Source organism: Strongylocentrotus purpuratus, unplaced genomic scaffold (genome assembly GCF_000002235.5).
Source record: "Strongylocentrotus purpuratus isolate Spur 01 unplaced genomic scaffold, Spur_5.0 spur5_contig_848, whole genome shotgun sequence".
NCBI classification, from domain to species: domain Eukaryota; kingdom Metazoa; phylum Echinodermata; class Echinoidea; order Camarodonta; family Strongylocentrotidae; genus Strongylocentrotus; species Strongylocentrotus purpuratus.
Window position 1 is genome coordinate 466,910 of NW_022145555.1, and position 60,948 is coordinate 527,857.

General features: G+C 36.5%; 1 protein-coding gene and 1 long non-coding RNA gene across 2 annotated transcripts; one reads left to right on the forward strand and one right to left on the reverse strand.

The window, feature by feature from the left end:
- Positions 1-23,421: 23,421 nt before the first annotated feature.
- On the reverse strand, positions 23,422-48,005 carry LOC592574 (sodium- and chloride-dependent taurine transporter-like). Its single transcript, XM_011675481.2, has 14 exons — positions 47,744-48,005; positions 43,910-44,041; positions 42,135-42,298; positions 41,494-41,666; positions 38,466-38,592; positions 37,139-37,270; positions 33,867-33,970; positions 31,464-31,594; positions 29,703-29,815; positions 28,692-28,829; positions 27,574-27,676; positions 26,368-26,468; positions 24,212-24,370; positions 23,422-23,513 (listed from the first exon to the last, which is right to left on the reverse strand). Exons 1-14 carry the CDS (start codon positions 47,859-47,861, stop codon positions 23,436-23,438), a joined length of 1,773 nt encoding a protein of 590 aa, XP_011673783.2. The 5' UTR covers positions 47,862-48,005; the 3' UTR covers positions 23,422-23,435.
- Positions 48,006-55,785: 7,780 nt separating this feature from the next.
- LOC105442860 lies at positions 55,786-60,052 on the forward strand. Its single transcript, XR_004065705.1, has 4 exons — positions 55,786-55,863; positions 57,014-57,184; positions 59,335-59,442; positions 60,002-60,052. It is a non-coding gene; the product is annotated as an uncharacterized LOC105442860 (long non-coding RNA).
- The last annotated feature ends 896 nt before the right edge of the window (positions 60,053-60,948 follow it).

The following is a 60,948-nucleotide window of genomic DNA, read 5'->3' on the forward strand; positions in this document are numbered from 1 at the left end:
GAAATGGGTCCCTGTATTCCTTGGGGGTGTTTCACAAAGACTAAGATCGACTTTAAGTTGGACTTAACTATGGCAGGCCGTTCATTCTACTGTTTGCTCTCAACATTTACTGGCATTAGTCTCTCAAGGGCCTTACAAATCATGGTCACAAATCTACAGAATTTACCTTTTTTTGAAAAAATATTATCCAAAGTTCATAATTGAGAGACCAATGGTGAGAGTAACCAGTGGTATGAACGGCCTGCCATAGTTAGGTCCAACTTAAAGTCGATCTTAGGCTTTGTGACCCCCCCCCCCCCCTCTCCATGTCATGTAATTATTTAACAAGTGTTAAAATTGTCATCTTTTAAGTTGTCTTATCTAGGTTTCATTTTTAATGCCTCCGCCCACCGATGGTGGTCCGTCCGTCCCGCTTTTTCGTTATCGCGATATCTCAAGAACCACTAGAGATAATGAGGCTCAAACTTGATGATAGCATGTATCAACATAGGACGATGGTCTGATTAGATATCGGAAACATAGGTCAAAGGTCAAAAGTCACAGGTTAATTTCTGAAAATACAGATTTAGCCTTGCTATTGCGATATTTCAAGAACCACTAGAGATATGGAGTTCGAACTGAGCGATAGTATGTATCATCATATAGGAAGACAATCTTATTAGATTTAAGGTAGGTAGGTCAAAGGCCATAGAGGTCAATTTCTTAACTTAAAGGTTTTTAGCCTTGATATCGCAGTATCTAAACATGGTGACAGTATTACTATAGGAATAATATAATGTCATCCATTCCTATACTGAATTTAGGGCGGAGGCATATATCTTGTTTTGTTTTTAAACTTATATACATGAATATCACTCACACGCAAACACGCACACACTCACACACACATAGATAGATGAATTGTTTACATCGGGATAAATGCGAGAGATCATGCTCTTGAAATTATATAAGGTGATTCTTGAGCAATTATGAATCTACTAAACCCTCTTGGAAATGGTTAATGTGCATAAAAGCCACAACATTTCGCATACACATTGCTTCTTCTTTTTGTGTGGATATAATCTTGTACACTTTATATTTTTCTTGGTCGTCAAACTAGTCAGTCCAATATTTGTTAAAGTTTAACACAAGTAACACTGTGAAATGTCTGAATTTACAAGGCAAAATAATTATATCATTTAATTGAAGGATATGATATTTTTGCTGTTGCTTATTTTGTCTGTTTTTATTGTTTTGTTATTGTTTTTTGTTTGTTTTGTTGTTCTTGTTGTTTTTAGTCTTCGTTCTTGTGTTTTGGTTTCCGTCCACTTTGGACAGGCATTTCACGTTGTATAAACTTTTGTTTTCTTTGATTGGTCCGTAAAGGTGTGGATAGCCGCTGGAACAGAAGTTTTCTATTCCTTCTCGATTGGACTAGGTGCTTTCACAGCTCTTGGAAGCTACAACAAATTCCACTACAATTCCTATAGGTTGGTACATAAACACTTGCGTGTAATATTCTCTTCTCGTCGTAAGAAAAGAAAAACGGGCACTATGGCAAACTTGGAAACACTCGATCAACGATACGTTTTCAAGAGTTTAATTGAATGGCAAGCACTTTACCTCTTTAAACGACCATTAGTTTTAAGCATGTTATTCTTTACTTAAATTTCACTATTTTTACCCGGAATTACTAGTCATCGGGAAAATACCGATTATGCGCTCACTTTATATTTGCATCGGCGCTATCTTAATTACGCGTAAACCACTGACCTCTAGAGGTCAATGGTTTGTTTACTCGTAAATCAAAATGGTGCCCATGTCCGCGCGTGCGCGCTGTTGTAACGTTGTAACCGTAAACTGGTGTATTAACTAGATTTAATCAGATCTCATAGTATACTGATCGGACTACTCTTTAAGTTATCATACTTTTATTATTTTGTATTATATTTCTTGGAATAATCACCCATATAGAAATATGTTCCTACACAAAATGTGAACCAGGTTACAAAATGATTACTTATTAATTTGAAAGTGTATGAATATGACATTTAGAAAATGGTGACAGCATAGTTAACTATTTAAACGTTACAACTGAATAATTACAACAAGTTTTATTTTACGCTTATTTGATATTAGTTGTTTAGTTAATTATAATAAGTAATTGATATGAAGATTGCTATTAAAAAGTACTGATTTCTTATATTCTGATATGTATATATAATTTTAAACTGAATTGTATGAGTCTCCGCCTCTCCGGACTGTTTGTTCAGCATGTGTTTTGTTCTGTCTGTATTGATTGTCTTTAGGGACAGCATGATCGTAGCCTTTTTAAATGTGGTGACGAGTATCTACAGTGGCATCATCGTCTTTTCATTCGTCGGCTACGTAGCGTACACTGAGAGAATTTCCATTAATGAGATAATGAGAGAAGGTTTCGGTAAGACTAAGAGTAGTATTAGAACCACTAGTAGGTCATGGGGGGGGGGGGGGCTACACGCCCTCCTTGACACTAACCCTAACCCTAGTACCACTGGTGGGGAATAGGGGTTAAGGGCTGCCTTCCACCCCTTCCACCCTCTGCCCAAAACCCCTACCCTTGCACCAGTGGGCTTCTGGTGGAGAGAAGGGTTGAGAGCTACACCCTTCCATCCTCTAGCATTACCCTAGCACCACTGGACTACTGGTGGGAAGAAGGGGTTTCAGGCTACACCCCTCCCATCCTCTAACCTTAACCCTAACACTATCACCAATGGCCTTCTAGAGGGCAAAAGGGATTGAAGGCTACATTCCTCCCACCCCTTACCCCTAACCCTAGGACCACTGGACTACTGGTGGGAAGAAGGGGTTGAAAGCTACACCCCTCCCATCCTCTAACCTTAACCTTAAACCTTCCACCAATGGCCTACTGGTTGGTGGGAGGGATTGATGGCTACACAATTCTCACCCTCTAACCTGAACTCCTTCCCCAGCACCACCCTTAAGGGATACACTCCTCCCACCCTCTGACCTTAAACAGAACCCTAACACTGTCCTACTGGTGGGGTTGCTCGAGGGGTTGAGGGCTATACACCCCTCCCGTCCTCTAACCTTAACCCCTTACCCTATCACCACTGGACTACTGGTGGGGAAATTGGGGTTGCAGGCTACACCCCCTCCTATCCTCTACCCTTACCCCTAACACTATCATTCCTCGACTTTTGGGTACTTACTTTGATTTACTCCCCCCCCCTTCCAACCCCCATCCATCAGTGTTTACCAGAAAGGTTGTATAAATCAGCTACCGGCTTATTGGGTGTATGCAGTTAATAACTAAATTATTCATACTGTTACCAAGTTTTTGAATTGTATAAGTACGTGAAAAATAGATTTGTCTTGATTTACGTTTATTGAGAATGTGATATATTAAATCTTACATCAAAAAGTATTTAACGAAGGCCTTAATTCAACCAGCCACCTTTCACTCTTGGGGTACCCCCAAAAACATCAAATTTATAATGGGGTATGAAGAATTTAATTTTGCTCTTGCATGCAAATACCTATCATCATGAGGAGGTTTCTTATAACACAAGGAAATGTTCATAATTGTTCTACTTTTTAATAAGAGTGTTTCAATGAAACAAACCATACAAGAACCTGCGTAGTTCACATTTCGTATCGCCACCCTTGTTAAAACTTATTTAGTCAAATCATTCATTTTCTTCCATCTCATTTTGTTTGATTACTTTAGGTCCTGGTCTATTTTTCGACATCTTTACGCGTGCTTTTGCTGCATTGCCTGTACCAAGGGTCTGGTCTATTTTCTTTTTCCTAGCGGTCCTACAGATTGGACTAAACTTCCAGGTAATCGGGGAAGGATAAAGGACTTTGAGAAAGTGGGATAGAGGCATCAAAATCAGCAGATTGTCTTAAGTGCCCTTTTTATTCTTACCAAGAGTGTCAAGAGACAAGCAATGAATAAAAATCATGACATGATTGTCTATAAGGATGTGTAACAAACGTTAAAGGGATCCGGTAACTTTGTCTCAGATTCTGAAATAAAATTCTGGATTTAGCTCATGATGCAATGATAATTATAAACCTTTAGGTCAGTCAGGAACCCCATGACTTCTACAAGCCGATCGCCTGTCTGATTATCAACATATTTATGATTGAAATTACAAATTTTGAAAACCGTTCGCCTGACGGTTTTCATAACACTACAGTCTATTGGGGAAAACGAGTATGGTAAAACCGGTCACTCAAAGATTTTTACTTTTTTGAGGCACTTCTTGATCATTTTGAAGCGCAATTTTTTTAGGGCTTCAATATTACACCATATCACAGACACTGATAACACGTAGGGCCGTGTATCTCAGCTTTAACATTGTTAAACGATCCCTTTAAGTTTAAAATCTCTGACAAGAAAAAGAATGAGGGGTCTGGACCGCATTGACCCCTTTGGATTAGTAAGTATCTACGAAAGGGTTACATTACTGACATAGTGGATTATAATACCCATTCCTTAATTGTTCGATGTTTTTAAAAAAAAAATTTAAATAAATCATTTGCACCATTAGCAGCTTTTAGCATTATTGAGTTGAACCAAAATGGAATTCTATGTCTTAATTAGTGTTAACTGACATGATCCAAAATCTGTATATGTAGATTGCAATTGATTTACATGCAATCTTAATCTTAGTAGTTAGACCTAGATTAATTTCCCATTCCGCCTTTTAGAACTTTATAACTTCTTTTATAACGTTTTTCAACCTTTACAACAGTGTAAACCTTGTAAAGTCTGTACTGGCTGGAAAGGTCAACTCTTTTCTCAGCTTCTTTAAACTTCTACAACATTTTCAATTCTGTTAGACCTTTTTCAACCCTTTTAATCTGTTCACCTTTTCTCAACTCTTTGAACCTTTAAACCGTTTTTAAACTTTCCATCTGCTTTTCCACCTTTACAACCTTTTCAACCATTTTTCAAACCTATCAGCCTTGTCATTCCTTTCAACGTTTGAAAACTTTAAAACTTGTTTGGAGAAAAAAAAACATTACAACTTGCGCTCAAATCAAGTAATATTTTGATACTTTGATAATGTCGGCAAAAGACGGTGGATGATAAAGCTTAGCTTATCATTTCTCCCTAAACACACAACCAATAACTCCCCATTTCATGCACTAATTTGTTTGTATTGTTATCCTCCGTTTTCTACGTTAGCTCGTCATGGTGAAGGCGTTCATCACGTCTGTCTTGGATCTTTTCCCTCCCTGGCTGCGGATAGGGTATTATAAAGAGATATTCGTATTTGGAGTCTGCGTGGTCAACTTCCTGATTGGCCTTAGTATGGTAACTAAGGTAAGACTGTCGTCATGTGTAGTTGAAATTAAATTAAATAAAACATTTCGGGGTCTAGTAAATGAGTTAATGGAAACATAATACTACCAATGATAAACTTTATTGGATAATTTCATAGGGCACATATCCACCATGCACGGCGCTCAAGGTGCCTTAACATTACCCCGGCTGCGCATATTTTTTTTACACAACTGTTTAGCCACTTCAGTCAAATATACTGTGCAAACGACTAGAGACAGAGTCTAGCATTACCCTTAGCAGTGTTGCTGGAGCTGCACATGTACATGTGTACATACTCTGTTTCGGGTTAAATCTATCCTCTCTTCTCTTTCATTATGTATTTCTGTGTTCTCCTTCAATCTATCCTCTTCTCTTTTGTCATGTATTTCTTTTTTTTCCCTTCAATCTATCCTTTTTCTCCTTCGTTATACATTTCTTTGTTTTTCCACAATCTATCCCCCAGTTCTCCTTCGTTATGTCATTCTTTTGTTCTTCTTCATTGTAACCTCTTCTCTTTTGTTTTATGTATTCTTTGTTTCTCCCTCAATCTATCCTTTTCTCTTTCTTCATCTATTTATTTGTTTTAATTTGATAGATGATCCCTAATTAATCCTTCATTATGTATTTCCATGTTTTGCCTTAGTCTAGATGATGATCCTCTTGGCTCTTCAATTATGTATTTCTATGCTCTTCCTTTGACTTATCCTCTTCTCTTTCCTTATGTATTTCCTTGTTTTTCCTTCTCCATATCCTCTCCACTATCCTTGTTTTCCCCTTGCTATCATTTTCCCTTCACTGGGTGTATGTGCTTGCACATAGTGCGCTGACGACTTAGACTCTTTCACCAGAGCACTTCTTGGATTTTTTTCGCTAAAATGGCTAAACAGTTGTGTAAAAAAACAGTTGTGGGAGGCTACCGATTTTGATGCGCACAGTATTTAAGGTCAAGGAGCTCCTAATTCCGACCAGTTACTATTTAGCACCTAGATGGAAAGTGGCATACCAGGTAATTGTAAAGGACTTTAGTACCGCTGGAGCACTAGGACTGCGCACCATGGGATCCACAGACTGAAGAAGTTAATTCGTGAACTTTAAAACAGATTAAACGGCAATCTTGCTCTGAGCAGACGTTACATTAGTATCTGTTAGTAGTACAGAGCAAATGGGAAAGGTCCTCAAAAGGTATGTCACGGATTTGCCAATTTGCTTTCAATTGATGACAACGTATAAAATATATAACTTCCTTCTTGGGGGGGGGGGGGTGGGTGTCAGATTTTCGTCAGACGTTCATTAATCTGTCTCTCTCATTTCCAACTTGAAATCGGATTTGACACAGTTCCCGTTCCTCTGTTAAATCGTTCAAGAAGTATCTTGAAACATATTTACATGAATATAAATTGTAGTTGACTGTTTAATGTTTACATTTATTTGTATGCCTCCGCAACAAAGTAGCCGGAGGCATTATGCTTTCGGGTTGTCCGTCCGTCCGTACGTCTGCCCGTCCCGTTCTCGTGAACCAATTGATGAATTCCCGCCAAACTTAAGCCATGTATGTATCTCGCAGAGCCAATGAACTGATAAGATTTTAGGTTTATAAGGTCAAAGGTCAAATGTCATGGGGCTCATGTGTGCAAAATAGCTCGTGAATGCATTATCATTATAGAACCGACAGATGGATTACTATCAAACTCAGGACATGTATGTATTTTGAAGAGCCATGTATATGAAAAATGGCTGGTAATCACGATATTCTGAGAACCTGTTAATGGATTACACTCAATTAGACTTGAATTTTTAAAATTGCTTCTGTTTTGGTTTGTAAAGTCTCTCTATGGCGGAGGCATCATTTTCGACTGCGCACAGTCGAAGATCCATCTAGTTTTAAAGAGTTTTGATGTTATGATCATCGATTCGATATTGCTATGAATGAAACGAGTATTATAATTATTATCAATATTTTTATTTTTATTGTTACTATAGTCACTAATATTATTATCATTATTAGTAGTAGAAGTAGTAGAAGTAATGTTATCAATATTATTATCATTATTGTTGTTTTTATTATTTTTATTATTATCATAATTATATAATTATTGTTACTATTATCATCATTATCATCATTATAACTATGATTATGATCATCAATATCTTTTATTACTATTATTGATTAACTTTCAGGATAATGATGACTACGTCTGGGGGCTCTTTGAGGGCTATGGGTCTGGTATCTTTCCTCTCATTTGGATATGTTTCTTCGAGAGCATCGCCATCGGATGGTTTTATGGTAAAACTTTCTCTTCCATCGGGTCGGTCTAACCGTTCCTGATACCGAGTTAGTCTGGATCCCTCTACGATGAATCATTAACATTTCTAGGGCACCGTCAGACCAGGGGCGGTTGTTGGGAAGTTTGAAAATAATGATGAAAAATAGTTGCATGTTTCGTTATTTCTATTCTAGGGAGAAAAAAAAACATTATAGGAAATTTTCCATCAACTGTTGAAATTGAAGAGAACATTCTGAAAAGAGTTGGCTGAAATTTTACCTGTGTTGGGTAAAAAGGGAACATAAATGTATATGTTTGTTTGGTATAATTTTACCCAACATTGGGTAAATTGTCATCAACTTTGGTACATGCATTAAATATTACCTAACAAATATTCACTTACCTTGTTTTCCCATCATAAGTAAAGATTAAACCAACTACTTTTATGTACATACATTTAGTTCAATATTAGGACTATCAAAATATTAAAACAAGTGTAAGCTGGTTTTGTTGGAGAGTTCTGAAATGTGGCTGCGGGGGGAAATGCATGGCACGGCAAAAATGGGTTGGGTCGATAACAAAATGAATCAAGTCTCACAAAAGAGTGGGGGAGGAGCAAAAGCCTGTAACGAATTGGAAGTAGAGACAGAAGAAATGGATTGGGCATATTCTACGGTATTACAGACTTCTGATCAAGATATATCATTGAGGGAGGGTTGGGAGGAAGAAGACCGAGGGAAGGAAAATAATTATGATGTTGGATAGTATCGAAGCTCATGATACATACTGAAAGATGAAGGAATTGCTCAAGACAGACAATGGTGGAGTGGTTTTTATGTTTAAAACCTGCGTAGCATAGCAATAGAGAGACAAATGTTGCATGTATCTCTTTGGCCATTCTTCAATTTGTATATATGTATTTACATTTTTTGTGTGTATCTAAAGTAGTGAGACGATTTTCATTCAACATTGTCGAGATGCTCAGATGGAGACAGTTTATGGTACATCATTATGCTGGCCAGTCACTGTCACAACGTAGGAAAACTTGTTTTAAAGGTAAAGACCAGTTATGGTCATGCGATTGCATTGTGAAAGAAACGTTGTGGAATCGATCAGAAAAGGTTGATCATCTAGCATCTAGCATCTGCAAGGTTCTGGAATCATCAAAATGATAAGAAATTTGGCCCATTCTTCGTAAAGTTACAAGCACTATACACAGAAAGATGTATATGGGACTACCCTATATCTCTCACAGACCATGAGAGAAACAAATTTACCAAATATATGAATTAGTAGGCGGTTTCCCGGCAAATTTTTTATCATCATGTATTAGTCAAAACATATTCTTTCACATGATTGGTAATGAGAGCTTCCATTTCATTTTTTTAAATTGGGGCGTTTCCAATACTGGTCTTTACCTTTAAGTCTAAACTTTAGACTTCTCAGGGCAATAATAAGATCATCAAAGATTATCAAAACATTGAAAGAAACGTGTAACTTTTTCATCTTCCATTCTTACCTCTTTTTGTAAAGGAGTTAGAAAGTTCTCCCTCAACATTGCCGAGATGGTAAGATGGCGAAGGATTGAATGGTACATGAAATGCTGGCCAGCCACTGTTCCTATTATTGCTCTGGTAATTATCTTTCTGAAGATATAGGTGGCCCGTATTCTAATGACATTTGTTTTACGTGTAGAAATCAACAGGAAATATTTTGCTTTGTGTGCTAAGGATTCCAAGTCGCTATACTGCAATCAATATTCAAGCTTCAAATAATATTATAAAGAGATATTGCGAGTTCAAATACTCTCTCACTAGACACAAAAGCGGCAATCCGAGTGAGTAAACTAGCTAGTCGGCACGTTGTGTGTGCTTGCAGTAGAATAAGGTGCGCACGGAACCCAAGTCTGATTTGGGTTCCGTATATAGAGGGGTGGGGGAGGTGTGAAGAAGAAAATAGAAGAAAATAGTTTTAGATTATTTCAGACATGGGGTTATCTGAGGAGCAATCCTATTCAGGGGACATTACATCATTTGCTATTCTTTTAAACTGATAGAAAATGAGAGACCTCACAAGAAATTTTTAAACATCGACTTAAGCAGAACTCAACTTTCTCTTCTCTCTTCTTTAAAATCAGACAATTTATTACAGGTTCAGTTGACAGTCATGATCAAAATTATGCCCGCATTAGAGATCGCAAACAAGCCTACATTAAAAAAGGCCACTTTGTTAAGAACAATGCCAGTGTCGATCATTATAAGCTACAATGCTTTGGGTCATTTCCATTAGTGGCTGATTTAGGGGGCACAACGGGTCCATGCCCCCCCTCCCGGCTCCTGCGCCCAAACAAACGTGCCCCATCATTTTTTTCTTCCATTCTTGTGCCCCAATCACTTTCAAGTTTTAGAAGTAATTAGTTTTAGAACTGAAAGGCATTTCAAAATGGGACGACTTCTATTTTCTTTTGCTTGCTTGCTTGTCAGAATCTTCTTCCTTTTTTCCTTCAAAATGCCCCGCCTGTAGTTAAGGATTGCTGTTTCCGCCCCTAAATTTCGATCTTACTTTTTTTATAAACCCATACTTACTATGAACTTACCCTGTAAACATCAGTATTCACAATTGAATGTGATGAAGTTGATTTAATTTGAGTTGAGCTGAATTGAATTTATTGATTATTAAGCTGTCATTGTTACAGAAATTCTTATTCTATAAAATCTATAACACGATCCCAAAGTCCTTTAGAAAATCATCCTCCGCAATGATCCACTCTTGAAAATCGTGATATCTCAATGTGATTACTGTCTGAAAGTACGCATACCCACACAATCAACGCCGACATGCATAGCGCAGGTGCGCAAACTAGACTGCTCACGACTTGGTCATCAAACTATCCCAGAGTGCATTTAAAATTGGGCCTGAACTTAACATACAGGTATTTTAAAAATATTGGTGATCGCAAGAATTTCAATAGCATATCAGCACATGAAAGAAGATGGCAACGCTATGATACATATTCTGAGCATGATTTCTATAGGCAATACATTACTTGGGTATTGGAACTGGCCTATACAGCTGATTTCTTGAAAGTCTTCGCAATCGTGTCCATTAATTTATTGTACAAAATAATGAATAACCAACAAGCAAATAATGTAAATATATAATTAAGACACATGGAACGAATCAAACACCATTGTTTTGCCCTAGGACGTGTTCCTGATTTACGAGTCAAATAATCGTGTAAAATACATTCTATTCTCAGCTCGTTTGGATTGGCCACATGTGGAAATGGCCTACCTTTTTCTCAGGGGAGCCCCTTGGCGTCTGTATGACCCTCTCATCCATGGTGTGCATTCCTGCAGGAATGGTCTACGCCGTCGTCTACCAGTTGATCAAAGGTGAAGGGCCTACTATGACGGTAAGATTATGAACAGGATTTTAGGGCTTATAATTGCTGATCCTCAAAGGGAATACGGCTTCCCTTTGAGTAACGGGTGCGCCGGGTCCCTCCCCCCCCCCCCCCCCAGGGATACCAAAATGTCCGGTAAAGGGGTACTTTTCACGCACCAAAATCCGGCTTGTACATACACAAAAAAGACTTTACACAGCGGACTTAGGGGGTGTTTTCAAAAGTGGAGGGGCCGGGCGCCGAGTAGGACAAAAGTAATGCATCTTCTTTTTTTCTTCTTTTTTGTTGTTGTTATTGTTGTTTGTTTGACATCCTTGTGCCTACAGGGATGGAAACAGAGAGCCATGGGGACGCTCCTGCCGCCCCCTAAAACAAAGGTGTAAATAAATGCACCCCCTCCCCCTAAAAAAGGGATTTCTAAATGCTTAGTAAATACAGATTATAGGCCTGTAATTTTAAATCTTTCAATTGAATTTTTTTTGGGGGGAGGGGGGTCATATAAGAAATCACTCCATTCGGAAAGGAAATGCACTCAATGCCGAAATATGAATAGTGCAATTCACTCCCAAAAGAGTAGAAGCGGATTAAGGATTTTCCAAAAGGGAAAACTGCAGTAGCCAGACCCATGCTTCTTCCTTCTTCCCAAGAACCTGCAAGGACTGGAACAACCTTCCACAGGACCCAGTCCAATACCCCTCTCTTGATGCCTTCAAGGTCTTCTTGAGTGGGATGCAGATGTAATGTCTACAAGACCGGGAATGTTTTTACTTACACATGTATATATGCACCTGCTGTGGAATAACAGGACATGTGAAAGTCTCCACATATACACACAAAACCAGTGCGATTATCTTCATCAACATGAAGCGGCACTTAACTGGAAGAAGAAGAAGGGAGGCGTAAAATGTACGAAATTGCGAACGCGAAACCTTACTTATGTGATCCTTAAGATGCTCTATGATACATTCTGAGGCATTTCTGAATGCGTAAACTGAACGTTTATGTGAATATCTTTTAGCTTTTTTCCTATTTTTTTTTCGGAAGGAAAAATGGGTTGGGGGCGGGGTGCACCTGTAAAACACTCTTGATCTTCTACTGACAGTCCAGTCCTCTGAGTAGAGTATTTTTGTACTTTTGTGCAGTGCTATGAACTAGTGTGACATGATGCATATTGTGTAAGCCTCAACAAAGGTTCTAAAAGGTTACGTAACTGAGTACATGTAGTAAAAAGTGCCCCTTGTGCAAGTAAAAACTTGCTCCTTCTCCAACTAGTTCTGACCAAGTGTGTCCCCCAAACCAGCTGCCTCTGAAACAAAGGAAAATTGTCGTGGTAATCGTTTTTCTTCTTTTTCTAACGAATAATACCCAAGTGTATAATTCCTTTTCATTCCTTACATTGCTGCGTTTCAAAATTTAAAATTGTGAAATTTTTCAACTTTCAACATGTTTAACATTTGTACATTTTGTTTTTCTCCATTTCAGAGGCTGAAAAGGGTTATCCAACCCGCTATCGTTCCTGTTCGTAACGAAGTACAACCAGATGGTGTGGAAATGATGTAATATCATGAAAATCAATTAAAGAAGAAACAGGTGTATGTAAAAGTTGAAAAGATTGAAAGAATAAACACGTAATTGCCACTCGCCATTTTGATGCCTTGTGTTTACCCTGAAATAATATGAAATAATGTAAATATACTTTATATTCTCTTATTGGTTTCGGTCTCAAATTATATTTGATGCGAATCCTAGCCATTAAATCGTAAACTTAAATCATATTCAAGTTTGCGTCAATACAAAATGGTGGTTTTTACATATTGGGCAGAGTTTGTAAACGAGAGAAAGCATAGTAATAATTATGCTTATTTGTCTTCTTTTCTCTCCTCAACAGTATCATGGGAACTTAGCTTAGAGTACGTTTTAATCGTATCTGAAAACATCGGTATAGGTGTAATTATGGGCGGAGATGTTATAATGAGCTATTAAACGTTTATTGTTTGAATACTTTCGACTTTCTAAATCTCGCGAACAAGAAAGAATTTTAACGCCATCATGATGTATGAGATGAAGCTAAATGTAGGCCTCATAGTTTGATTATCAACACATCATGGGGAATTTGTAGTAAACCCTTTTTTGTACATTATCACAGACTTGAATACCTTTATCATGAAAGACAAGAATTTGGCTAAATACCCTGAAATGAGGCTACATGCTGCATCATGTGTGTTGGAATGTACGTGCGTGTGAGGGTGAGTGTGTTATAGTGCGTGTGAGGGTGAGTGTGTTATAGTGCGTGTGAGGGTGAGTGTGTTATAACAATTATTTACATTACAATTCCACGAATGTTTTGATTCATTTCAGACTATATTTTTTAATGTTAGTAATGTGCCTTTTTATTCCCCTCATGTCATATTTTCTACTCTCACCTTCAATTGTAATATATAATTATTCTAATCTCATTTTAAGTGTAAGAAACGGGAGATTAGCCCTTGACAGGTCAATTGCCTTCGCTAGTGCCTCACCTCCACTGCACTTTGTCATATTTGTCATATCATCTATATATGTATGTATAAATCTTTTTTTAAATGTCACTTTGTATATTTACTTCAAATTTATATTGCTTTACATTTGATTGGTATTCTTTATTTTTGAAGAGATGTGAAATAAACTGAATTGAAAATTGAAGAAAAATATTATGACAAAATATTTGAAAGGATTTAGTTGAATGAAATTCATTAAAGATTTAGAGTTTATATGAAATTAATCACGCTTTCTTACGCTTCCCTTGGAATTCGATAATGGCTTTTCATTTCAAAGTTAATGGCGCCTATATTAATGAAATCCTCCTGGGCTATATACATGTAGCTTCAGCAGTTAGTTGACAATGAGACCTATATAAGCAAGGTTAAATTAGTATTGGCACCGGTGCATTAGTAGGCCTATATCATCAAAAAAATTCCCATCTAAAGGGTCAAATTATTATTCTTGTAATTAGAGATATCTATCATATATACTCGAATTTTCAAGAATAACCTGTAAATCAACTCAAGGGCAATGTCAATACCCTATTGACTAGTGAAGTGTGACGTCATCATTTTTTTATATTTAAAAAAAAAAATTAATTTCTTTATTTCTTAATTTAAACTTCATTTTCCGAATGAGGATCAAATATAATTTCCAAATGTCGCAAACCAATTGTGAACCAGAGCAAAATAATAACAGAGTTCCTATAGAAAATCTATTTATTCAGATGGTCATATATAGGAAATCTATTTATTCAGATGGTCATATGTCAGCCAATACTTAACATATTCAATTGGTTTTCGTCATTAGGACATTATTTTGATGCTCTTTCGGAAAATGAAGTTCGAATTGAGAAATTATAAAAATAGATTTTAATGATGTCGCAGCTTCTGTACTTTATTGAACATCCCATAAAAAATCATGTTCGGATTACGTAATGGGGGGCGTTTCACAAAACTTGTCATCAGTGACATTAATGACAGTTTTTGTTATAAGCTACTGAAATCCTTGCTTCTGATTGGTTATCAGCAGATTTGTCACTGGTTTTTGTTATTTGTCATTGAACAAAGGCTTTGTGAAACGGGTCCCTGTACTCACGTTTCAATATATACTATAATTAAACGACTTCGCCATGAAGGAATGAATCAGTAGAATCACACATATTTTAATTGATTACATTCTCGTTGATATTTCATCAAATTCTCTCTCTCTCTCTCTCTGTGTCTCTCTCTATCTCTCTCTCTATCTCTCTCTTGTCTTAAATGATATGTTGTTATGTGTAAATCATGTTTTATATTGTATGTTATCATTTATACATATTAATTGTCGTAGCTTAAGGAATAATTATGAAAATACATTTGATTATATATCTTCTCTGTCAATCACATTTGACGTAATTTAAAAATATTTCGGAATTAGCTGAATAAAGATATTAGATATTTGAAAAGGAATATTATTCAAATAAGTTTCAGTCTGTGAGAGGCAATATCCAAGAGACTTGGAAGAGTATTGATTAAATAATTAGGAGGAAACCGTGAAAAACACTCAACATCCATGGCTCTAATTGAATTTTTAAATCTTGTAACTCGGGCATTGGAAAAAAAAAGCTAATTCCCGTTGGTATATTCCTTGATTTATCTAAAGCGTTTGACTGTACTAGCCATTCGATATTGTTACAAAAGCTATCTTTTCATGTCATATGGCGTAATCCTCTTAAATGGTTCAAAAATTACCTTTTGAATAGGAAACAGTTGAATGTAATAGTGTTCATTCTCAATCACAGATCCTCTCGGCTGAAGTACCCCAAGGCAGTGTGCTTGGTCCGTTATTGTTTTTGTTGTTTTTAAAAGATCTACACTTTGTTTCCGGTGAGCTAAATTTTGTTTTATTTGATGTCACAAATATATTATCAGGGCAAACTGTGCAATATTTAAATGAGATTTTAAACCAACAATTGAGTAAAATTTGCAAATGGTTCACTGCTAAAAACTTGTTGTTAATGTGAACAAAACTAATTATACTGGTATTCAGGAAAAGAAATCTTGGAGGTGACTTTAATGAATTAAATGTAAAATTTGATAATGTGTTGCTCAACTAAATGTCTAGGAGTTAATATAGATGAGTCCCTTGCTTGGAGAAGTCATGTCAGTTCCATATCTTCAGACATTGCCAGTGTACTGGGAGTTATTTATAATGTAAACTAACTGCTCCTCCTCCCCCCCCCCTAAAAAAAATAATGAATTTATACAGTACCCTAATCTTGTCACACTTTTCATATGCCATCTTAGCTTGGGGTGGATGTTCAATTACTTTAACAAACCGTTTGCAGGTTTTACAGAAAAAGACAGTTCGTGCAAAAAAACAAATTCACCAGATCTTGCCCATACTGCACCTTTGTATAAACGCGTGAATACTAAAAATGTGAAGTCTCTATATTATATGCAACTTGCACAATTCGTCACTGTTTTCACGAAGTGACGGTAGTGAGGAAAATCCGCACACAAAGTGAATGCGATTTTCATTCACTACCGTCACTTCGTGAAAATAGGGACGAATTTATGTTTCTTTTCAAGAAGAAAAGGCTGCCATATATTTTTAATTAGATGTTCTTTGTTAATGCTGAAATTCATTCTTATGAAACAAGAAGTGCAAATAAGTTTCATTTGCCCTCTGTTAAAACAGATTTTCTCCGAAGGAACATTTCTTTTAGTGGACCATCACTATGGAATCTGCTTCCTAAAGATAATGTCATTGGCTCATCACTTCATTCTTTTAAGTCAAAGTTGAAACAATATTTTATTATGTATTCAACTCTTTAAGATATAGTATGTATCATGTTTCTCACTATTTTCTTTTCAATTATCATTCATTCCCTCTATATTGTATTTATTGGTACTACATACACCCACACATATATTTGCTTGCAATATATATATATATATATATATATATATATATATATATATATATTGTATGTGTTTATTGTATCATTTGAAAAATATATATTGCACTTTGATATTGTAGTTTGTGGCAGGGGTGATCCCCGATAAACCTTTGTGGTTTTTGATCACCCCCTCTGCAGGTTCATCTGTTGTTTTAATGTTTTTATATTTGATTGTAATCTATATTGTCTTTTTGTGAATCTCTGGAAGTTAATGAAATTGAATTAAATTTAACTATATCATTGTTCATAATACATGTAGCATTCACTGCAAAGGAGTAATTTTTAGCAAGTCTCAATTTGAGATTGATGCATGCATTATTCCATCACTATTATTACGTGCACTACATTGATTTGTGGGAAAATAATAATTTTAACATGTTTTTTAAGTGGAAAATAAATCATGATCGATTTGGTTTTCAAAATGATAGCAGTTCTACCGTGTACCGTGTCTTCAGGTGATAAGGATGGGTCAATGTCGCTATTCATAAGGACCGCTATTTATAAAAACCGCTAGTCATAAGGTCCGCTATTTTTAAGAACCGCTATTCTTAAGGTCCGCTTTTCATAATTTGAAAAAGGGTCATTAATCATAAGGATCGCTATTCATAATCAAAGAAGAGGGTCGGTATTCATAATATGAGAAGAGGGTCGCTATTCATAATATACAATCGGGGTCGTTATTTATAAGGGTCCCTATTCATAATAATAGAAAATGGTCGCTATTCATAATAGGCGAAGAGGGTCACTAATAATAATAATAATAATATTTAATTTTTATATAGCGCCTAATACAAATGTCACTATCATCATAATAAGAGAAAAGGGCCGCTTTTCATAATTCAATTCAATGCAATTCAAATTTATTTCATTTCCAACAGAAAGATAAACAGAGGTATTACATTTTTTCATACATAATTCATTTTTTCTTGGAAACTATACAAATACACTTTGCACATAATAAAAGTTATCACAACAAATTTTTAACATAACAGTGGTGGTGGGTATGGTTGTTCTGGTGTGTACCATTTGTGTGTGTGCGTGTGTGTGTGTGTGTGCGTGTGTTCGTGTGTTTTTCTATGTCTGTTATTATGAAATGCTGGAAAATAATACAGGAAAAAGATCCCAAATATACATCTCTTCTAGATATGATGTTCTTCATTAAGTCAGTTGCTAATTACCATATTCATGAATACCTATTAATTATTAAATGAACAAAATGTCATGTGCTACAAAAACAATGTTCAATATTTTCAGTTGTTGAGGCTAAAAACAAGTAAAATTATTAATAAATAGAGAATTAAAATCATATTTCCAGTTTTTTACATATTTACCGGACGCCCATCTTATTTACCAGACGGTATTTACCGCCGGTAATTACCGCCACCGGTATTTACCGCCCAATCCTGACCCTTGACCTTGTGACCTGAAATTTGTGTCATATGATTTGTGATACTTGATAACCCCTGGGTACAAGTTTCATGGAATTTGAACAATTTTGAAAATATGCTAAAAATTCAAAATCTTGATGTGGATGCCACAACAAAGTCTTAGTTTGTTGACCTTAACTTAGTGACCTGAAATTCTACTCACATGATTGGGGATACTTGATAACTCTATAGTCCAAGTTTCATTGACGAAGAACTTACACTTTAATATCAAAAAATCAAAAATTTAACCTTTGATGTTGATGCCGTCGCCACCGCCGCCGTCACCGGAAATAAAGCGGCGCCTATGTCTCGCTTTTTGCTACGCAGGCGAGACAAAAAATGATTAACAATAATTGCCTTGTAAAAAACAATTGAAGACATTTATAGAAGAACATTGATTGCCTAGTGAGGCTCCAATAGAAACAAAATAGTCATCACACAACTCTGTAATTCTTATATCGTCATAAATGTTGTCATCTTAATTTAATATTCGGTGGTAAGCGCTTTATAAGTAACGTTTTTATTATTATTATTTAATATATATTCAGGAATGACACAATGGGGTTTCCTCCTTATTATTTAATTAATACACTTCCAAGTCTTTTGGATACTGCCTCTCACGGACTGAAACTTATTTAAATAATATTCCTTTGTACATATCTTATATCTTTATTCAGCTTATTCCGAAATGTTTCAAAATTAGGTCAAATGTGACTGACAGAGAAGCAATATAATCAAATATATTTTGTATTGTATTGTATTTTGTATTTATTAACATTTATTTCCTTCTCAACAGCACAATATAAAACACAATGTATATATACATGATATATGTAACAATTATTTCAACATAGAGTATACAGTAATTAATTCAGATACGGAAGGAGGCGAAAACCCGGAAAGCGTAGCTTGAGTTGGGAACGCCCATAATAAATTAACACAGTTACCGAAAGAACATTATAGATATTATTATGAAAATTACATTGTATATAATAGAACGTTGATAGGAAAGAAAAAATAGTGAAAGGAAGAGAGGAGAGAATTAAGTATAGGAAGGCATGTTCACTTATTAAGAGAAAGTTACATCAATTGGGCTGTACATGTGTCTGCGATTACATCATAAAGATAACGAAGTACAATTGTAAAATAGACAGCGGGTACATATCATTACAAACAAGCAAAATCATCAAACAGACAACAGCTTTATCCGACAGCATTGTCCTGGGAATATACAGATGGTACTAGTAACAAGTTATCAAAGTAAATAAATAATCGGTCATACAAACATGTCATTAAATTCCACAAAAGATCATTTCACACATAAATACAAGAGAGGGTATCAATATCGAGCAATTAAATACATTTTTGCCTTACGGGAAAAAGTCTGCAAGGAGAGCGATTTGTGTAGAATAGATGGTAAGGTGTTCCAAAATTTTGGCCCAGAGTATCGAATGTCAAATTGAAATCTTCGGGTTCTATGTTTAGGGAGACGAATGTTGGCAGCGCTTCTCGTATTATACGTATGGGTTTCCGAGTTGCATTTAAAATTGATAAAATCACTAAATTGTGATGGGAAGATGTTATTCATGCTTTTATACATGAAAATACCCTGTTTGTGCAAGTTAATATCACTGAATCTCAAGAAAATAATTTGTTTAAAGATGGGACCAGTATGGGAACGATAGTGCATTCCGGATATTATACGAATAATCTTCTTCTGCAATAGTATAAGCTTTTGTATTTTGTACTTGCAGGAATTCGCCCAAACAAGATTACAGTAAGAAAAATATGGAAGTATAAGAGCACAATATAGCATACGTAGAATGTGATTGGGCAAGAGATGTTTGAGTCTGGATATAATGCCAATGTTTTTGGACACCTTACTTTCAACTTCGTGAATATGGTATTTCCAAGACAAGGAACTATCTAAATAAACGCCAAGAAATTTGACTTTATCTACCCTTGGCAATATGACATTATCAAGAACAATATTGAAATCATTTAAATCTACATTCTTTCCATTGTGAAAAATCATATAATTACATTTCTTTACATTTATAGATAATTTATTAGATTTGAACCATTCACATATATATGTAAGACCTGCATTTACTGCATCCATAAGAGACTTCAAGTTTGAATCTCTGTGAAATATGTTTGTGTCGTCTGCATACAGTATAAAAGACAATTCATTAGCAGATTTATAAATATCATTCACATATAATATAAATAACAATGGCCCAAGCAGGCTACCCTGTGGAATTCCGCATGTTATTGTTCTAAACTCCGAAATAGAAGATTGATATTTGGTACATTGTAATCGATTGTTAAGATAACTGGTGAAAAATTTAAGAGCTACACCACGTATTCCATAACGATATAGTTTAGATAGTAAAATATTGTGATTAATTGTGTCAAATGCCTTAGACAGATCTATAAAAACTCCAATTGCAAATTCGTTCGCCTCAAAGGCGTCTATGACTTTACTAGAAAGGCTGGTAAGAGCCATACATGTTGAATAATCCCTACGGAAACCATATTGATGTTTATTGAGAATAGAATGTTTGTCAAGGAATTCAATAGTTCTTTTATAAACAATGCGCTCGAATAATTTAGAGAAGACTGAAGATATGAAAAATGTACAGGAAGGTTCATCATGAGGACTTCTGTCTCATGAATATACAAAAATGTTCATGAGATCACTGTCTCCTAGAAAGTACAAAATGTAGCAAATTGTCTCATTAAATGGAGTTCATCAGTTTTACATGAAAATTACATGAAAAATTTTGTCTCATGAGTATTCAAAATGTTCATGAAAATCACTGCCTCATGAAAAGTACAAAATGTAGAAGATATGAAAAATGTACAGGAAGGATCATCATGAGAAATTCTGTCTCATGAATATACAAAATGTTCCAGAGATCACTGTCTCCTAGAAAGTACAAAATGTAGCAGATATGAAAAATGTACAGGAAGGTTCATCATGAGAACTTCTGTCTCATGAATATACAAAATGTTCATGAGATCACTGTCTCCTAGAAAGTACAAAATGTAGCAAATTGTCTCATTAAATGGAGTTCATCAGCTGTTGTACATGAAAATTACATGAAAGATTTTGTCTCATGAATATTCAAAATGTTCATGAAAATCACTGCCTCATGAAAAGTACAAAATGTAGAAGATATGAAAAATGTACAGGAAGGATCATCATGAGAAGTTCTTTCATAATAATATTCTTCCTTAGGCTACGACAATTAAAATTTATAAATGATAACATACAATATAAAACATAATTTGCACATAATAACAATATCATCCAAGACAAGAGAGGTAGATAGATAGAGAGACACACAAACAGAGAGAATTTGATGAAATATTAACAAGAATGTAATCAATTACAAAATGTGTGATTTTACTAATTCATTAACTCATGGCAAAGTCGTTTAATTATAGTAAATATTTGAATTTTCTAATTGTTTCCTATTCTTATGGTTCACATAACACGATAGAAACTACTTTCGAAAATCAACCTGAAGCAATTTCAATAGCCTTGGCGTCACCCATTTGACATGATTGAACTGTGAGTGTTGTGTAATCCGAACATGTTTTCTTATCAGTATGTTCAATAGGGTATTGAAATTGACCTTGAATTGATTTACAGGTTATTCTAGAAACTTTGAGTATAATATGTTAGATACTTTTAATGTGCGCCATTTGAAGGGATATTGTTTGAGGACATAGGCCTATTCATGCACCAGTGCCTCATTATCAACTACTACTGAAGGTATGCATATGTGCCAGTGTATAAAACTCAGGAGGGTTTCATAAATATAGATGCCTAGTTTTAAATGAAAAGCCAGTATTAATTCCAAGGAAAACGTAATAACGCATGATTAATTTCCTATGAATTATAACTTTTGAATGAATTTCATTGAAGTAAATCCTTTCAACAATTTTGTCATAATTTGTATTCAATTTCAATTCAATTTATTTTACATCTCTTTACAAATATAGAATACCAATGAAAATTAAAGCAATATGAAGTTATATACAAAATGACATTACAAAAAGGTATATACATAGGTCTACATCATTTTATATAGATTTTTCTCACACTTAAAATGAGATTAAAAGAATAACAAGTGAGTAAATTTTATTCAACTCACTGCCAGATCCTAATCAAATGATTGGTCATGCGTGGTCACGTGTGATACAATTACTGAGCCTATTGCACTCGTTGTCATGAAAAGGAGTGCAATATTTTCCAGTACAATTGAACTCATTTTCAGAGCCCGCAGTAGTGCGCGTAGAGGTTAGCTTAATACTGCGTGTGCATGGGCCTATTCTTGCGCAGCACTATGCGTAAATGGATGTAGAGGTGAGTGCGCTTGCTATATATCTATACACTTATATATGCGCACTAAATTGAGACTTATTAAAACTTGAGATTTCTTTGTCAGCCATATACTGTCACGAAACAATCTTAATTCTTTTTACATCAAATAACAAGGATCTAGGAGCTTCGTTGTATAAAACAAATGATGCATGTTTTCATTCGTTCATTATACGATCTATCCGCCCTCGTTGATGCTCGAGTGCGGATAGATCGTATAATGAACTCATGCGCATGCATCATTTTGTATAATATATTACAATTGAAGGTGAGCGTAGAAAATATGACATAAGGAAGAAAAAAAAGACACATTACTAACATTGAAAAAAATAGTCAAATCAAAACATCCGTGGAATCGTATAGTATTAATGACTGCTTTGAGAGAAAAAGTTGTTTTTATACGCTCAAGGGAAGGTTACAATTGTGCTATTGCCCGAGTTTATGACTGCATTTTCGACCAATCAGATGGCTGGATTTTTAAAGTGAGGTATATAATAAAAAATAGTTATAACACACTCACCCACACGCACTACAACACACTCACCCACACACGCACGTCACATTCCAGCACACATAATGCAGCATGTAGCTTAAATTCTTGTCTTTCATGATAAAGGTATTTCAAGACAGTTACAATGTTAAAAAAATGGTTTACTACAAATTCCTCATTATAATGTTTATAACCAAAATGAGACCTATAGATTTGGCTACATCTGATACATAATGATGGCGTCAAAAATTGTTCTTGTTCGCCAGATAAAGAAAGTCAAAAGTATTAACGTGAAATAGCTCATTAAAAACATTCCGCCCATAATTACACCTATGCCGATAATTTCAGATACGATTAAAATGTACTCTAAGCCAAGATCCCATGATAATATTGAGGAGGAAAAAGAAGACAAAAAATAGGCATGATTATATTATGATTTTGCTCTTTTACGAACTCTGCCACCTTATTGTATTGACGCAAACTTGTATCCGATTTAAGTTTGCAATCCAATGGCTTGGAATTCTCATCAGATATAACGTGAGACAAAAGCAAATTAAATAATTTAAAATATTTACATTATTTCGGCAAAGTCAAAATTTCAAGGAGCAATTCCATGATTATTCTTTCAATTTCTTTCAATTTTACATAATCCTTTTTTATCGACTTTCATGATATTATAACATTTCGAAACAATCTGGATGTACTTCGTCAAGAACAGGAACGATAGCGGGTTGGATAACCCTTTCCAGCCTCTGAAATGGAGAAAAACAAAATGAACAATCAGGCCTTTTGTTGAACATGTGGAAAGACACAAATGTAAAAACTAGAAGAATCCTCAATTTTATTGAAATGCAGCAATGTGATAAATGAAAGGCAGTTATACACTTTGGTAATATTAATGGTCAGAACCAAAACAAAAAAAAAGGGAAGGAAAAAAAACACTCTTTATCAGAACAACTACCACGACAATCACTCCCTTTGGTTTGAATCTACTCCAAAAAAAAATGGACTGGCAGAAAGAGAGTGGTTTAATAACTCTTTTGGGAGTGAATTGCACTATTCATGTTTCAGCATGGAATGGATTTCCACTTTTGATAAAGTGATCCCTTGTATGACCCCCCCCCCCCCCCCCCCCTAAAAAAAGGTGAATTTCCTTCAATTGATAAAGTGCAGGCCTTTGTTCTGTATTTACTAAGCATTTAGAATTCCTTTTGGGGGGAGGGGGTGCAATTATTTACATTTTTTTCTAGGTGGCAGCAGGAGTCTCCCATGGTTCCCTGTTACATACCTGTGTAGGCACAAGAATGTCAAGCAAGCAACAATGACAACAAAAAAAAAACAACATTATTTTAGTCCTACTCGGCGTACCCGTTGCCCATAGGGGAGCCGTTTTCCCTATAAGGTGCAGCAATAAAAACTATAAGACCTAAAATCCTGTTCATAATCTTACCGTGAAAGTGGGCCCATCACCTTTGATCAATTGGTAGAAGACGGCGTAGACCATTCCGGCGGGAATGCACACCATCGATGAGAGGGCCATACAGATGCCAAGGGGGTTCGAGAACAAGGACAGCGTGGACCATGAAACTATGTTGCTGATCCAAACGAACTGGGAATAGAATGAATTTGACATGAATACATGATTTACCTGCCGGTGTTGATTGTGATGGTATGTTTTCTTTTAGAAAGTAATATAATCACATTGATATATCACGATTTTCAAGAATGGATCATTACATTACATTACATTTTCTGAAGGACTTTAGGATCGTGTTTATACATGTAGATTTTATGGAAGAAGACTTTCTGTTACAATGAAAACTTAATCAATAAATTTCATTCAGTTCAATTCAAATCAAATCAATTTCATCACCATGCAATTGTCAATATTGATGATTACAGGTAAGTTCATAGTAAGTATCGGTATATAAAAAAGTGGGATCGAAGGTAAGGGGCGGAAACAGCAATCTTCGACCACAGGCGGGGCGCTATGTGAAGAAAAGAAAAGGAAGAAGATTCTGGCAAGCAAGCAAGCAAAAGAATGTAAAAGTTTTCCCATTTTGAAGTGCCTTTCAGTTCTAAAAACTTGAAAGAGAGAGAGTGAGATGTATTATGTCGGTCGGCCGGCAATGTTGTTCTCCCTACGAGCTGTGACTTTTTATCAGACAAAGAAATATTTTTTTTAAATTCAGACAATCATTAAGAGTCAGTACAACAAATCGTCTTCTTGCTCTAATAATATAATGAAATGTCAAAGCTTCCGCGCTTCGCGCGGGAGGGGGGGGGGGGGTCAGAATTCAGATGGGGATTAAGAATTGAGAACGGTCAACATATCGTCTTCTTTATCTAATAATTAAATGAAACGTCATAGCTTCTGCGCTTCGCGTGGGAGGGGCAAAACAGAATTCAGACAAGGATTAAGAGTCGAGAAAGGTACAACGAATCGTCTTCTTTCTCTAATAATTTCATGAAATGTCAAATCTTTTGCGCTTTGCACGGGAAGGGGGCGGAACTAAAAAATAATTAAGATGCTGGCCCCGGGTATTTGAGGTTAAATTTGTAGACATTGGGACATCAGCATTAATATATTTGTCGGTAATTGGTGGCTAGTTTTGTCGGTAATCGATGTCCTCTTCACCCCCCCCCCCCCCCCCCCCCCCAACTGAAAAAGATCTAGCCCCTGGGTGGGAAGGGGCATGGACTGGTTCTACGCCCTAAATAAATTATCAGCCACTGATGAAAATGACCCAAATCATTGTAGCATAATAATGTTCGACAATGACATCATGAACAAAATGGCCTGTTTTAATGTAGGCTCGTGTGCGATCTCTAATGCGTGTATAATTTTGATCATGACTGTCAAACTAAGCATGCAGTTGCCTGATATAGAGAAGAGTGAAGAGAAAGTTGAGTTCTGCTTAATTCGAGGTTTAAAAATTCCTTGTGGGCTCTCTGATTGTTTGTCAGTTTAGAAGAATGTCATATGATTTAAATAATGTCCCCTGAATAGGATTGTTCTTTAGATGACCCCATGTCTGAAATAATCTAAAGCGGTTCTTAAGGGTTTTATTTTCTCCTTCACACCTCCACTCCATTCATTTTCTATCTATGTGCCCTATTATATTTATCTATATATCAGGCTATAGTTCATCTAGACGTTGGTCAAAGCCCTCATAATATTTCCATTTTCTTCTGTCTCTAGCTATCCTAGTCCAAGCGACCGTTCCCATGTATGATGTTCGGTCATCTCTCCATCTTCTCTTCTACCGCCTCCTCTTCTCTTTCCCATTCTTGGTTAACGGATAATAATTTTGAAGGAAAAAAAAGGATAATGTAAAAACGGCGCGAATCAGACTCGGGTTCCGTGCGCACTTTATTCTAGCTACAAGCACAAACGATGCGTCGACTAGTTTACTCATTTAGATTGGCGCTTTTGTGTCTATAGTGAGAGAGTATTTGACCTTGCAATATCTCTTTATAATATTATTTGAAGCTGAAATATTGATTGCAGTATAGCGACTTAGAATCCTTAACATACAAAGCAAAATATTTCCTGTTGATTTCTACACTTTAAATGTCATTAGAATACGGGCCACAGATAATTACCAGAGCAATAACAGGAACAGTGGCTATCCAGCAGATTATGTACCATTGGATCTGTTGCCATCTTAGCATCTCGGCAATGTTGAAGGAAAACTTTCTAACTCCTTTACAAAAAGAGGTAAGAATGAAAAATGAAAAAGTTACACGTTTCTTTCAATACTTTGATAATCTTATTATTGCCCTAAGATGTATAAAGTTTACACTTAAAACTAGTTTTCCTACATGTGACAGTGACTGACCAGCTTAACGATGTACCATAAAGTGTCTCCATCTTAGAATCTCGACAATGTTCGATGAGAATCTTCCCACTACTTTAAATACACACACAAAATGTAAATACAAATATAAAAATTGAAGAATGGCCAAAGAGATGCATGCAACATATCTCTCTATTGCTATGCTGTGCAGGGTTTAAACATAAAAAAACTCCACCCTTATCTGTCTTGAGCTATTTCCTTCATCTTTGAGTATGTATCATTAGCTTCGATACCATCCAACATCATAATTATTTTCCTTCCCTCGGTCTTCGTCCTTCCACCCCTCCCTCAATGATATCTCTTGATCAGGAGTCTGTAATGCCGTAGAATATGCCCAATTCATTTCTTCTGTCTCTACTTCCAAGTCGTTACAAGCTTTCGCTCGTTCCCCCACTCTTTCGTCGTGCCATGCATTTTTCCTGTGCAGCCACTTTTCAAAATTATCCAACAAAACAATCTTACACTTGTTTTAATACTTTGATAGTCTAAATGTTGACCTAAATGTCATTACATATGAAGAGTTGGTTTAATCTTTACTTACGATTGGAAAACAAGGAAAGTGAATATTTGTTTGGTAAGATTTAATGCATGTACGAAAGTTGATGACAATTCATCCAATGTTGGTAAAATTATACCAAACAAACATATACATTTATGTTCCCTTTTTTCACCCAACACAGGTAAACTTTCGCCCTACTATTTTAGAATTTTCTCTTCAACTTCAACAGTTGATAAAAATTGCCTTATACAGTTTTTTCTTCTTTCTAGAATATAAATAACGAAACATGCGACTACCAGGGTACTAAATTTCATCATTATTTTCCAACTCCCCAACAACCGCCCCTGGCCAATGGTGCCCTAGAAATGTTAATAATTCATCGTAGAGGGATCAAGAATAACTCGGGATCAGGGACGGTTTAATAGACTGACCCGATGGAAGAAAAAGTTTTACCATAAACCCATCCGATGGCGATGCTCTCGAAGAAACATATCCAAATGAGAGGAAAGATACCAGACCCATAGGCATCAAAGAGCCATAAGACGTATTCACCATCCTGAAAATTAAATGGTACAAAGATGTTGATAATCATTATCGTTATTATAATGCTGATAATAATGGTAATAGTAACAATAATTATATAATTATGAAAATAATAATAATAATAATGATGATGATAATAATAACAACAACAATAATGATAATATTGATAAAATTACTACTACTACTTCTACCACTAATAATGATAAAAATACTAGTGATAACAATAGTAACAATTGTAATAATAATATTAGTAATAATTATGATGATAATTATAGTACTCGTTTCTTTCATAGCACTATATTGAATTGATGATTATAACATAAAAAGTCTTTACAAAAAATACAATACAAACATCACACGGTTAACTACAATGTAAATACATGTAAATACATGTACATGTAAATACATACAAATCAACAGAGGAACGAGAACTTTGTCAAATCTACTTTCAAGTTGATCTCAGTAGAGGCAGAAAATGAGAGAAACAGATTAATGAAAGTCCGATAAAAATATGACACCCCCCCCCCGAAAGAAGGAAGTTATATATTTTATACGTTGTCATCAACTGAAAACGTATTGGCAAATCCGTGACATACCTTTTGAGAATCTTTCCCATTTGCTCTGTACTAAAAAATACTAATGTAACGTCTGCTCAGAGCCAGATTGGCGTTTAGTCCATTTTAAAGTTCACGATTTAACATCTTTAGACTGTGGATCACATGGTTCGCAGTCCTAGTGCTCCAGCGGTACTAAAGTCCTTTTACAAGACATTAATCTGCATACCTGGTATGCCACTTTTCATCCAGGTGCTAATTTGGGTACTGGTAGGAAGGAGTTTCTTGAATGATGTGAGCACCGAAATCGGTAGCCTCCCAGAGCCGGGGTAATATTAGAGCACCTTGAGCACCGTGCATGATGGATAATGTGCCCTATGAAATTATCCAATATCATTAAGTTTATCATTAGTAGTATAATATTTCCATTAACTTATTTACTTGACCACTAAATATCACGTGTCGATATCTTACCTGAGTTACCATACTGAGGCCAATCAGGAAGTTTAGAAAGCAGACTCCCAACACGAATACCTCTTTATAATACCCAATCCGCAGCCAGGTAGGGAAAAGATCCAAGACAGACGTGATGAACGCCTTCACCATGACGAGCTAACGTAGAAAAGGTAGGATGAAACGAATTAGTTCATGAAATGGGGAGTTGTTGGTTGTGCGTTTAGGGAGAAAATGATAAGCAATGCTTTCTCATTCACATGGGTTTTTTCGACATTATCAAAGTATTAAAATATTACCTGAATTGAGCGAACTTGTATTGAAAGTTTTAGGACGTTGAATGAAAGGGCTGATAGGTTTGAAAAATGGTTGAAAATATTGTAAAGGTGGAAACGGATGAAAGGGTTGAAAGAGGTCGAAAAAAAAATTGAAAACATTGAAAATGTGGTAGAAGTTTGAAGAAGTCGAGAAAAGGGTTGACCTTTCCAGCCAGTACAGACTTTACAAGGTTGACAATGTTGTAAAGGTTGTAAAACGTTATAAAAGAAGTTAAAAGTTCCAAAAGGTGGAAGAGGAAATTAGATATAGGTCTAACTACTAAGATTAAGATTACAGGTACACCAATTGCAATCTTCAGATACATATTTTGGATCAAGTCGGTTAACATTAATTTAGACATAGAATTCAATTTTGGTTAAAGTCAATAAGGCTTGAAAACATTGAAAATTAAGGAATGGATATGATGATCCACTATGTCAGCGATATAACCCTTTCGTTGATACTCACTGATTCACATTGGTTCAATGCGGTCCAGACCCCTCATTTTTGTTTTTTTGTCAGAGATTTTAAACTTAATGTTTGTTACACATCATTATAGACATTAATACCATGATTTTTATTCATTGCTTGTCATTGGTAAGACTAAAAAGGGCAGTTAAGACAATCTGATGATTTTGAAGTGTCTATTTTTTTCTTCAGAATTGCGACACCCCCATCCCACTTTCACAAAGTCATATATCCTTCCCCGATTACCTGAGAGTTTAGCCCAATCGTTAGGACCGCTAGAAAAAAGAATATAGACCAGACCCTTGGTACAGGCAATGCAGCAAAAGAACGCGGAAAGACCTTAAAAAATCGACCAGAACCTAAAGTAATCAAACAAAATCAAACAAAATGAGATGGAAGAAAATGAATGATTTAACTAAATAAGTTTTAACAAGGGTAAATATATAAGATGTGGTACGCAAGTTCTTGTATGGTTTGTTTCATTGAAACGCTCTATTTAAAAAGTAGAACAATTATGAACATTTCCTTGTGTTATAAATCTAAGTAAGTACCCCAAAGTCCAAAAATGCTCCGAAAACCAAACTAACTTTCATATCTGCTGGCTTACATGTCAGGGATTCTTTAACATAAGGGGGGGCACTTAATTTTTTTTCCTGGCATGCTAAAACACATAAGGGTAAATAAATGAGTTGAAAGTAATCATTTTCCTTTTCCCTGTTTACCCCTTTATTTTATTCCCTTTTTCTGGAGCATGTGACATTTTTAATGGAGGGTTGTACCCCTCTAACCTCCTCCCCACCAGTAGGACAGTGGTACTAGGGTTACGGTTAAATGGAAATCCAACCCAAATAGACAACTTCTCTACAAGAAAGCAGAAAAATCAGAGAAGCAAACTGATGAATGTTATGAATTTTTAAAAGTTGCAATCACTATAGCCTACGTATGTGCACTTCAAATACGCTGAAGCGGTAATGTCAATGTGATGTTAGTACTGCCGGACTACTTTCCCATCTGTCCCAACATGACTAAAAAAATCAAATGACTAACATTTAAATTTTTCAAAAATTCATTGCTCAGGAGGGCTTATTCGTTTTAGAGGAAGGTGCCAATTGCGGTGAGGGGTTTTCATGGACCAGTAGATCTGAGATTATATTATCCAAAAAAAAGAGAAGAGTACGAATTTACAAATAGTAAAAAAAAAAAGTGAAAGGCGTAAATATTCTAAAAAAGAATGAAACGCCGATAATACCAAACAACAACAACAACATAAAACAATATGCTATCTATAATATATTTTGAGTAGTGCCCCAAGGGCGAAGGGACATAAATTAACGATATTTTTGTACACAGCAAATGGGAGAGTTTTCAACGTTCTACGTCACAATCCACTGACCGAACTACCAATTTGAGATTTGCATAGACTTAGTGATCTCAAATTTCAAACATTCGTAACTTCCGTACTATTAGCTCGATTTATTTCAAACTTTTCTGTTTCTGTCATTGTTCTGCTTTCATACAAATCAACTTATAACAAGGGTTGGATTGCCCTTTAAGTTTAGAGGATCGGAGAGGTGTAGCCCTCAACCCCTCCTTCCCACCAGTAGGACAGTGGTCCTAGGGTTAGGGTTAAGGTAAGGGGGTAGGAGGGATGTAGCCTTCAATCCCTCCTCCCTACCAGAAGGCCAGTGGTGATAGTTTTAGGGTTAAGGTTAGAGGATGGGAGGGGTGTAGCCTGAAACCCCTCCTTCCCACAAGTAGTCCAGTGGTCCTAGGGTTAGGGTTAAGGTAAGGGGGTGGATGGATGTAGCCTTCAACCCCTGCCCCTCCCCTCTGCAAGGCCGTTAATAGTGTTAGGGTTAAGGTTAGAGGATGGGAGGGGGTGTAGCCTGAAACCCCTCCTTCCCACCAGTAGTCCAGTGGTGCTAGGGTTAGGGTCGGGGTAAGAGTCAGGGAGGGCGTGCAGCCCCTCCTTCACACGACCCATTAGTGGTGTAATACTACTCTTACCGGAACCATCAGCAATGATTACGCCGGGGGAGATTCCCTCACTGTACGCTTCGACGCCGAGAAATGTAAAGACGATGATGCCACTGTAGATACTCGTCCACACATTTAAATATGCTGCGATTATGCTATCCCTTAAGACAATCAATACAAAAAAGACAAAATTAGCCTTAAACATAAGATGAGTAATGGTCATACAAGTTAATTGTGAAAGAAACAATCTAGAAGCATCTGGGAAAGGGTGATTATGAGGTACATGAGAATAGATGTTAATAATAAACATACTAAGAAGCTTTTAATGATCGAAATCAGCAACAGATCTAGTGTTGGACGTAGGGGGAGGGGTGAGTCCCCATTTCGTCAAGGCCCCCCTCCCCCAAAAAGTCGAAAACAATGTGTAGAAATTAAAGTTTTTCTTCTATTTTATGTTTTCATTTGTTGGATGAACCCAAGATAGGTCTCACTTTATAGTGGAATAGGAGTGTAAACTTTCTTAACAATGACAAAAGATCAACTGATTTAGAAAAGATCATTAATTCTAACACACTAGCAAAATAATAGAGAAAATGCATATTTTGATTGACATGTGAACAAATTCAAATTTCACACCCCTACGTCTGAATTGCACAAATTTGTATCAAAAAGTGTGGGAGACTTGAAAGAAAATGATCATGAAACATAAATCCGGAAGGTCAAGCGATTGAGACGCAGCGCGAAAATCATGAGGGGGCCATTATGTCCCCCCCCCCCCCGGCCTCATTTTCAGGAGACACTTCCACTATGATATTCTTTCAAACTGACATACAAAGATTAACAAAAAACAAATATTTTTCAACTTTCCCGGAACCCAACCTTCTACTTAAAACAGATTTCGTCAGACAAGTAGAAGACGATACAAACTAAAATCATCAATGAACGTAGGTCTGCAATCTTTAAATAAGACATAAACTATGATTACGTTGGCAGCTATTTGATATATTGCAGTATGTATTCATTCCCAATAGCGGATAATATAGGCCATTCATCCGTGTTCTTTTCCATTCGCTCCTCGCCTCTCTGTCTCTCTCTCTCTCTCTCTCTGTCTCTCTTTAAATAAGATTACATCATTGAGCAAAATAAGATTATGGAAATTAGTAGAAAAAAAGAATGAACAAATAAAATGTTTAAAACTAATAGTTGTTTAAAGACGTCCAGTGCTTGTGATTCAATTAAACTCTTAAAAACTTATCGTTGATCGAGCGTTTCCAAGTTTACCATGCACACAGACAAAAAGAGGTTTAAATTTACTCCCTATTGGGAGTAACTGCTTGTCGTATAAGTGACACCCTCAGGGAGTAAATTTAATCCCCAATGCAGGTAGTAAATGTACACCCCACAATAAAGTGTAAATTTGCACCCCCAGGTTATGATTTTACTCCCTTTAAGGAGTGAAATTTGCACCCAATGGTGCTCAATTAACACCTTTTGGTTCCATTTTCATGAAAAATGGGTTCAAATATACACCTGTGGGGTTGAATTTTATACCCTATATGAACGATTCCACACCCTGTGGGGAGTGAATCTACACCCTTCTTATGTACAGCATTAACCAATTGATCATCCCTCGAGCAATCAATCATCCATGCTTCGTAATCACCTAACAGTCACTGATTATCACCCTTTTGTCTACGTTTCACTGCTCTAAAGAAATCAGACCAGAATCTCGAGTTATATGTCGAAAATCTCAGTTAGTGTGAACTCAACACAAGTGCAGACTGTAAGAACCAACTAAGTTAGCCTCGGTGAGGCTGGCCTGGATGGAAGTATCGGATCAACTGTATTGGAACTATCTAAATACACAATCCTGCCTCACCGTGTATGTGTGTATTGGGTTTTTACAGACGTGTATCAATCAGAATATCTTCCGTTTACTTACACGAAGGCAAGTTAGTAAAACAACACTTCTGCTAATTTCATCAAATGATCAAATATAACCTTCCGTACAATCCCTTATTCTTGATCAGATAACTTTCAAACAAATAACATGCCCAAATGAAACATGATAATTCCCCCAACATGACTAAAATAAGTAAATTATGCTAATTTTCCTTCATTTGGCAGTAAATCGACACGATGCGCCATTGCTGTAGCGCATGCGCATATATGCACTCACAACAGAAAAATGCTTTGAATAATCAGAGCTCGTCTGACTAAAATAGGGTGTAAAATTACAGCCCTCAAATTCCTATTCTGTACACCCTTGCGTATATTCGTGTTTTACTCCCTTAAAGGTGTAATAGGGGGCGCCCTATTTTTCCAATTTCGTTTTACTCCCCAAGAACACCTTTTATTTCTCTGTGTGTAGTGCCCGTTTTTCTTTTCTTACGACGAGAAGAGAATATTACACGCAAGTGTATTTGTACCAACCTATAGAAATTGTAGTGGAATTTGTTGAAGCTTCCAAGGGCTGTGAAAGCACCTAGTCCAATCGAGAAGGAATAGAAAACTTCTGTTCCAGCGGCTATCCACGCCTTTACGGACCAATCAATGAAAACAAGTTTATACAACGTCAAATGCCTGTCCAAAGTGGACGGAAATCAAAACAAACACATGAAAGAAGACAAAAAAAAAAAAAAAAAAAATTTTAAATAATTAGACAAATTAAGCAACAACAAAAATATCATACCCTTCAATTAAAAGATATAATTAGTTTGCCTTAGTAAATTCAGGCACGGTTAAAGTAGACTTCCAGTGTTACTTGTTGTAACTGTCGGTACTCCATACTCTATAAGCCTGCATATGTAGCGTTCCATACTCTCATAGCAACCCATTTGAGAAGCACAATTGTACGTCACGATGTAAAACCACGGCAAAATTAGCCTGTTTTTATCGTAAAGTTAAACTACTTGGTCTGCCCATATTATTTGGTCTGCACAGTGGTAAGCAATTAAACATGCGTTATTTGTTTGGATTGTAGTATCAGTGTTTGTGACATAGGTTTCGTCATTTAACTATAAATACCACAGATTATTTGATGATAATGAGAATGTTGCATGCCATTGCCCATGTTATAATACCGGTATAGCATTATTCAGAACTGTAGAGGGCGAAGTACATTCGCACTCACTTTCAATGAATACATAATACATAACTCACAAGATAAGATGTTTATAAAATCATAGTTTATTAGCGAGTTGTGCATAATGCAGATGATGCATACAGTGTAGATATTATAATTATCGGGGTAGCAAATTACACAATGAAGGTTTTAGTACTTAAATTAAGATGTTTATATTTAATCTCCAATCTTGTTGCTCAGACATACGTGTTTAATAATAATAAGAGCATGAAGTTTAGGTACGTTACTTTATATTACATTGTGGTTGGTGATGATACATGTATTTAGTAGTTTATGCTTGACAAGAATGCTAGCTCATAATGATAACAAGATATTTGTTAAGTAAGCGCTGTGCTTTCTATAAGATGGGTATACCTGCTTGCAATAGTTAATTGCTTGTCATTTATTATTAAGTTTGCGATGTTATTTCCGCACATGTGCATGGTTTGGGCCAGAATGTTAAGGTCAAGTTAGACACCTAATACCAAAGTTAAAAGGTTAATAGGACATCAATTAATATACTTTTCTTTGGCTTTGTTTTATAGTTCTTACGGCAACATCTTACGGCAACATGTAAAGCGACTTCCAAGTTTATCAGCTAAATCGGCGTCATCTATCAAGTTAACGGTTTATTCGATATTCGAGAGTAAAATTGTAAGCCTGTAAACTTTCTTCAAGGAACGATGGCAATAAAGTGCATGATTAAAGTGCCCGTATACAAGACCTGTGACTGTATTCATTTATGTGGTGTAAACGTGTCAATATCGAGAGGGGCAGGCACTCTTGTCGTAACAAAAATATTAGAGTGACTAGTTCGACGACAAAGAAAAATATAAAGTTTACAAGATTATATAAAAAAGATATAAATACTGCATAGTTTTTGGTTAATGATGTGGCTTTTTTTTTCGAGGGGTTAGTAGATAATTGCTCAAGAATCACCTCATTTAAACAAGTTAATTGTGTTAATATACACTGTTGGTCATAATGGTGGAATAATCATTTTTACCCCAATTTATTGAATGATTTTGACAATGATTTATTCCTAATAGAACAAGATAATAGTATACATTCTCAGATGTTATTGAATGACAATTGGGGAGTGTTTGTTTTGCGTGACTGCTAAAACATGTGTGTGCTACTATGCTAATCACTAACCTACGTCCTTAAGTCATAACTGACAGTAATGGGGATTAAAGCCTCATAAAAGTGGACTAATATAGCACATCGACACGGTTTTGATCCTGGGGGCTCACAGTAACGAGGCCATTGCTTAGCCAATGAATCATGACTGTACGCAGCGGGCGCTTGGTTACGTCGACGCCCCCACAAAATCAAAAAAACAAAGAAAAGGCAATAAATGTTCAATAATTCATTGTATTTCCCCCAGTGCCCAACAGGGGAAAAAAATCCTCTGTAGGGCTATTCCTTATGGTTCAGGCATGCCTACATAGAAGATTTTTTCTGTGTGTTGGGGTCGGGGCAAAATGCAATGAATCATTGAAAAATTATGCATTTTCTTTTTTTTTTTTTTTTTTTTTTTTAGGAATAAATCATTGTCAAAATCATTCAATAAATTGGGGTAAAAATAAGTATTCCACCGTTATGACCAACAGTGTAGGTTCAAGGAGTTTAAAGAGCATGATCTCTCGAATTTATCCCTATGTATCCATGCGCATGTATATATATATATATATATATATATATATATATATATATATCCATGTGTGTGTGTGTGAGAGTGTGTATGCGTGTGAGTGTTCATGTATAAGTAAAACAAGACATAAGCCTCCGCCCTAAATTCAGTATAGGAAATGGATGATATTATTCGTAACATAATATCACAATGAAAACAAAAAGCCTATAATCAAATGTCAACTGACGTCTATGATCTTGACCTACCAGCCCCAATATGTAATTGGATCATCTTCCTATAGTAATACTGTCACCATGTTTAGATACTGCGATAGCAAGGCTAACAACCTTTAAGTTAAGAAATTGACCTCTGTGACCTTCGACCTACTTACCTTAAATCTAATGAGACTGTCTTCCTAAATGATGATACATACTATCACCAAATTTGAACCCCAAATCTCTAGAGGTTTTAGAAATATCGCAAATCTGTAATGTCAGAAATTAACCTCTGTGACTTTTGACCTTTGACTTTGTATCCGAGATCTAATCAGATCATCTTCCTATGTTGATGCATGTTATCATCTAGTGGTTCTTGAGATATCGTGATAACGAGAAAGCGGGACGGACGGACAGACCACCATCGGTGGGCGGAGGCATTACAAAATGAAACCTAGATATAAAACAACTTAGTTGACAATATTAGCCTTTGTTTAAATTATTACATGACATGGAGAGTATAGGGACCCGTTTCACGAAGTCTTTTTTCAATGACAAAAATCAGTGACAAATCTGCTGATAACCAATCCGAAGCAAGGATTTCAATAGCTTATAACAAAAACTGTCATTTGTCACTGATGACAAGTTTTGTGAAACGGGGCCCAGGTCCTTGTATTATTATACAGACAACACGACAGGAAGTACTTCCTCGAAATCAACAGATGTGGTATACCTGTGCATTTAGTCGAGATGGGATGGGTTTGAGATAAAAAATCAAACCATCATATGCTCCTGGTAAAGTAATCCCACGTATCATAAGCACGGCGAATACAAGGTGTATGAAGGGAACGGTGAAATAAGCCACCTGCAAAGTAAAGTAATATAATGAGAATAATCAAACAATTTACATTTATAATTTAGTTCGGTTCCTTACAAAAAAAAGACAAGTAGCAAAGACTAACTGTACACTGTTTTTAATGTAAATAGTGTCATAAAGTGGGAACATCGATAAAAAAAAAAATTAGATGGAAGAAGAAAAAAATCATAATTCATTTCAAATCTAAATCACACGTTAAAGAGAATGATCATTGGAAATCAAACTACAAAAACAGAACAAATAGAAATCATATTAAAAAATATTCCTCAGATTTATTGGTCGAAATATGAATGGAGTGCACCTTTTAAAATGAATGTAGTGTTTTAAATCAAACTAAGCTATTTACAGTAGTTTAATCACAATTATCCAAGCTTAAATGTTTATGATCACAGCCGAAAACAAAACGGAAATGCTAAATAATGATAAGTGAATGAAGCAAATGGATGCGTAGAGCAGGACAGCAAGGGTGTCTACTGTCTAGCTCATAGTTTGACGGACATATTCGCTCTATATATAAGAACTCACTGTGATTGTTGTAGTTGTTGTTATTATTGCTGTTATTCTTCTTATTTTTTTTTGTAATTATTATCATTATTAATATATTTATTGTCATCTTCATCATTATCCTCACTATTGTTATTATCATTGTGATTATGACTATTATTAATATTATTATTATTATGATTATTATTGTAGAGGTGTTGTGGCGTAGTGGATAAGTCGTCGGACTGTGAATCACAGGGTTCGCGGTTAGAGTCCCGCCGCTGCACTAATGTCCTTTGGCAAGACATTAATCTAAACTTGCCACTCTCCACCCAGGTGTTAATGGGTACCGGTAGGAAGGAATTCTTTAAATGCTGTGAGCGTCGAAATCGGCAGCCTAGCATAGCCGGGTAATGTTGGAGCGCCTTGAGGACCATGCAAGGTCGATACGTCGCTTTATAAGAATCCAATATTATTATTATTATTATGTTTATTATTATTATGTTTATTATTATTATGTTTATTATTATTATTACTATAATCATTATTAGCACTTTTACCTTCATCATCATCATTACAAATACAAGGACAATCAATCAAAGACTGTTTATAATATACAAATCATTGCAATTTCGTTTGTTTTTGTTTTTTGGGGAGGGGCAGTTGTGTCATCGTAAAAAATATAAGCAAATAACGGTACCTTGCCGCTCCATTTAACTCCCTTCCGGAGGCCAAAGTATACGAGCGTCCATGCGAGGAAGAGGGTTAGGGCAAGATGCCCGACAATACCTCTTCCGCCCGTCCCTGTTTGGCCTAACACCTTGATTCTAGGAAAGGAAAAGGACAACTGATAAAACTAGAGTCCATTTTTCATTTCATTTCTTCTATATCCGCCATAAAAAGGCACATCTAGAACACAAACAAAAATTGATAAAAATGTACATATTTTTTGCATATACAAGAAACAAAATATGATAAATAAAGTATATACAGGAAATAAATGTCATTTAAAAAGCACACATATAAATACACAGAGCAATGATCAACAACAGGCGCGATAGCTCAGTCAGTAGTGCAGTATTTTATAAACTAAAAACATTAAAAATCGCTGATATTCACATTTTTCAAACTGCAATCGTTATGTATACATTTTGGATAAATACTATACTATTGGCATTCCGAAATATTTTTGTTTACAATAGTTATATACATTCTTATCCAACACGACACCCATCCGATTTCCATTTAACCAACCAAAACATTGTTATGGCCTATAAATCGATAAGACACTATGTCCAGATATTTGGAATGCTTTACCTGACAATATTGAACACTCTGCATTTATTTATTCATTCAAAGCCTCGATGAAGAAATATTTAATATCTAAATTTTCACCAACAATATAAGGGTCTCAGCAATTTCTATTGTTTGTTTATATAAATTAATTTTAGATGACCAGTTCATTAACAATTCACCTGCACACACCCACTTTCACACACTTGAATATTTTTTCTTTCTTAATTTCTTTCCACTCATTTTATTTAGATATTTTCTGAACAAAATCTTTATACATGACATTCTATTCTCCTACATACTCTTATAATGCTAGGAGTCCACTGGGCCAGCGTCAGTTGGTGCCAGTTTGCGCCAATGCAATTTACTGTGGCGCCTAGTGTCGCCAATAAGGTGCCTAGTGGCGTGTAGTGGCTCAAACTGCCTCCCAACTGGCTCGTTGTGGCCCGTAACGGCACCAAATTTGAATGTGGCGGCAAGAAAATTTCAAAATGTTTGAAATTTTCGTCGCGCCACTTGCATCGAGCAATCAGCGTCAAGTGTCCGCCAAGTGGCACCAAATGGCGCGAACATACCGCCCTTTGGCGCAAACAATCCGCCTATTGGAATCCACTGGAATGTAATGACGCGCGCCATGTTGCGCCAATGAGAATTGGCGCCACTAGGCAGTGGCCACCTAAGCATCTCTCATCATCTTCTGATGGAGCAGCATCATCACTCCAACATTATCAAAAGCATCAGACATATCAAAATTGTAAATATTTAGTAGAGATGTTGTTCATACAGCAGCTAAGGAGGGTCTGAACCAGGTAGCCGATGGCCGGTATTTATATAGTCGGCAAGTAGCGCCAAGCGGCGGCAAGTTCAAACCAATTTGGCGATCTTTGGCACAAACTAATCACCAAGGGGCGCAAAGTAGCCGTCTATTGGCGCGAATGGCGCCAACAGGGTGAATTTAGGAATCAAATGGCCGTGTAATGGCGCGAACTGGCGCAAACTGGCACATTTTGGAGCAAGCCGGATGGCATTTGGCGCACGCCATATGGCACCCAGTTTATTCCACTTGGCGACACATGCCGAGCGGACATTAATTCGGCGCCACAGCGAGCCACTACGCGCCAATCACATAATCTTTGGCGCGAACTGGCACCAACTGGCGCTGGCCCAGTGGACTACTAGCATAACAGCTGCTCTTTCCTGGCTGCTATTGACTCAACTTACTCAAGCATTCATGCTCATGATATTTACCCTCTGCATTTATCTTGATTATTTTACTTACCTCCATACTTTCAAGTTTTCAATTATATTTATATATATGCATTTTTTGGGGTGTGTATTAAAGTTGTCACTCTTTATGTAAATCAATTATATTATATACTATTATTGTTATTAGAATGTTTTATATTTGATTTATCAATAAATCCAGAAACATCTGCTAAAAAAAAACTCTATTAGCAAGAGGGTGTATCTGGAATGAAAATCTGGTGTGTGCAGGTATGATGATGTAGGCGGCATGAACTGACTGATCTGGCCAAGGCATATTATGAGTTTCGTGTCGGATTCTACATAATCCAGACTTTATTCACAAACATTTAGGGATGATATATATACAATTTGGCATACATATTTTCTTGGCCCAATGGATCTGACCCCGTTTTAAGTCAACAGACTGTAGATCACAAGGTAGACGGTTCGAATCCCGGGCCAGCACTAATGTTCTTCCACAAGCCATTAATCTACTTTTGCCACTCTCAACCCAGGTGTAAATGGGTACCAGGGCTATGGAAATCAGATTTGCGCTGTTAGGGTGTTCCATATGCACCCCTGGATCGAGAGGAAAATGAATGAAAATTAAAATGAGCGCTACTTACTTTTACGGCTCGGCTTTATCAGCCAGGGTATTAATTAGATATCACAGTGCCATGTATAAAATATGTAAGAAGTCATTATCATTATCATCGTTATCATCATTATAATTATTATTATTATTATTATTACTATCATTAAGATTATTATTATATCACTATTATTATACTTATTCAATGAAATATGACTTTGAGTCACGCGAATACAGCATAAAAAACATGACTGGAAGGAATAGACCAGTCTACTAACATATTCAAATATATGTATGTTTCTTTTCTGGGGACCTGGTGATGGGTTATTCCATCAACCTGTTATCAATTAATGAACTACAACACTTGGAATCCGGTCTGCACAGATTACTTGTTTTTATGTCGGACAAGCGTCGAGCAAGCTCTTGGTTTGTCAAGAACAACCTCTGTTTAAAAATTGTGCATACAATTTTAATATGTTAGTAAACCGGTCTATAGTGGGAATAGTTGATGATGTAGTACACTATTGATTCGTACTATGAGTTTTAGAATCATCATCATTATCAACATCATCATCATCATCATCATCATGAAACTTACCTCCAGAACTCCTGGGCCGGGTTGGTTGTTAATGGGTAATTACCACATTGGTCAGAGTCATCTAAGGGCACTGCTTCATTCCAACTGCTCCACGATGGGGCTGGTGATTCCTCCGGTGGAGCATTCCACTTGTCGATGGGAATATAGGTTCCATTGACGCACACCCATTCATTCTGGAGTCAATGGATTTAACGTGTTATAGCATTTATTTTAAACAGTTGTTAATACTATTATTATTATTATCATTAATATTATCATTATTATCCATTTATCATCATTATCGCGATCGCAACTAGAAAAATCAACCTAGGAGAATTTCAATGGCCTTGTACATCGCGCTTTAAAATGTGCGAACATTACAATGACGCGTTATGTAATCAGATCATGTAATCATTTGTGATGCACAAAATCTTTGTTAAGTGCCTCGTTCTAATTATGTCATTCATCTGCTACAAATAATTTGTATTTCAATATTTCAGAATGCAAATTGCATACATTAATTGTTGTTAGGTAGGACAAACATTATGACTTGTCCTGCTTATAACAAAAAAACACGTGCCCACCCCCCCCCCCCCCCTACCCGATCCACCACTGAGAAAGACTGAAAATGAAATAGGGGGGTGAACAGAGTCTAGACTTACGCCGTAATTCAAGCATGAAGCTGTATTCCATTCATTATTGCATCTCGCCCAGGGGAGCTCACCACCAATGCATGAACTGTAGAGATAGTACAGGGTCCAGGCCAGGATGACGTTATAGTAGATGTTACGCCACCAAGCAACGACAGTGGTGGCGACACCAATACCTACGACGATCAAATTAAAGGTGTGTTCATAAATGGCGCGGTAAACGGCCACAAAAAGAGCAGCCCCAGGGTTTTGCCCGGGGGTTTTGTACGTGTAAAAATAAATGACAACTACGCGCAACAAATTAAAGGACTTGCACGTATTCACTGAGCTCTGTGTTATAACCAAAGACGTTTAAATATAATTATAACTTAGAGAAATGTGTAGTGGACTGTCGAGCTAATTCAAAGGGGTAGTTGAGTTATGTTTTCAGACCGCAAATGCCTTCAGAGTGCATGTTTATTGCTCTCATTCTTATGACATTTCTAGTGCCCTTTTGGGACCTAAAATTGCTCTGAAGGTAACTTTAGACCCCAAAATGTGTAAGATTTTGCCAATACGATCATACCAATTCAGATCCACTTTCCAAAATGTACGGTGACCGCATTAATTAATGAATGAATTATTAATAATAATACATGGGCCGGCTGGTTGTGCGTAATATAACCAAAATGACAAAGCCAACAAAAATTCCAACATCGGCATTGGCTGAAAGACAACTTAGAAGGCGCTATTTCGTTTTTTTTTTCAATGGCTTGTTCAAATTATCGAATATTTGTGGTGGTACACAAATATTAGAAATCGTTATATTTAAGGATATTTCAGCCGTCTGTGAACCGATTTCGATCAAACAAAGATTACATTGTCATTTAAATTATATGTTCTTTCAAATTTGACAAAGTTTTTCATTATCTCACAAAAAAATATTTTGTGTAGCGCCCTCTGCAACAGAACTCAACTACCCCTTTAAATGCATCGTTTAACAATGTTAAATCTAAGATGCACGGCCCTATATATTATCGGTGTCTGTGACATGGTGTAATATTGAGGCCCTAAAAAATTACGCTTCAAAATGATCAAGAAGTGCCTCAAAAAAAGTAAAAATCGTTGAGTGACCGGTTTTACCATTCTCGTTTTTACCAGTAGACTGTAGTTTTATGAAAATCGTTCGAAAAACGCAAAATTTGATTCCGATTTCCAATCATAAATATTTCATTTCATTTCATTTTTTTTTCATTTCATTTATTTTCATATTTCTCATGTTACACATACATTCCAAATAAAGTACGAATAGTTTTTTTAACTAAGACAAAGATGATGGGACCTATTTTGATAATTAGAAAAGTGATCGGCTTGTAAAAGTCATGGGGTTCATGACTGACCGTAAGGTTTATAATTATCTATGCTTACCCAAACCCTTTAACGTCATCATTACACAAACAAAACAAAACAAAAAAACAAAAATGCTGCAGTTTTGCCAAACCCTTTAACGTCATCATTACACAAACAAAACAAAACAAACAAACTAAAATGCTGCAGTTTTGCCGCGTCGTATCTGAACAAGCTTTTAAAGAGTGATTATTTAATGAAAGCGTTCAATATCTATATTTTATAACACACCTTGTACTGTATACGTAGTGTTAACATACATCGCATGTATTTAGACGCATCGGGGAACCACGTTTTAGCTATCTCGGCTTTTCGTCTTCTCCTATTACTATATTATGTGTTATACCCTGTAGATATATGTTTTGCTTGTTCGGAAATGGTAATTAATTCATTATGTTTACCTTGGAAAATTGGGCATATCTTCCAGGCTCTGATGGGACCCGAGGAGGTGTATTGACCGAGTGCCATCTCCAGGAACAAGAGAGGAGTCGCAAGAAACAAGGAACATAGAAAATATGGGACGAGGAAGACAACTGTGGAGAGATAATAGAGAGATAATACAAACAAAAATGTCACGAAACTGTAATACTACTACCACCACCACTATTACTACTACCACTATTAATAAAACGTCGCCTGGCTGGGAGGAGGGCGTTAGCTCGAATTCGAAAAAAATTGTGGCCGTGTTCTGTTATAACATTTCTATTAGTCTTTTGAGTTTTAAAACCATTTTCGGGACGGAAATCAGTTTAAATATAAAACAAATCTTTAAATGCGAATAATTCGAAAAGTAGTTTTCGAGTCGCCCGCGCGTTAACGCCCTTCTGCCAGCCGGGCGAATATTGTGAAGATTATGATCATGATGATGATGATAATTATAACAATAAACTCAGGGTAGCCTCATCAGTATTATATCACCATAATCATAACTAAAATTATCCTTCAGTGCCCTCGAATCATCTAATCATTTAAAGGGGTGAGGTTAAGCAGGATATATATATACAATGTATACTATGTAAAGAACAAGCATCAACGAATAACGTTTAAAGATTGGGTTTCATGTAAAAGATAATGACCTCAGGGGTGGGTTATTGGACCGTATATCGTTAAGTACACGAACATTATACAGCTAATTATTTTTGATGGTGCGCCCCTTCATGAATTTTAGATGAATTGCCATTTGGTCTACAACCAGTTCGTCTACTACCCGATTAGTCTATTCCCATATGGTCTAAACTCTAAACTTAACCTGTCTATAATATCCACATGATCTCATAATCATCTCGTCTACTAATCTTTTGGTATAATGACCTTCAAGTTATAGTCATTTGGTCGAATTTCCAATATGTCTACTAACAATTTGGTCCATCACTCAGTTAATTCCCAGTCTTGTCTAGTGCCCGCTTTGTCTACTATTCACATCAAAGACGTTTAAATATATTAGAAGGAAAGATGCACGCGCGGAGACCATTAAACGAATGGGATTAGGCTCCGCCTCTTTTGGATCATTTGACAAGACGAAATAAGCACCCTAAAGCCCCTTTCAAACCGGGCTATATAGAGTTGCGTAGTGTTGCGTACCGACTACGCCGAGCGTACGCTGTCCTACGCTGGCCTACGTAACTATACGCTGGGGGACGCAAAGGGGTGCGCGAGATGGACGCAAAAATAAAACATGTTTATTCTTTTCTATCATGTAATTCTTGATTTTCTCCACTCTTTTCTTGTTCCCATTTTCCTTTGCAATAAGTGTTCATTTTCCATTCTCATAAGTGCCCTTTTCATCGCTAGTAAGTGCCCCTTTTCAGGTACAAGAAGCGCCCCTTTTCATTTTTGATAAGCGCCCCCTTCACCTCTGATAATTGCCCTATTCAAATATGAGAGGTGCCAATTTTACTTTGCGAGTGCCCCCTTTTCTTTCAAAAAATTTCAGCACATTTCCCTTTATCATTAGTGCCCCTTTTTCAGATGCGATAAGTGCTCCTTTTCACCTCTGATAATAACCCTTTTAACAATACGTGCCCCTTTTCCTTTCTTATAAGGAACCTATCCCTTTTTCATAAATGCCCCTTTTCACTTCTTATAAATTCCCCTATCAAAATCTGATGGGTGCCTCTTTTCCGTCGACATATGCCCATTTCTCATTCTCATAAGTACCCTTTTTTCAACCCTGGTAAGTGCCGCTTCTTTAGGTGCCTTTTTCACCTCTGATAATTAATTACCCATTGCACTTTGACACGCGTTCCTTTTCTATTCTAATAAGTGTCCCCTTTTCCTCTCATCATTTAAACGTTCCATTAATATCAAGCGACTATATCCCCAAAGCTCGCTCGCTCGCATTTATAGATGTTATGATTATTTACTTAACAAAGGTTTTGTTTAGTCTTCTGTTATGAGAATGTGCTTATAACCCCATCAGGATTGGGTTTTTCCTCTTTATAAGTAATTTATCGCACTGCGACCTCACAAATATATTTTTTTTTTTGCTCGCTCGCAAATGAGTTCTTAGACCATCACACCCAACCGCAAGGTATACGTATAAAGATTAACAAATATTGAAATCATCCATGATAATGTAATCGCAATATAGGGGTAGGCCTATATACCAATATCTAAAAAATTGTATATTTTCGCTTTGAAATTTCCCTTTGTAGGCGCCTTTTTTTCTAGAATGTGCCCTTTTTTGTTGGTGCCCCCCCCCCCCCTCTATTTTAGAACTCGCTCCGCCGCCTCTGGTAAGGAGCAATGGGTATATCACTTTTTAATTCTGGTAAAATATTTGATGAAATTAAACGCAGGTTTAAAGAAAATGAATTGGGAGGAAAACAAAGTGGCATTGATGAGAAATAAATTTCCCCTACATCTGTGAAAATGGGAAAACTGGGAAGTTTGAGGGAGGGCGAGGTAGAGGTTGAACGTAGTGAACTTAAGTCATTTCGACACAATTGTAAAGAAACCTTTACCAGAATGCATTACCTATCCACACAAATAGAAGGGAGCGTGAGGGGGAAGGGAGATGGGTAAGAGGGAAGGGGGGGGGGGGGTAAGTCCAAGGAGTAAGGGAAAGGGAAAGGGAGGGAAAGGGTTTTGGGATGGATCGTGTTTTAATAAAAGAAAACTAAAATGTTCAATTCTGTAAAATAATATTTTGAGAAATATGAAACTCATTTTTTTTTTTTTTTTTTTTTTAAGTATTCAGTTTTTTCTGAAAAAACATTGCTTTGTTCTAGTTTAGGGGTATAGTGCGCCGGGTAATATCTTTTAATTTTGTTTTTATATTTGTTTATCAAATGATAAAAAAGCTTTCTTATAATTATGTTGCAGTTTTGTAAGTAACTAGGCTATATGTACGTAAAAGAATTGGAGCTTTGAGAAATAAAATCAATGAATAAAAAAAATTAAAAACGCGTATTTAACCTAACGGTATCGCCTAACGCTGATTCACTGAATCACTTGCGTTGCTAGCGTGCAGCATGATGAATAAATGACCATGATTACATACATTGGGGGATTTGACCTCTCTAATTACGCTGATACGCGTATTGTCATTTACCAATAACTAAACATCGTTCAAGTACACTTTGCGCAGGGAGCATCCTACAAAATGCATAATTCATAAAAGGCTCATGAATTATTTAGTGGGGCTTTTTTGGCTTCTAATGGATCCGTGCAACATGGTGGAGCTTGGGGGCCTGCTGCAGCTGCTCCATACATAGTCTGATAATCGTTTAATGGTAAAAAATAATAACCATGAAATGATTATTAGACTTAATCAGTACACGGACTCCTTGAAAAACAGCCGTTTACGGTTGAGGCTTAGCTTTAGCCTAGTCTGCAGGCACAGACCCTAATTTAAGACTTTATCAACAAATCGTTGTGCCTTGAGAGAAGTCTAGCCAAGCTACCTACTGGTTGTATCAATGTAGGGTCTGTACAGGTTTACCAAAACTGTTTCCCTGTGAAGGAGCAGCTACAGTACATGGCCTATGGTAGTCTTATAGTGCAGACTCACTTTTACGACTGACCAGGGTTTGTGCTTGCAGACTAGCTTTAGCCTAGGCTGTAAAGCGAGATTACCTTGATTAAATAAATTAATGCAAATTTTGAAATGAAGACAAAAAATGAAATCGATTCACCCGCTTGGAGGGGCCCGATGCACTCCATATAGAGCGACGCTCCAGATCAAAACAGTGAGGAAATAATCTCAATGAAATGCCATCTACTTAATTACTTACCCCCACCGTGTACGTAGCAGAGGAAAGGGAAGCGCCATAAATTATCAAAACAGGCTACGAAGCCGACGTTCGTCGCTAAAAAATCGAATCGCCAGCTCCACCGTTCCTTATCCACCATAGTACCTGCAGGCTCGACAGCTTAGTTGTATAGTTCAATACGATAGATCTAGCTGACACATGAGGTCTATATCCTACTCTTAGTCAAGATCTATTTCGAGTCATGAATGATGATCGCCGAATTTATGTTATTATTTCTAGTTATGTATTATAGCCACTGAATTCCGCGCTCTCGTGCAGCCCAACCGGGATGCATGCCGCTTGCACATAATTTATGAGATGTCTTGCCGCACCCCATGCGCGCGCAACCAGTGTACAATGTATTAGGAGCCAGAGCATAATTATAACACTGAGTTCCTATATGAAATATATTCATTCAGATGGTCATATCTCAGCCAATACTTGACATATTCACTTGGTTTTCGATATTTAGACATTATGTTTGATGTTCTTTCGGAAAATAAAGAAAAAAATGAGAATTTCTGAAAAATAGTTTTTTTGATGACGTCACACTTCACCACTCTATAGGGGTGCCGCGAGAGAAATGATTATATATGAAGGTCGGGTGACATCCAATTATGAATTGATTCATGTTGATGTGCAGGGCTGTATAGTGTATACAACTCATATTTTGTTATTCAAACATCTAAATATATTTCAAAGATGTTTTAATATTGTGTAAATCATTTTCTCAGACCCGGCCTGCTATAAGCTCCACCAAAAATGATCATAGACAGATGATGTCACAAGATAAATGAGATCTGGAGCATTTTTTTTAGGGTGGAGCTTATGACTGGTCTGAGAAAATGATTGAAACAAAATTATTTGACGTTTAACGTTTAACGATGTTTAGCGACAATTTATTAGCAACATTTGAGCGAATGTTTGCAAATGTTAGCGACAGTTTTTCCGTAGATTAGCAACTATTTGCCAATCCTTTGCCACTATCTGTGAATGTTTGAGACATTTTGCTAACTCCTGGTACTCAATGGGTCTATTATTCGTATGGCCGAGTGGTCGCTAGCATTGGCGAATCAAAAAGAACTTTAGCGACACCGTCTCGTTTGCAGTAAAGGAGTAAAGATGGTTTGTATTCCCAAATTTACAGTCAGGCAAAAAATATGCTATTTTGAAGCCTTTGTGTCACGGCCTGCAGAACGGCGGGGCTCGGGGGCACGAGCCCTAAAGAGAAAAGAAAGAAAGAACGAATGAGTGATCAAAATATGCTCATCTGACCGCAATTACCTGCCTAAAATCCCTAAGCTTACGGGGGCTCCGTCCCCTGGTCCCCACCAAGGACCCTTATGCGGCCCCCTGGATTCTCATCTGACCATTATTAAATGTCTAAAACCCTCATAGGGCTCAGCCACCTGACTCCCCCACCAATATAAGTGACCTGCCGGTGTCACAAATAAGGTATCAACATAATTATGCTCATCTGTCCTTAATTAAATGCATCCTCGGCTGAATCAGTTTGTAACGTCCACTGTCAGCTGGATTACAGGCGCACGCCACAACGCCTAGTCTGGGAGTCGATTTCATTTATAGGCACAATTGTTCAGATAAAGTAATGAAAAAATTGAATAGTAATAATGATACAAAAGTTCCTTGGATGAGGAAGTCCACCATGTAAAGATTGATTTGGGAAAATGAAATAATATGATATTATATTGGAGATTTTGAAAGAACATTATCGAGTATGTCCCTCATTGCATAAAAAGTTATTTCCTAGCTAGCTTAATATCGTTCTTCCTGACTGATTTCATTATTGTAATTTTCTAAAACCATTTACTTGGAATAACATTAAATGATCAAGGAAAGGAGCGAAGGGGGCGCTCCCGGAGGGGGGAGGCAGGGTGATTTTCAAGTACCCCAAAAGTGACAATTTTTACATAAAAGTGCCCCTTTTAATTTGACAAGTGCCCCTATTCCTTCGACTAGTTACCTTTGCAATAAGTGTCCATGTTCTATTCTCATAAGAGCCCTTTTTATCTCTAGTAAGTGTCCCTTTTCAGGTACGAGAAGCGCCCCTTTTCATATTTGATAAGCGCCCCCTTCACTTCTGATAATTTACCTCTTTGAATCCGAGAGTTGCCCCTTTTACTTTGACTTTGATATTTTCACATGTGCCCCCTTTCCTTTCTAATAAGTGCCCCATTTAAAAAAGAGCCCCTTCCCCTTCTCATAAGTGCCTCTTTTCATCTCTGGTAAATGGCCCTATCAAATTCTGAGAGGTACTGGTTTTACTTTGTCAAGTGCCCCTTTTCCTCCTGATAAGTGTTCTTTTCATCTTCAATAACTGACCCTTTTATTTTGACACGTGCCCCTTTTCCTTCATATTTAATGCTTTTTTTCCCTTCTTATGAGTGCCCCTTCCTTTCTCACAATTACCCCTTGTCATCTTTGATAAGTGCCCTGTTTATTTTAACATGTGCCTCTTTTTCTTTTTAATAAGAGCCACTTCCCCCTTCTCATAAATCCCCCTTTCACCTCGCGATCGGTACCCCTTTTCAGCACATTTCCCTTTATCATTAAACGTGCCCCCAATTTCAAGCGGCTAAGAGCAATATCCCCAAAGTTCGCTCGCTCGCTCGCTCGCATTTATAGATGTTATAATTATTTACTTAACAAAGGTCTGTTCAGCCTTCTGTTATGTGAATGTAACCCCATCAGGATTGGGTTTTTTCTTCTTTATAAGTAATTGTTCGCACTGCGACCTCACGATTTTTTTTTTTTTTTTTGCTCGCTTGCAAATGAATTCTCAGACCATCACACCCAACTGCAAGGTACGATGTACAAAGATAAAAAAAATATTGAAATCATCCCTGATAATGTAATCGCAATATAGGGTTAGGCTTATATGCCAATGTCTAAATAGTTGTATATTTTCGCTTTGAGATTTCCCTTTGTAGGCGCCCTTTTTTCTAGAATGTGCCCTTTTTTGTTGGTGCCCCCCCCCCCCCCCCCCCCCCTCTATTTTGGAACTCGCTTCGCCGCCTCTGGTAAGGAGCGATGGGTATATAACTTTTTAATTCTGGTAAAGTATTTGATTTTCATGGGAAGAGAACGGAGCTTATCTATAACAATGGATGAAATTAAACGCAGGTTCAAAGAAAATCTTTGGCATTGATGAGAAATAAATTTCCCCTATATCTGTGTAAATTGGAAAACTGGGAAGTTTAAGGGAAAGCGAGGTAGAGGTGGAACGAAGTCAACAACTTTAAATGTTGACAATGTAAAGAAACCTTAACCAGAAAGCATTCCCTATCCACACAAATAGAAGGGAGGGGAGGGGGAAGGAAGATGGGTAAGAGGGAAGGGGGGGTAAGTCCAAGGAGTAAGAGAAGGGGAAAGGAAGGGAAAGGGTTTTGGGATAGATCGTGTTTTCATAAAAGAAAACTAAAAATTTTCAATTCTGTAAAATAATATTTTGAGAAATATGAAACTCATTTTTTTTTTTTAAGTATTCAGTTTTTTCTGAAAAAACATTGCTTTGTTCTATTTTAGAGGTTGAAATAACTGTCTAGTGCGCCGGGTAATATCTTTCTATCATGTGATTGGGATATATTTTCGTCCTATACAGTGCGTCCCAGAAAAAACGAAACCGAGAAGTATCGATGTTCTATCATAACTTAATTACATCTATAATTAATGAATGATACATATTTGGAAAGATTAGAGTCACTTCCTTCATGTGATGCTACTTAGATGATGCATATTTCACGCATGAGTGATTAAAAGCAATTTGAAGGAAGTAAACCAAAAACACATTTGGCGGGCGGTATCTGAATTTCGAAGAAAATTCACATTTCTAGAAAGTTGAGTTTCTGCCTTTAATATGACAGCTCAATCAGGAAAAATGAGCGAGGAATGACAAAGTTCTGTTTGTTTAAAGTAGTGCTTGCATTTCCATAATTTCATTAAACGAATTCGTTTTCACTGGCTGCCCGCCGTATCAATAAACGAAATTAACAAAAGACTTAACTCCGTTTCGTTGACAATCAGCCGTAGACGAGAGTCTTCATGCATGGCTGATTGTCAACGAAACGGAGTTAAGTCTTTTGTCAAATCTGCTTTTTGCTACGGCAGGCACCCAGTGAAAACGAATTCGTTTGTTAAAATTATGAAAATGTAACGTTCACTCTCCTGCCTTAAACCGAGCTATCAATACCCTAAATGCGCTGTCAATTCCAGTGGTCGATAGCGCATTCTTTGAGATACCTTGACCCTGTTATTGTTGTTATATTGGCCTATATCTATATATATATATATATATATATATATATATATATATATATCATTCTTTAGTATACCGGCATACAAGGAACAATAAAAGCAGAAAAGTCAATAACTACTTTCACTTTCCAGCCAAATATAAACAAACCATGGGTTGCGTAATACCAGCGGTCGATAGCGCATTGTAAACCCTTTCTTAATGAAACCTCGACTCTCTACATCTACCTCTACTTTGACGGCTCTGCGCATTTGCGTCTCTATCACGTATCGATTAATCTTCGTTTCGTGCGGAAAGCTCTACAATTTTTTTCATTGTCACTTAAAACGATGAAATAATCTGCATCAAGAAAACTTCAATTGCACGCATGCAAGGGTCAGTGGCGTTGCAGAAGGGGGCATGAGGTACGTGCCTCCCAATCGAAAGGTATATAACCAACAAAAGGGAAGGGAGGAAGGGAATAGGCAGAGAAAATATGGCGCCTTGACAAACTCCCGTAGGCTACACCCCAACACCCCTCATCCGTAGCCTTTAAATTCGCATGTGGTAGTTGTAGTGGTTGTAGCGGTGGTTATTCACCGAACTGCTAAGAAAGCACAAATGCTTGTTAGTAAGCAACCAGAGGACCGACGGCTTAAGGTCCTCTCCGAGTGACCTGGTAATGAGGATTAATGCCTTACCAAAGGGCAATAAGCGCATCGCCTTGGTTTCGAACCCGAATGTCACTTTGCGAGTAAGAAATATGCCCCCAAACGTTCCACTAGCTGCCCCCCCCCCCCCCCCCGATGGATAGACTCGGGCTTCGCCACAGGTGGAGATGCTTTGTTTGCTCGGATTACTGAACAACATCTCTATAATTAATTATTTTGTCTATCCTCAATCTCCTGATGGCGTCGTTGTTTTTAGCAAAATAAATAAATTAATAATTGGCAAGAATTCCTTTTGTTCAAGCTTCCTGGGGTGTGTTTCACAGAACTTGTCATCAGTGACAAATGACAGTTTTTGTTATAAGCTACTGAAATCCTTGCTTCTGATTGGTTATCAGAATATTTGTTACTGATTTTTGTCATTTGTCATTGAAAAAAGGTCTTTGTGAAACGGGCCCCAGGTCTAACCATAATATAGTGAGGCTTTACTTCATTTCGTTTAATTTCCCTCGCACACAACCTTTTAGCTTGAAGAGAACAGGCCACCATCAGTTGTATTCTTGTTTTAGGCAACAGTTTGTGGAGTAGTATGGTGAGTTTTTGATTTAATTTTAATTCAGTTCAATTTAATTAGAGTCCGATCCAATTCAACTCGATTACTTTCACTTCACATCATGTCAGATCCGTTAGATTAAAGTTCATTTGAAAGGTTCAACCATATTCAAATTGTTCTAGTTTTTTGCATTAAAGTTAATTCAATTCATTCCAGTATGACATTAATCTCAATTTGCCACACTCGACCCAGGTGATGTAAGTATGTACCTGGCAGGAATTAATTCCTTGAAATGCTACAGTGCCATAATGACAGCAATGCTAAAGCTGGGTTAATAATGTTGAGCAACAGGAGTGTCGAGTCCGACAGACAAGAGCGCTGTACAAGAACCCACTATTATTATTATTATTATTATTATTATTATTATTATGTATTCAAGTCAACTCAATTCGGTTGTACAGCACAATGCTCCGGTGAAAACAAAAATCATTCCGCGGTCAATATAATATAGCAACAGAATTCCGGACTTCTAATCTGGCCTAAACACTTTACCTATATAACCCAAAGCCTAACCCTAACCCTTATCGAAACCAAATAAACCTAACCGTAACCTTATTCTTTTTATGAAACAAAGGACGGAGCAATTGTTGCAGGGGCAAGTATCGGAGCAATTGCTCCGGGCTCTATTTCGTCAAAAATGAAAGGTTAGAGTTGGTGTTGCACTAATGTATTAGATTAGGTTTGGGATTTACCAACTTGTCCTAAATATATTTGATTTTATTTGATTTATTGGTTTCTGCATCTTTTTTCTTTTTTTTCATCATACATTTTCATTAAAATAATTTGTTTTTATACAATATTTTAAGTGTATATAATTTTATACAGATAATAAACGAAATTAAACAAATATATTGAATGCATAATTAACATTAGATGCAGGAGGGCTACAGATAATAAGCAAAGTAGCTGGACGTGCCCGCGTCCCTCAACTTAGATACTATACACCAATAAAAATAAAAAAGAGTGTGACTTGCAGAGAAGAAAAGGAAAGGGGAGCGAAGGAGCGTTGGTAATAATACAATAAATCTCATACATCTGCTGATTGAATGCATACATAACACGATCGCTACTACTTTCGAGAAGAAAAAATATCATCTCAGGGCGATTTTGATACACTTTTATATATTCCAAAGAAATCATGTTCGAATTAGGTACTACGTCATTGTCATGTTCGCATATTTCAATAAGTAATTCACAAGGCCATTAACATTGCCCCATAGGTTGATTTAACGAAAGTAGTCGATATCGAGTAACATACATCTGGGGGGTGTTTTAAGTTGAAATTATCATTAAGTTGGACTTAAAAATTATGGAATGCCGTAAGCATCTATGAAATATTTTGTAAAAGTCATTCTAAAAAATGTTGATTCAAATCATTCATATTTTCTATTATCAAGGAGATGTCATGTTCTTCATGTGTAATTTATAAAAAATTCTAAAATACTTGAATTTTTGCTTTTGAATATAATTTATTTTAAGGCTACAAATGGCTCTCCATAACTTTCAAGTCCAACTTAGAGTTAAGTTCGACTGAGGATCTTTGTGAAACACCCCCAGGAGTTATTGCCAATTTCTTAACGTTTGGCTAGTGAAGCACATCGTCTTTACCTAATAGATTTAATACGCCAACGTGCCAAATTTGTCTTAGTTTTGACTGTAAACTAGACAGTCATACGCCCAACGGTCAAATGTAATACATTTATAAAGCTTTTTTCCTGTATGGATTCTGAAAATAACAAGTCTAAAACACATGTATGCAACTCAGTTATGAAAATTAAGTCAATAATCAAAAACTGTATAGAAGGGCGTCAAATTATATTTTGACAAATGCTAAATATTAAAATGATTATAATATTATGACATAATATAGTATGAATTCCTCATATAAATTTAGCTTGCCGATGTCAACATAGTGTGTCTCAAAATTAAAGGAGTATTTGCACTATTCAGTTAAGGTGTCCATACTTCTTTCGAAAGGTGAATGACGAGGTATATATTTCGCGAAAAATAAAGCAGAGAAGATGATCGCAAATGAGAGAAATGCGTTGAAAATTTGGGTCAATTTGGTCTGGTTTGGTTTCAATTAACATGAACGTTACTCGCTTTGTCGCTCTTGTTTCAGGTGTTTGAATAAGCATTATCAAGGTATTGAAGAAGAAAAAGGAAGAGGTTGCCCAAAACAAATTTAAATGGGTTCGGTAATTGTCGCAAGACATGCATTGCCTATCCTCCAAGCGTGTGACGCCCCAGCGTGTAAATACAGTTCATTCCCCTTTTTAAATTAAATATTTTTTGTGTGTTTTACGTACGTCAAGGATGAAAGGTGGACTGGTTGAATTAGGACATTTGTTGAGTACCTTTAGATATAAGCTTCAATATATCACATTCTCAAGAAACAAACATCGGGTCATATCAATATTTCAAAATACAAAACTTGCAGGGTAAGGGTATGAATAATTAAGTATATCACTGACTGACATTGGACTGATTTCTCACCTTCTCATCTAGGCAACCAATGGAAATAGAATTCATTTCTTCATCATCGCCGTGCTAGCTTTATCATTTACAGGTATGTTACTATGACAGAGATAAGACAGCTGATAACTTATTAAATGTTCTTATAGACGAGAAGATCGCTTATAATTTTAACTGGAAAAAAGGGAGTTGGGCAGCGGTTTGATCCCGGACTCGGGATCCACGCCTGGTCATATTACGAAGAAAATATGTTTTATCATCAAAAATTAATACATTTTGCCTCCAATATACTATTTTAACATCCTTATTATACTCTTTCATAAGCACATTCACAATATTGGCAGATATACGTTTACAACAGGTCGATCACTTGCACTCAGTACAGATAGACTCTGGCGCTTACAAAAAGGAGGGGAAAAGGGCGGGAGATAGGATTCTTGAATAACTATGCCCCGGTGGGAAATATACCCCATTCTTTTCAGGCAACTGAAGGGATTTAATTCCTTCAGATATTTTTTTTAATGTCTTCTGTATTATAAGCGCATTTCAATTTCATTATAAAAAAAAAACCATTTCATTCTTTTTTGGGTGTATTCATGGGTATTAATTAGGATTTCTACTCCCTTTAGCTCTGTGTTTACTGCAATGTAAAAACAATTATTGAAATGATTTAGTGAGGGGGATTAAGGGGAATGTTTTCAAGTCTGTACTGTGTATTGTAATAAATAGTATGTATTTTAAAGATCCTTTGATATGAATGTATATTATAAATGAATTATCATCAATATTATAATTATAATATCCATCCCATTAAAGATAAAGTTGAGTTCTGGTCATGTGATTGCATTGTGAAAGAAAAGGTGTGGAATGTATCAGAAAAAGTTGATTATGTAGCATGTAAGTATTGGTGTGTACTGCAAGGTTCTGGAGTCATCAAAATCATAATAAATTTGGCCTAGTCTTGGTTAAGTAACAAGCACTGTACACAGAAATATGTATATGGGACTACACAAAATGGTGTCGGGGCCCAACACCTTGATTTCCATTTATTCTTTAATATTGAACATTCAATGAAATTTTCGTTGATTCTGTGAGAATTTTTTTTTTTTTAATCCAGAACTCAAGTTCATCTTTAAGAATATTTTAGGAGTCTGTCTGGCATTACCTTTTTCTCCACCACCAATAGACAAATTAAATCCTCTATAAGAAGATCACTGAAACACCACGTTTATTTTTGTTTTCAGCATGCCGTTGTCATGGTAATCTGAGTTGCTACGGGTCATTCCCAACATGCCCATCACTGGGGCTGGCCAACGGAGTTTCAGTTCAACTAGTTCAAAAGATCGTAAACACCTCTGGATATCTAGGGGTTTCGACAAACCTTCCAGGATTGGCGAGTTTCTGTAGAATTCCTGGTAATTATCACGAATCTGATCAATTCTTAACTTCTTCTCGATCTGTTCGGTGGTTCTGTATTTGTGTTTGTTTTACAAGGAACAATGGGAGTATTATACCAAATTATTTATCTTGGATACGTCTTTCTTTAAATCCTTCGTTTTATCGCATTTGACGAGCGACAGAGACAGAGAGAGACAGACAGACATACAGAAATACACGCACATTCATATATATAAATATTGATATCATATAATGTTGAAATGTTGTCATATGTTGAATCATCAACGTATTGGCAGTGTTCGATTGTATACAGTTTGAAGAAATGAACACTATGTGAGTGTTTTCGGAGCCCCCACCCCCATTTCTGAAGGTACGTTTTTCGGAAGATTCATGATTCCTAACAATGAAATAGGGTTTGTTATGTCAAAGTTTCGTAATTCCGAGAAAAGATATAGGGTTATATGTCATTTAAAGGGATAGTTGAGTTCTGTTGCAGACGGCGCCACACAAATAATTTTTTGTGAGATAATGAAAAACTGAGTGTCAAATTTGAAAGAACATAATATTTAAATGACAATATCATCTTTATTTGATCAAAATCGGTTCAGAGACTGCTGAAATATAACGATTTCTAATACTTGTGTACCACCACAAATATTATAAATTTGAAAAATTGAAAAAACCGTTGAAAAAAAAAAAAAAAAGCCTTAAAAGCCTTTTACGTCGTATTTCAGCCAATGTCGATGTTGGCTTTTTTGTTGGCATTTACGTTGCTTACAATACCCACAATTAGCCGGCTCGGGTATTGTTGTTTTTAATCAAATAATTAATTAACGGTCACCGTGTTTTTTTTTAAAGTGGAGCTGAATTGGTATGATCGTATTGGCTAAATTTCACACATTTTGGGGTCTAAATTACCTTCATAGCAATTTAGGTTCTATAAGGGCACTATAAATGTCATAGATAAGAATAAGAGCAATAACCATGCACTTTGGAGGCATTTGCGGTCTGAAAACAGAACTCCACTATCCCTTTAAATAAATCTATTTGGAATAGAAGTAAATTTTGAATGGGTCCCAGCACATTGTGGCCTAGCAGGCAATGAGGAGGCAGACTCTTTAGCTAAACAAGCGGCTTCCAAGAACAATATAGACATTTTTGTCAATAGAAACAGACAAGAATTTTTGAGTGAATTAGATGGCTTTTACAAAACTGAGTGGCAGAAATTATGGGAAACTGCCGAGAAAGGCAGATATCTCTACAACACAACGAGATGTAAAATATACGTGTATGATTAAAGGTTATTGTGGTAAGGATGAAAGAATTTTACACCAATTCCGTCTTGGTAAGTGTAGACTTAATTATTACAATTACTTAATTAATAGGCATGATACGGGTCTTTGCGACAATTGTCACATTTTCGAAACTATCGAACATTCTATGTTATCATGCCCTAAATATGAAAGACAGAGGAATCGTATGAATCGCAGGCTTCATGTGACGAACCCTAACCTAAAAGATCTACTTGGAAAAGCAGAAAACTGCTCAATCATTTTTGCCTTCATAAAAGGTACTGGAAAATATAAAGAATTATAAAGTGTATTACAGCATTGTGTTGTTATCATTCTTGTGCTTTTCATGATTTTTTTTTCTTCATAAAAGTAACAGAGTGACGGAGGAGATGATGGACATACGAAAGCCTGAATAAATGATGGCAGCCGATTATTAAATGCGCATACAATTAAACATAAGACACATTATTTATCATTTACTCTATAAATTGACACCGAAAGTTCATGATATTAATTCCAACCAGCTCTAACATTGAATTACTAAAAAATAATGAGTAACGAGCACATTAACCCCCATAATCTTGCACTTTGCCAATAACAAAGGTCAAGATAAATCTTTATCTCACACACTGGGCAACTATCAGAATCACAGAAACGTAGAGCAGCAGAAGTGAGAGCAAGACGCCCTCACACACAGCCTGGCGGAAATCATCGGAATCGATGGATAGCGCCGATAAACCCAACAACAACAACAACAACAACAACAACAACAACAACAACAACCTTTAAGGAAATATGAACGTTCGGAGTTATGAACCTTTGGAATTATGAAAAATGGTTTGTGTAACTACTTGTTCGATTTTTGTTTTGTTTAGATTGTATCAGCAACCCTTGCGTGCACGGTGATTGCATTGAGACCAACTTTGACTACCTATGTCGTTGTCCGAGCAATTACAAAGGCAAAAAATGCGACCAACCAACAGGTAACATTTTGAAGGCTAGTCGAAGATTTTTTTATTTTTTTAATTATCATTACTATTATTATTGTTATCATTATTATTATCGTTATTGTTTTGTTTTTTTGTAAATGTTTTTGTTAGGAGGGGGAACCGGTCTTTGCTACCTGCAACCCAATAGGCATACCTTTGGTAAAACCGGACAAAGAACATTTTGGGAAATTTTGTGAAGTGATAAGATGGCGAAATTATGCACTTGTGGTTATCACGTCTATGGAGAGAGAGAGAGAGAGAGAGAGAACCCTTTTCTTATTCGTAACAGAAACTTCTAATCTGGGGGCGAGATCCTCCCCGGGATAGTTTCCTTGAACATCTCATAAGGAAATATGTGTAATAGACTTAGACCAAAGTTTGATGCTCTAAAATGTGCTTTTTTGTTATAAACCCAAAGTGTTTCATTCAATTTTAGTTTTAATTTACAGAGAGCTATCGTGAGTGTTACAATTTTCACCAGGTGCAATGTGATGTCAAATGATCATTTAACTAATAAATCAAAATTAATTCAAAATTAACTGTGTTTCTATAGGAGAACCGGTCATGTTTGTTTCAGATGCAGACAAAAGGATTTTCGTGTCAGCTGTCCCAGACCTCAATTTCACCGAATTCATGAGTCTGGAGATTAAACTAAAGAATTTCCATTTTGATTACTCAACTCAAACACTGTACTGGACCGACAATAATGGCACTGATATTTGGCGAACAGACCTCATCCGAAAAACGCCAGAAGCTGTTCCGAATGTACCCCAAGGCCCAGGTAAACAGGGTGACTCCCCCCCCCCCCCCCCAACCAGGATAGCTTACTTCTAATATTGCAGGGGCGAATTTCACCGGTAACACAAGATGGGGAATCTTTGGATAAAAGTAAAATGATATCGAATTTGCAGAAACTGGTTGAGCAGTTGTTTTGTTCTAGACGCATTTTTATGAATCAAATTTGGAGACATTAATGGCAGTGCAAACACAAACATTGCGGGACAGATATAAATATAACATCCTACTTGCATTTCTCTTATATATCAGGTGCTTTTAATGACTCGTTAAACACAAACATGAAATTATACGAAATGTTACAGTGTCAGTGATACTGAACGAATTTGAACTATATCCTTTGAACGTATTATTCTTTCTTGAAAATGTCTGGAAATGGGACATTTGATCTGAAAACCGGAGAGATGTGAGTTGGTCTCGTTTCTATGGTACGTTCAGCTCTCTTTTTTCGCCTACAAAATTATTCTGATCGGACCGAGATTCGAAGCTCACTCAAGTTAATATATTTTTAATCATTTTGATTGATAGACGTCTGTAACCCCTCCCCCCCCCCCCCCCCCCCCCCCATTATACTCATACACAACATGGAAGGATAATGACGGGGTATCCAAGTCTTCAGCATTTATAACTATTATCACATCTAGTTCCAACTACAAGCTTGAGCGAACCACCCCCTGCCACCACTACCTCATAGGAAAATGTTCA

Bases quoted from the DNA above. Each gene is read 5' to 3' on its own strand.
- LOC592574 (XM_011675481.2), bottom strand. From the start codon at position 47,861: ATGGTGGATAAGGAACGGTGGAGCTGGCGATTCGATTTTTTAGCGACG. The intron at 44,042-47,743 runs GTAAGTAATTAA...ATCTCTCCACAG, and splicing joins CTGCTACGTACACGGTGGGG to TTGTCTTCCTCGTCCCATAT. The intron at 33,971-37,138 runs GTATACCACATC...TGGTCCGTAAAG, and splicing joins CATCTCGACTAAATGCACAG to GCGTGGATAGCCGCTGGAAC.